At 39.6% G+C, this 72,089-nt stretch overlaps 1 long non-coding RNA gene and 1 other non-coding gene across 2 annotated transcripts; one reads left to right on the forward strand and one right to left on the reverse strand.

Moving 5' to 3' along the window:
• Positions 1 to 17,710: 17,710 nt before the first annotated feature.
• Positions 17,711 to 35,536, reverse strand: LOC124993434 (uncharacterized). The gene is made up of 3 exons (XR_007110306.1): positions 35,335 to 35,536; positions 18,468 to 18,741; positions 17,711 to 17,870 (listed from the first exon to the last, which is right to left on the reverse strand). It is a non-coding gene; the product is annotated as an uncharacterized LOC124993434 (long non-coding RNA).
• A 13,773-nt stretch (positions 35,537 to 49,309) lies between these two features.
• On the forward strand, positions 49,310 to 49,416 carry LOC124993867 (U6 spliceosomal RNA). The gene has a single exon (XR_007110381.1). It is a non-coding gene; the product is annotated as a U6 spliceosomal RNA (small nuclear RNA).
• The last annotated feature ends 22,673 nt before the right edge of the window (positions 49,417 to 72,089 follow it).

A 72,089-nucleotide genomic window follows, 5' to 3' on the forward strand; every position in this document is an offset into this window, starting at 1 on the left:
TCGAAAATAATTTAAAGTAACGCGAGCCCACCAAGACTTTACCTCCCTTTCCTTTCAAAACATTATCTGTGACCAGAGACCCTGCATCTTATAGAAGAAAAAGTAGGTCCAAATCTTCAACATGTCGGCTTAGGATCAGACTTCCTTAACAGGACTCCCATAGCACAAGAAATAAAAGCAAGAATCAACAACTGGGATAGATTCAAACTAAAAAGCTTTCTCTCAGCAAAACTATCAGCAATGTGAAGAGAGAGCCTACAGAGTGAGAAAATATCTTTGCCACTCATACATCAGATAGAGCACTAATCTCCAGAATCTATAAAGAACTCAAAGCACTCTACACCAAGAATGCAAATAATCCAATCGACAAATGGGCTAAGGAAATGAACAGACACTTCACAGAAGAAGATATACAAGCAATCAACAGATATATGAAAAAATGTTCAACATCTCTAGTAATAAGAGAAATGCAAATCAAAACTACCCTAAGATTCCATCTCACCCCAATTAGAATGGCGATTATCAAGAACACAAGCAACAATAGGTATTGGCAAGGATGTGGGAAAAAGGTACACTCATACCTTGCTGGTGGGGCTGCAAATTAGTGCAGCCACTCTGGAAAGCAGTGTGGAGATTCCTTAGAAAACTTGGAATGGACCCACCATTTGACCCAGCTATCCCACTCCTTGGCCTATACCCAAAGGACTTAAAATCAGCCATACTACAGAGATACAGCCACATCAATGTTCATAGCTGCTCAGTTCACAATAGCCAGATTGTGGAACCAAACTAGATGCCCTTCAATTGATGAATGGATAAAGAAACTGTGGAATATATATATATATATATATATATATATATATATATATATACATATATATATATATATACACACACACACACAATGGAATACTACTCAGCCATAAAGAATAATAAAATTATGGCATTTGCAGGCAAATGGATGAAATTGGAGAATATCATGCTAAGTGAGATAAGCCAATCTCAAAAAACAAAAGGACGAATGATCTCGCTGATAAGCAGATGATAATACATAATGGGGGGTGGGAGGGGGGCAAGAATGGAGAAAGAAGGGACTGTATAGAGGGGAAAAGAGGGGTGGGAGGGGTGGGGGTGGAAGGAAAAAAATTAATAGAATGAATCAAAACTATTACCCTAGGTAAACATATGATTACACAAAGGGTATGCCTCTACTTCATGTACAGAGAAACAAGATGTATCCCATTTGTTTACAATAAAAATAAATTTAAAAAAAACATTATCCATGATAGGAATCATGAATAAAAGAACCCATATACTTTTTCTCAGTCAAGATATTGCCTCCATATGGGTGGAGGAGGTCACAAGTCACCTAAATACTTTCTAACACAGGCACTGTTAGTGCTGATTCATTTCTAAAAAAAAAAATTTATATATATATATATATGTATATATATATATATATATATACACACACACACACACACATATACATTACACATATATACTCCACCAATCTAAAAGTCACCTCATCTTAAAAAGCAACCAGTCCTGGGAGTCTGGAAGAGGAACAGAAGTGAGGAGAGGATGCCATAGAAAATGACAAAGGACAGAGAAGCACTGGAGGAAGAGGGCCAGCGTTTTCCTTTCTCTACTAGAGAGGACCCCGAGGGACCTGCCTCGGTAGGTATGCTTCCTATAAAATTCCCCTGCAATTTTTTAAGACTCCAAAAAACACATTCCTAAACTTCAGCCCCATCCAAATTCCAAGTTCTTCATTCAACAGGCTTCGCCTGACAGTGAGGGTGAGAACATTCTCTGTCCCCGCGTGTGGCTGATGCCTCCCGCGTTCCATAAGGTGTTATGACCCCTCCCTCTGCTGCAGCTCTCGGGTGCTGCCCCGTCAGGCTCCAGGGCGTTGTTACTTTCCACTTTACCCCTCCTGCAGCCACTATAAATTCTAGACCAGGACTTTTAATATGTTCAGCTATTAAGATACATTAGCTAGAAACTCAAGCTACATTTAATAGAAACCCAGACCCCTCTGACACTCCCTAGAGCTCTCTTTTCCCTTCCATTTCCTCTCAGTTGTTTTGAAGGTAGAAAGAGAAGCTTTCATTCTTTTGTATAACTGAGAAATAAGAAAATAGCCTATGAATATATGGGAAGTTGCACACACGATTATCTCCTTTTTTTATTTCAGACATCTGCAGCTCTCTGTTTGAGGCCCCTCTGGCTGCTGCATTTGGCCCGGGAGCAGATCAGGACAGCCAGGCCAGAAGAGCTGGAGGGCCAAGGTCTCTCGGAACAACCCTCAACCGCTAACTGACTGGCAGAGGACGTCTTCATTCAGATTGCTAACTAATTCTCAGATTTGGCGCTAGAACAATATACATTTGTTTTCTCGCAGTTCTGGAGGTTGGAAGTCTAAAATCAGGGTAGCGAAATAGTCAGGCGCTGGCGAGGGCCCTCATCCAGGGTGCAAACTGCTGCCTTCTTGCTGTGACCTCATGAGGCAAGAAGAGGGCAAGAGAGCTCTCTGGGGTCCCTATTAGAAAGGCACTAACTGCCCTCATGGCCTACTAACTTCCAAAAAACTCTCAGCTTAGAGGACATCAACATAGTGTCCATAACAAAGGACAAATCTTGCCAGCATCGTTGTCTTGGGTGGTGACGCTCTGAGGCATGCTCTACACAGCAGGAACAAGTACTGGTGGCCCACAATTATCACTTCCTTAAATGACTTCCCTGGTCACATCCCAACTTAGATGACCTGCATTCATCTTCTCTCAGGATCTGAGGCCAGAGGGTACGCTCAGCAATGTTTACTAATAGGGAAAAAAGTTCAAAACAGTTCCAGAAACTGCCGATCCAGGAGCAACTTAGCTCATCTCTTTGTGCTGTAAACTCACACTAGCACAAGGCACCTGAGACCCTCTTTTCTCAGGGATCCAGGAAAGCTTCAGGAGGTAGTAACGTTTCAAGGAGCCCTGGAAGAATGAGGGCAGAAGTGTTTAGAGGAATCAGAGCAGAGGGACCAACAAAAACAAGGCCAAGGAAACAGGAGACCTCAGCAGGAGGGAAGTGATGAAGACAGGCAGGAAAGTGACTCAGAGCCTTGGATCCATGCTCAATCCAAGCGCATCATTTCCCTCCACGGACTCTGAAGAGAAAATAAGTGATCAGGGGAGTGATCCATTACAGACGTTTAGAAACCTAACTGGGTAGAGCACATAGACAGATTTTTAGAAATAATAAGAACTCTTTTCAAATGACTTATATTAATAGTAAAGCTAAATAACAGTTGTGACTTAGTTTAAACCAATTGGAAAAGCTGTGTTTGCATAGATACGTGCAAACTGTGACTACTGATGCTCTTTCATGAGTACAAATAAGATTTGAGGCAAAACGTACGCTCTAGTTTCAGATTTGTGAAATACATTTAGAGGTGAGTAAGGACAAAGTACTGTTCAAAGTCGGTGCTTCCCCAGTATTGCCCGCTGCTGCAGTGAACGGCTCCACCACTCACATGCTGAGGTTCCAAATCAGGGGACCAGAACTCATCCTCAATACCGCCCCCTCTTCAGCTGACCATAAAGCCCGACAATTTTACCTCCTACGTGTCTCCCAGGTTCCTCCACTTTTCTACACTGCTCATCCACGACAGCAGGGTCATCTGCCGTGAGCCGCCCTCCCTTCTGCTCTCTTCCGAAGTTCAAGTCCTCCACTGCTGGAAGTTCTGTGTTACTCCCCGTGGCCCTTAGGATGAGACCCCCTGTGATGTGGCCTCTGTCCTCTTGCTCAGCCACTTCCCTCAAAACTCCCCAGCTCATTCTTGATGCCATAGCCACGAGGTTCAACCTTTAGCTCCCCAGAAGAGACCACAATCCCCAGGCCCTCGGAGACTCTGCCTGTACAGTTCTTCTTGCTAGGATGTTGTCTTTTCCCAGGCCCCTCCCACTTTCCTACCTAACCCCCATTTTTCCTTTAGTACCCCACACAACATTAGTTTCTCAGGGAGCCTTGCCTGGTCCCCAGCTCAGGTCAGCTCCCTCTAAAACTTTCCTAGCCCTTCTGCAGTTTTTCTTCATGACCCGTGTGCTCATTTGATGACCTGCCTCTCTCTCTCTCTCCAGAACACAGGCTCTCTGAAGATGGCACAGAACAGGGGCCTAAGAAACACGGGTTTGAAAAAATCATGTTAATGACAAGTTCACTAGCCATAGGTATCCATTCACCACTCTGTAAGCATTAGCTGGTTATTCCCATATGCAGCTAAGAAAACTAAGACTGAGAGATGTGGAAGCAACTTGTTTTGTCAGGAATCATGGACCTAGAATTTTTTTTTGAGTTTTTATTTGTTATTTTTAGTTATATATGACAGTAGAATGCATTTTGACATATCATATATACATGGAGTATAACCTCCCATTCTTGTGGTTGTACATGATGTGGAGTTACACTGGTTGTGTATTCATATATGAACATAGGAGAGTGATGTCCAATCCATTCTACTGTCTTTCCCATTCCCATCCCTTCAACCTTCCCCCCACTCCTGACTGTCCAATCTGGTGAACCTACACACACACACACACACACACACACACACACACACACACACATTTATTATGTGTCAGCATCCACATATCAGAGAGAACATTTAGCCTTTGGTTTTTTGGTATTGGCTTATTTCACCTAACATGATAGTCTACAGTTCCATCCATTTACCAGCAAATGCCGTAATTTTGTTCTTCCTTATGGCTGAGTAATATTCAATTGTGTATATATACCACATTTTCTTCATCTATTCATCTGTTGAGGGCATCTAGGTTGTTTCCATAGCTTGGCTATTGTGATTTGAGCTGCTATAAACATTAATTTGGCCACATCACTATAATATGCTGATTTTGAGTTATTTAGGTATAAACTGAGGAGTGGGATAAAGAGGTCAAATAGAAGACTCCATTCCAAGTTTTCTAAGGAATCTCTAATACTGCTTTCCATAATGGTTGCACCAATCTGTAGTCCCACCAACACTGGTACCTTTTTCCCCACATCCTCACCAATATTTATTGTTACTTGTATACTTGAAAATTGCCAACTTGACTAGAGTGGGATGAAATCTCAGTGTAGTTTTAATTTGCATTTCTCTAATTGCTAGACATGTTGAACATTTTTTCATGTATTTGTTGACCAATCATATTTCTTCTTCTGCGAAGTATTTGCTCAATATCTTTGCCCATTTATTGATTGGGTTATTTGTGGGCTTTTGGTGTTAAATTTTTTTGAGTTCTTTATATATCCTGGAGATTAATGCTCTATCTGAGGAATAGATGGCAAAGATTTTCTCCCATTACGTAGGCTCTCTCTTCATGTTCTTGATTGTTCCTTTTGCTGTGTAGCAGTTTTTTAGTTTGATACCATCCCATTTATTGGTTCTTGATTTTACTTCTTGATCTTTAGGAGTCTGGTTGAAGAATTCAGCTCCTAAGCGAACATGATGGAGATTCAGACCTACTTTTTCTTCTAGCAGGCACAGGGTCTCTGGTCTAATGCCTAGGTCCTTGATCCATTTTGAGTTTTGTGCAGGGTGAGAGATAGGGGTCTAATTTTATTTTGCTACATATGGCTTTCCAGTTTCCCTAGCACCATTTGTTGAAGAGGCTATCTTTCCTCCAATGTATGTTTACAGCACCTTTGTCTAGTATTTGATAACTGTATTTTTTTAACTGTATTTTTTATGGACCTAGAATTTACAACTCAGATTGAACGGGTCAATACTCCTGACCACCAGTACTTGGTAGAATAATAGGTAACATTTGTAGAGTTGTGTTAGTGTCAAGAGGTAAGGGATTCTTTTTATATATCCCAAATTTTTGTTTTATATCATTGTCATGATACCTCTTAAATAAAAATAGTCATCCAAATGTCGGACATGTTTTTCTAAGCTTTTCTCTTTTTTCTTTCTTACATATATTTTTCTTTTTGCCTGTACAGATTTATGGGACACAGCATGATATTTTAATACTCGTGTAAATTACAGATTAACCAGATCAGGGTAATTGGCATTCCAATTTCTTTGTGTTGGGAACCTTCAAAATCTTTTCTGCTAGCTATTTTGAAATATGCAATTACTTAAAACATAGATGTCTTATTGAACTAGAGAACATCAAGTTACAACTTCCATTAGAAGTCACCTCTGTTCCTGCCGACCATCCTTCTCCATCCCCTATCCTTCTCAGCCTCTAGTAACCACTAGTCTCCCTCCTCTTCTCTGAGATTGACTTTTCTAAACTTTGCCTTTCCCAGATTATAATTTATTTGACCTCTTAGCACCAACTCGGTTACTTGTCTTCCCTTCGTATCATATTACGTCCTTCCAGGTATTATTCTTTTCTATTCTTTGCCTATGTTGTCCCCTAATTTTTGCAAAGATTTAATGAAGTGGGAAAATATACCCACTAGGGCCTATTAATTCTGTCCAAAATATATAAATATATCTTCCTGTGTGGGTGGAGTTTGGAGAGTGTTTTGGAATAGGGTAGGAAGAAACAATAAGATGAGGCTGAGTCACACATAGTCATACAAAAAGTAGCTACAGTTTGGAAATGGAACCAGAGAATGACTCCCAGTGAAAAGAAGAAACATGTTACAGAATGTGTACCATGGTATGAGATTGAGTAACATGAGAAGGGGAAGCACAATCTCTAGTTTAAAAAATAAATTTCATTGTTTCAGAAAATTTACCAAAAAGAGAATTCTATGCAATGGATAAATTTAGATGATAACAGAACCACTGTATATTCTAAATATTCTGCTTTTTTCTTGAGAGAATTGGAATTATTTGCAATATATATATATATATATATATATATATATATATATATACACTTTTCTTTGTTTGAAACCAAAAAAAAAAAAAAAAAAAAAAAAACGGTTTGACAGAAGACACCAAGGGTGAGGTCCTAGTAAATCTAAAAAATTAGGTCAACTTGATTAATGACGAGACTAAAGAATATTAGATGAAAATATCGACAATTCTTGCATAATCTACTATTGATTGTGTGCAGCAAGCTGAAGTGTGAGCCAGGGCATTGTCTTCACTTGGTCTTGTGCCTTTATCCCAGAGTAATCTATGTATGCCCTACAGAGCCAGCTCCCCAGAAGAGACAACTCCGGGCACCCTGACCTCAACCTCCAAGTGCCCTGACCTTTCCTACTCATTCCTGCCTAATGCCTGGCTCTCAGTCTCCACTTAGAGGAGGCTTTCCACTCTTTCTCCTGGTGCCTGAGCGTGCATTACCTTGGAAGGCATAATGCTTTGTTTTCCTCCACTTTTGCCTTTTCCAAGGGCAGCCTTGCTCATTCTCTGGCTCTCTCCATTTATGGTTGACCCTGCCCATCCAAACCTCCCTTGGCTGCTCTACTCCCAGGATGGGAAGCTCCCTGCATGAGCATCCATGTGATGGAGCTTGAAGGAACTCAGTGGCTTCCCAACTGCACCCACCCCCCAGTACACTGAAAGCATCTCTGAAAATACAAATGTTGTCAAAAAGCAGTGCAGCCGATCCTCATTACTCACAGATTTGCCTACTCACTCAAATTTGTAGCTCCAAAATCAATACCCTTGATGCTTTCGTGGTCATTCACAGATATGCACAACACAGCAAAAAAAGTGACCTGAGAGACACATTCCCAGCTGAGATCAGGGAAGGCAACGCTCTGCCTTCTTGTATCAGTTCTCATAATGCAAAACAACTGTCCTGTAGGGAGCATTTTACTGCCATGTTTTCAGCATTTTTATGGTTTTGATTGATGTCTTTACTGTTAAAAGGGTCTAAGCAGAAGTGTGGTCTAGTATATACATATTAGATAAGCTTCGCGAGGCATGAGCTACAGTGCTGTTGGTTATGAGTTTAATACTAATGATCCGACAATATATTAAGGTGTATTTACATAGAAACAAATAAAATAAGGTCATATATTGTTCAGTTGCTAAAAATATTGTGACCAGAGGCTGACATGATCCTGAACTTGTATTTTCCTCGGAGTAGTAGTTCAGTATTTGCTGATTCAGTTTTTGCAACAACTTTGTAGACTTTAACTACTATGAATAATGAGAATCGACTATGACTTCATCAGACTAGGGTTCTGGGGGAATAGAACAGACCGTGATGTGGAAAGGCAAAGGTCTTTTGCATGGACTCCACATGAGGACCTTACTGTGAAGAAGTTCTGTGCCAGGCACGAGTAGAGCCCTCAACCAGAGCTGGAGGAGTCCTAGAGAAGCTTCTATTCTTCTCAATCTTCTTGAGCCAGACCCTATTCCTAGAGTAATAGTTCCACTAAATAGTCTGGCAACAATATCACATAAACTGTCTATGGAAAAAGAGGCATTATATCAAAATCTTAGTCTTAATGTTTGACATTCTAGCTTTGCACTTACCAATACAGTAGCCACCAGCCAAATATGGCCATGAGCACTTAAAGATTTAGCCCAAACTGAGATGTGCTGCAAATGTAGTGTATGCACCAGATTTCACACACAGTACAATAGCAGCAGTTTAAAATTCCTTGTAAATAATTTCATTTTGATTGCATATTGAAATATTGCTTACATAATGGGTTAAATGAAATGTGTTATAAAACTAATTTCACCTGTTTAATTTTTAACTTTTTTAAATGTTCCTATTAGAAAAATTTAAATGGCACAGATGGTCTTCATTAAGTTTTTATAAGATATTGCTGTTCTATAACAAATATTTGATTTGTAAGAACTTAACAGTGAAAATAGAACTTGTACTACCATGTAACAGCAAACACTTACAACCTACTTAGACTGAGTCAGGTATGGGTTCAAGTACTTTACATATACTGACTTGACTCATCCTCACAATCCTGCAAGGTAAGTGCAATTGTATCCTCCCACTTTGTAGATAAGAAAATTGAGGCAAAGAAGGGTTAAGTGATTTATCCAAGGATCCAAGATCACACCAGATTAGAACCAGATTTGACCCAGGTAAACTAGATCATACTCCTAATCATTACACATACACACACACACACACACACACACACACACACACACATCTATTTAATGCAAACACTGAACCCTTGAAATAAAAATTTACTTATTGATAGAAAGAACACTTGGCTTTATGCCTTCAGTTGCATTATCAAAGATAGAAACATACATATCTATAACAGATAATCACTAGCTTCCAAAAGTAGTTCTTCTGTTTGTATTAGTGCATTATATAGTTATACATGGTAGTACACTTACAGAGTATAATTTGCTCCATTTCAGTCCCCATTACTTCCTCTTTCCCTCCCTTCCTCTGTTCACCTTCCACTAGCTACTAGTCTTACTTCTATTTATGGTTTTTTTAATGCTTTATAAGTATACATAAAGGTGGAACTCATTGCAGTATACTCATGTGTGCAAAACACATACAAAAATACCAAAAAAACATATGTACAAAACATACACAGAAATGTAACAAAACTGCAAAACTTGAGTCATGTTGAATTTGAGGTTATTGTTTGAGGGTCTAGAATAAGATTAAACAATAGGAAGAAGGATTTAGAAGAGAACTCAAAAATAATAAAAGAAAATACTAAAAATGCTTAAAATTAAAGAGGGGCATTTTGGGCTGATTTTTAAACTAAAAAAAAAAGAAAAAGAAACTTTTTAAATAAGAAGAGGTCATGTAGAGTCAAATCTCACATCTTCAGATGAACTAAGCATTTCTACATAAAAGAAATATGTAGAAATTCCTGGTCAGCAGGGATAGGAACCTTGTAGAAGAGGCAGAAAGTTGTTAGATGAATGGATTGGGGATCTGTAAAGCAAAATGCCCAAGACACCTGTATAAAACTGCTTATTTGTTCGAAAAATCATCTGAAAATTCTCCAGGTTAAGACTGTGGACTTCATTCCTGCATTGATTATGCCTGCCTAGTAAAATTCAGGAGTGAAAGGGTCTTGTCTTCCTCTTGTTTTGCTTCTGTTTTTGAAATGAGTTCCTGCTGTGTTGCCTGGGGTGAATCAAGTCATTGTCTGGGAGTCAGAACACCTGCATTGAAGTTATTCTTTGTCACTTATTATCCTGGGGATCCTGGCACATGGCAGAACCTCCTGGGGTCTTATTTCCAAAGTGGAAGATGGAACAGGAGTACAGGTTTGCTTGGAGATTAAAATCCTAGCAACAGGGCTGAATTTCCTGATCTTCAACTTTTAGTTTAAGACCTTGGCCACATTATCTCTCCAAACAGACCTGTGAAACAAAGGATGAGATCATCTTTGCAAAGGGTTTAGCAGACTGCCTGGCATGTGGTGTAGACCCAAAAAATGATTTTGAAAAACTTAAGTGATAACTCAGCCTTCTTGCAGCCCACCCTGAGATATAAGCAGCCACGGCTGCCTTTCCAGTCCATGTCTCTTTTTCTGGCCCATGTCTGTTTCTTATTAAAATGCTGCAACTTGGTGGTAAAGGAAGAAATTATTCAGTAATTTTGAGCATCAAACAACAAACCAACTGATACCAATGCTCCAGCAATAATTGTAAATATTAAAGATTGCCTTCATCTTTTCAGATGGAAGAAATGAGGACACACTTATTCAAGGTCACATATGTCCAGGAATCATCCAAGAGAAACCAGAAAGAGTCTCCTCTCCAAGCCCTCTGGCTCTACTCGTTAATAACTTGTGAAAGTTATTAACATGCTTATTATTTCTCTCTCATTTTGGTTTTCTCCACTGATGGCTATAAACATAACCCCCTGCTCAAAGCTCAAGGCCGAATGCTGGACAAGACTCATGTTCTCACTGCCAGAAGCCTATGATTTAAACACATCTCTAAAAATTAGAGCCTTGTTCATAAGCTTTGGACTATTGGTACAAAATGTAATATAAAAATTAAACATTTTATAACACTACAGTTAAATAATAAAGGCAGCCCTTGAAACCCAACTAGGCGTTTGCATAACTGCATTATTAGCATTTACATGGAACTTAATGAAAGCTAAGGGAGAAATCTCGCTTATTTTCTGTTAACTCCAGATTAGAACATGATTCTCATTTGCCCTTACAAATAAAGGTAACTTTTTAAAAAATCAGACAGTATAGTTGAGGTCCTTTACAGTTCATGGTTATAACGAGAAAGCATTAAAAATTTTAATAAGAAGGAAAAAATGTCTAATGAAAAATTACAGCTATTCCAAAAGAATTGCCCTAAATATTTGAGTTTATTATGCCTCTGCATTTGCTTACTGGTATTTGACAGAGTTGCTTCTTCACTACATGTATCATTTCTTTTAAACATAAATTTCTTCAGTGTTGTTTTTTTTCCCAAATCTCTTTATGTATACTCAGTAGAAAGAACCAGCTAATAATCTGACAATTCCATACTGATCAATTAATCAATGGGTTGGTCCTAGGGCAAATCTAGCATGTACCCAATATGCACATGCTCTACTGATTGAAATTAAATTTATTCTGTATGAGAAAGTAATTGAGGACACACATCTTGGTTCCAGGGCCCTCCAATGCAGCTCCTGAGATATAACTCAGGTGCAGTTAGTTTATTTGGGAAATGACACCAGGAAGTGCCAGCAGGGCAGTGGGGACAAGTGAACAGGGAAGAGAGAGAAGCCAAAAGGGGTACTTTAGGCAAGTGGTCTTCAAACCCAGAGGGGAACTAAGAGAACGGTATGAATGGAACTTCCAGGCTTGTGTCCTACACAGCCATCTCCACTCTCCTGCTCCTATCCAACTATCAACAGCTTCCCGGGGGTTCCAGACTCGAGTGAGGATACAGGTCCTGCCAATCCTGATTAGACTCTACAAGTTCTATCATAACCCAGCCCTGGGCTCCAGTCACCATCAGAGGAGAGCCCACACTCTGTTGGTCTCTGAAGCCATGCTACTCACCACCCCCAGACCTTGGTTATTAATCTCATTTCAAATCTTGCTTTTTAATCATATGGATAATTTTCATAATCTGGTCTTCAAAGCTTTTTTGCTCATCTACTTCCTAACATAATTTCAAAAGACTTGGTATCCCCTAACACATTTTCGGGTTGACATCTAAAGGTTTAATTGGTTCCTAAAAGTGAATGATAAATACTGAAAGTCTAGAACAAAACTGATACTCCACTCTTTTAAACATTTCCGGTGCAATTCCATACTCACCATGGTCCATTTAAAAATGCTTATGTGATGTACATCTTGTTTTTAATGCTCCTTGAAGTCTCTTTTCAGTTTCATTTCCCCCATACAATTTTATCCTTATGTAATAATTATATTTGAATTTTATTTGAAAAGTTCATCATAGTCGACTACAAAAGAGGATATCAATTTCATTAATTTCCTATGTCCATTTAGGTTCAAAAGGTTTTTTAAAGTTTTCCGCTGACAGTTGTCATTAAACTTCTCATTTTAGTACATAATCAATCAAAACACTACAAATATGTTAAAATGTTAATAAATATAAAAAGCAAATTTTAATTGAAATTCATTTCATAAAATGGACAGAACTAGTTTGCTTTTCCTAATTATCTCATCTCTCCATGAATGAACATTAATTATTGCTAGAATGAGTCAGAGGTCAGCATTTATGTTGTTCCCTACTTTAATAACTAGTATTTAAAAACAAAGACTCGTTCAAAAACGTTTTGGAGTTGTGGGCTGGGGATATAGCTCAACTGGTAGAGTGCTTGCCGCGCAAGGCCTGGGTTCAATCCCCAGCACCAAAAAAAAAAAAAAAAAATTTGGAGTAGTCAGAAATGGAATAGATTTTGCTCTAGTAATGCCCTTCAATTCTTCAAAGTTTTTCAGAATTACATCTTAAACATCCATTGTGGTCTATCAGCAAAGCTCATTTTGAATAATCCTGAGTAGGCCTTTAAGCTTTGTTTAGAAGAAAGAATTAGAAATTATTTGATTCAACTATTACACTGAAACATCACACTATACACCAAAAAAAAGTTACAGTTACATGGTTCAATTAAAAACAAAAATTTTAAGAATATATATATTTTAAAGTCATCCGAGTTGCAAAAGAATGGGCTCCCCAGTTACCAGATCAATCTGCCTTCTCAGTATTAGCATTCAGCAGGGTCCATTTGTTCAACAGGAGTTTTTCCACCATAGCAAGATGAGGCACAAATAATGGAGAAGGAGAACAAAGTCAAGTTTTTACAAAATTAAAAGGAAAAACTGTAAATTGCAAGGGTATTTGTAAATGGATCCATTTGAGAAAAGAAGAGATGGGGTGTTACTTGCTTTCATGTAAACTTTCCAGGAATTGGTTTAAATTCATGTGAATCTAAACAAAATTGAAATATATATTCAATATGCCCATATTTTACCTGCAGTGTGTGCATGCAAACAGAATAATCTGAAAAACAGCTTGCTGCTATCTCATTATAGCAATACGTGTGTAGTTTCAGGTAGTCTTCATCAGTTAGTTCCTAAACTAATGGTTTCTCTACTGAATTTAGAGTGATTCCATCTACAGTAGGGCAAGCTGACATGCTAAATTGGTCTCAGAGTTGAAACACCAAAGATTTACCCAAGAATTCAAAGAAGCCAGGAATCAAATTTCTTGTATCTTTCCTAAACAATCATAATAATAATGATGAGGGTGAGTCTCTGGCATCATTTTAGCCCACATACCAACAATCAAGCGGTTGACATAAGCAGGAATTCTTCTGAAAATGCCTATGATACAGAACATAATATCCTTCTCAAACCTAGAACCTGTGTACATGTTACCTCATATGGCAAAGAGAATCTAGTTAGAAATCTTGAGATGAGATTTTCCAGAATTATCTGAGTGAGTTCACAGTCATTGCAAGGGTCCTTATAACTGAAAAGAGGAGACAGGAAGTTTGGAGTTAAGTAGGAAATGTGGTAAAGGAAGCAGAGACTGGAGTGACCCGGAGCCATGAGCGGAGAAAGCATCCAGCCTTCTGAAGCTGGAAAGGGTAATGCCACAATTTCTCCCCTAGGATCCCCAGAAGAAGTACACCATCATTTTAGCCCAGCAAAGCCCATTTCAGACTTCTGACCTCCAGAACAATACAATAATAAATTTGCTTTGTCTTTAACATGAAGTGTGTGGTATTTGTTACAGCAGCAATAAGACACTAATACAGTGTCCCAATGAAAGAACAAGGATCTTTACAATTAATCATGTAGATGTAGCCTATAATCATCATACATTAAAAGTGTAAAGAGTTTTCAAAAAATCCCCATTTTAATTACTATTACTTATGACTTTTGATTATCCTAGGTGAATACGACATATACAAAAATGAACGTACCACCAGGATAGGCCAGGCCCAGAGGAAACTGAAGGTGAAGGAATGGCAGAAATCAAGAGTTACTGAAAATCATGAACAGCTGGAAAGGGTGAGAAATGTTTCAACTATGCTTCCCTTTCCTATTCAAGTAGTTTTGTTTGCCCAGAAATCTGTGACTACAGAAGAACTCTAAATATGTCTTTAGTGGGCAAATACTTGTTTTTTTTCCTAAATTCATGATGTAGAGAGCAGGATTAAGGGCCAGAGACCACTGGGGGTAGAAAAGTATTAGTTCTGAAAAAAATGGATACAATCCAAATGTCATGGGCAAGCTTGAATTCTGGTGAGCCTAATGATTTTTGAAAAATATCTGTTAGAACTGCTCTCCACGCCAGACTCTGGGGCAAAACCACAAGTAGGAATTGATCTGTTGTATTTTATAAAATCCAAATGCTGTTTTTATGGTTGAAATTCTTTTTTTTTTTTTTAACAGAATCTGAAATAGGATGCAAGAGAAGATTAGACAGTACATTTTAACCTTCTCAAGCACAGGTCATGACCTATCCCTCTTTCCCTCCTGAAGGGGTCAAGCAGTGCCAGCTCCCCACCCCCCAGGTAGCTGTGCCTCCCAGTGAGAGGCTATTTATACACTGTCCATTCCTAGGCCGTGTTTGAAAATGTTCAGGAGTGGCCGAAGCTTTAGAACTAAGCATGAACTCATTTGGTTTCACTGAACTGAGAAAGACTAAGTGGGAAAAAGCAAAGAATGCCCAAATGCTTGTCGCTTCGTTAATGTTTTCTGGAAAGTCTTAAGCATCTAAGAATATTCTGTTTCCCTCTCTGCTTCTCCCCAGAATAACACAGGCATGGCGCTCTGCTCAGGCAAGAAATCCATTGTCCTCCAAAGTGACCTCAAAGTTCCGTGACTCTATAAGCCCCAGAATTTCTCTGTTCTGAATTTACATGAACTTGAGATATTTGTCCCTAAGATCTAGGTTTTCATTGAAGAGTTTTTGATAGGAGCCAATGAGAAGGCCAAGCCAGTGACCGTGGAAAAGCTTGTGATTTGACTTTGGAGGTAAAGGAATTTCCATGCATGTAAACCTCTACCAAACCTAGAGAAGTACCTAAGAAGAGCATGTGTGTTGACTGACAGCAGATAGACTGGAAAAGTGTTGTCTTGGGTGAAGCTGGGCCCTGAATACTGGACCTGTGGCCTCCCTATGGCAGTTCTTGACGGAAGCTAACATCTATGAAGCCCTCATGGTGATGTTTATGGTGCAGGGGTTGGTGAGTGATCATTACCATACCTCTCCCTTACCAGGTTTTCTAACTAATAAGTTGGGAAATAAGACAAAAAGAAACACACAAGTGGGGAAACAAACTCTCATCTTTATGACCAAAAGAGGTGTTATGGTTTGGATGTGAGGTGCCCCACAAGAGCTCACATGTGAGACAGTGCCAGAAGGTTCCGAGGAGAAATGATTGGGTTGTGAGGATCTTAACCCAGTAAGTGAATTAATCACCAGAGAGGGATTAACTGAGTGGAAACTGAAGTGACAGGGTGTGGCTGGAGGAGGTGGGTATCGGGGGCATGGCTTTGTATCTGGCCAGTGGAGACTTGAGAAGAACTAACTCCTGCCCACAGCCACATGAATGAGCTCAGAAGCTGAACTTCTCCCAGCTTCTCTGCTTCCTGATCATCATGTGAGCTGTTTCCCTCTGCCACACTCTTCTGCCATGATGTTCTGCCTCACCTCCAGCCCAGAGGAATGGACCCAGCCTTCTATGGAATAAGACCTCTAAAACCATGAGCCCTCCAATAAACTTTTCTCCTCTACAGTTCTTCTGGTCGGGTCCTTCAGTCATAACAGAGAAAAAGCTGACTAAAACATAGGCCAGGCTGGAGAATACATGTACATCTGAGGGCAAAGGGCATCCTAAAACTGAACATGAGGATTAGCCAGACCCACCCTGCAACATAGTTATCCTTGCTAAATAACAAAACAAAACAAAACAAAACAAAAAATAATCTAGCAGATGACACCAGCACACATTTATTGTCTCATCATTTATTTATTATCTCACACATTTATTGACTCCTGACCTTTATCAGGAGTCAGGATGCACATAGCTGGGTCCTCTGACTCAGGACTCACAATCAAGGTGTCAGATGGAGCTGTGGTCATCCCAAGGAACACCTGGGAGAAGGCCAGCTTCTGAGCTCGCTCATGTGGCTGCGGGCAGGAGTTAGTTCCTCACAAGCTGGGGGCCGCCATTCCTTGCTGGCCATTGTCTGGGGATATCGGTGGCCACTATGTGGGCTCTCCACTAAACAGTTCATTGCCACTTGCTTCCTGCTCTACCAAAAACTCCAAGAGGAAGGAGGAGGATTGGCCCACAAGGCAGCTTTTCTCAGCCTTTTTTAACCTAAGCTCAGGGGTGAAATCCCCTCATTTTTGCTATATTCTGTTTGTTAGAATGGAGTTACCTGCCCGGCCCACACTCAGGAGGAGGAGACTACACAAGGGCCTCACACCACAGGTATCCACCATGACAGACAGACAGGCAGTGCCGATGGAGGGCCACCCTGCCTCCTGCCAGCAGAAAAATGTCCTCTTTCCTGTAAGAAGCTTGCCCCCAGGAGAAACAGTAGAGGCAGGCTACAGTAGGTATGCTCCTTCACATCCCTGATTGGATAAATAAATCCTGAATGAGTAGGGAATACTGAGCCTTAGGCTCATAAAGGAGGCAAAGAAAGTGAGGAAGAGATCCTCCCAAACTGGAAGAAACATCAGGAGTAAGGAATGAGCTCTCCCTAACATACCCGGCTTCTACTCTGATGTCTACTCTGCACAGAAAGAAACTGAAGCTTAGAGAGACTGAGCAACCCAAGGTCACACAGATACAATGTGATGGAACCAGACCTATAAATACCCAATTCCTGGAAAAGTGCCATATTCTGTATTATAATTATACTTTCCCATATTCAGAATCCACTTGGAAGCAACTATGTGATGAAGACGTTTGCACTTGCCAATGAAAATACCTCATTTCAGGAATGATGCTCCATTCTCCCTTCTGTGTCCTTAAATGTCTCCTAAATCTGAAGTTTTATGACAGTGATGAAATGATGACTCTGCCAGAAAAAAATAAAATAAAATACACACCTGACTTAGAAGCCAGCAGTCACTGGAGCCAACTGCCAGCCGCCTGCGGAAGCTGCAGACGCCTCAGAGCTGCGTACCTGACAGGCTCCCCAGAGACATGCCAACACCTCATAGCCCACACAGAGCTGGTGACATCCAAAGGAGGTTTGTCCAGGGTGAGACACGTCACTCCTAAAACCTCACAGGAAGGAAAAGCATTGTGTGAACTCGAGACAAGATACTTGCCTTCATCTGCGACTTGCTCTCTCCTTCCATTCTTGGAGACAGGCTGAATCAAAGAAGGTGCCACTCAGCTGCCCACTCCCTGTGAATAGGGTCTATAATGGCTCCTTCTAGTCCCACGTGCTGTGCAGAAATATAATGCCTGGGGCCTTCATATCTTCAATATTTCACATCTCTTTTTTAAAGGAAACGAAAAAAATTATTTCAACCAAAGTGTACTCATATAGGTATATTCTCACCTTTAGTGTAATTTGCTCAGTGGCTTTGGGGTGCCTGTTGTGTGCCAGGCTCTATAATATGTGCCGAGTTCAGAGATGAATAAAACAGAGGCCTTGTGAACCAGGAATGCAGGCTTTAGCGGGGGAGACAAACTGAATTCCAGGGACAGTGCTGTCATAAAGTGGTGCCTGGGTCATGTGACATCTCCAAGGAGGAGCTGCACACGTGGAGGGGTTCATGAAGACTGTGGGTCATGAACACACCTGACCATCCCCCTCTCTAAGATTCCGTTTACTGAGCTCTTCGCACAGAACAAATGAAGGCTGTAGGTCTGAGGCATAAGGTGTGGAAAGGGGCTCGATAGGGGCCCACTGGTCAGCTTAAAGGTGCATGTGTGAAAAATACTTCCCAGGGAGACTGATATAATGAGTCCCCATCATACAGGGAATGTACACCCAAATGCTCTGAGATTCTCCACCCCTTAGAGGAAAAGATTCAACCAGAGTAAGAAAAACCTAGATTTTTGCTGAGTCTCTGACCTAACCATTATTACCTTCTTTTGAAAATCCCACAGAAACTTGTCTCCAGATCAAATTGTGCTTGTTGGTAAAGCCCAGGTCCTACTGGAATAAGGGCTGTGCAGTATTAAAGCTTAACTGGGCGTCAGTTTGTCCTCCGCCATTGCACCTCCTAATGTAAACAGTACAGTGAGCAGCGATGGCGTTCATCCAATTGTGTAGTCTTCTGTTGGTCTGAGTGTAGCAGAACTCCTCTTGGAGAACATTCCTTCTCAGCTAAGCACCCACAGCAGTCTCCAGATGAAAATCCTACCAAGCACATGAGACATATAAGTACTTTCCCAGGGCAATCTCTTAGGTCCCAGGGTAAGGAAGACCAGTGATGCCTCCCTGGGCTTCTCTGTAGCTGGACTTGAAGGCTCGCATCCTCTGTCCGCACTTTACTTCTTGTCCTCCTGTGCCCCATTGGTCAGTAGTGTTTTGAATCAAATTCCCTACCCATTCCCCCTTTCCCACTTTACTCACACAGGAGATTTTTCTCAGTCACCTTTGATAACCTGCTTGCTGCTCTTCGGGAGCCTTTGCTTATTGCCACCCCGAAATTTCTCCCCCACAGTCCCCTGGCAATGGTAGTCTCTTGCTCATTTATTTTCTCCTCCACACTAGTTTCACCTCCATCCACAGCAACTTCCACCCGCACGTCTGTCCTATCATTTCCTGGTTCATCTGGGGATGGGGGGAAGCCCCTCTGTGGTGGCTTTTTGAGGATATTAACAGTAGATTCTGTCACAACCTTCCTAATACTGAAATACTCTAGAAATGGAGGTTTCCAAATTCAAGATCCCTCACATCCACATGAAGCATTCAAAATAAAATTGAGGCACTCCCAACTTGGCTTCACAGGCCTGTCGGATCATCTTTGGAACCGAAAATAGGCTGTAGCCTGCTGAAGAAGAGACCTGAGTTTGTAAAACAGCTGCTGGAGTTCACAGAGGACGGCCCACAAGCGCGTGTGGAGACACATCGCACATATTTATAGATACATATTTAAACTATGACAACACGAGTACACCACTGAAATGTTCTCATCTTCATGTTTTTACATCAGTTATCTGCCACAACACGTCCACTTTTGGCCGTAATCAGAAGTTTGGCACGACGGCTAGTTTATTTTCTACATATTTATAATTTGCACTCATATTGACAGTGGTGAAAATGGATTCTTAGACTACTTTGCCCTGAACTTCTGGTCATAAAAAATGATAATTATATTGCTACTTGAATTGAAGGGGCATTGAGGAATTTCAATAATCCTGATTAAAACCATGTAAGGATTTATGAGTCAGAGGGGATGATTGTCCTTCTTCACCCCTGGGGCACATCTGCCAAGACCCCCAGTGGGCACCTGAAATCACAGGCAGTACCCAACCCTAGAGAAACTAGGTTGTTTAATATGTATACCTATGATAAATTTTAACTTATAATTTAGGCACAGTAAGAGATTAACAGCATTAACCTACCATAGATTTTAGAACCATAGGGTATGATTTTTTAATTTCCTTATTGTCAAGGACTTTCATCTTTTCACTTAAAGGAAGAACTTTATAGCTTCTCATTAGCATATATGAAATGCCAGCATCATTACCTTGTGTTTTGAAACCCTTATTAAGTAAAATAAGGGTTATTTGAACATAAGCGCTGAGATGCCACATCAACTTAATAACAAACAGCTATGAAGTAACAATTGGGAGGGTAATGTATACATTGTGGATATGCTGGACATATGGATGGTTCACGTGCCTTTGTAGGGACAGAGCAGGACAGCATGCGATTTCATCATGCTGCTCACAACACTACATAATTTGAATTTGCTAATTTCTGGAATTTTCAAAGTGATATTTTCAGACTGAAGTTGACAGTAGCTAAAACCACAGAAAGCAAGACTATGGAGAAGGAGAAATTACTATAGTATCTACCTAAATATTTCATTAAAATGTGATCTTATCACTGTCCAGACAACACTTCTCATCCTTTTATTTTGGAGGGTTTTTTGGTTGTCATTTTTTGTTGTTGTTGTTGTTTTGGTACCAGGGATCGAACCCAGAGGTGCTTAACCACATTCCCATCCCTTTTCATTTTATGTTTCTTTTTGTTTTGTTTTGTTTTGTTTTTGTGGTGCTGGGGATTGAACCCAGGGCCTTGTGCTTGTTATTTTATGTTTTGAGACAGCATCTCACTAAGTTGCTTAGGACCTCATTAAGTGGCTGAGGCTGGCTTTGAACTTGAGATCCTCCTGCTTTCGCTTCTGGAGCCTCTGGGATTACAGGCATTTACAAGCACCCAGTGCTTCACATCTTAAGAATGGTCAGTTCCATCTGTTCTACAGGTGACTATGTACATGCTCAGGATTGAGTGAAGGCATCAGAAGTGTGGTGCCTGCTTGTGTAACATGAATATATCGCTGTGTAACAAATCACCCTGAAACTCGGCTGCCCAAACAACAATCGGTAAATAACCCGTGGTTCTGCAGGCCAGCAACTTAGACCAGGATAGCTGAATGGTTCTACCCTTGACTGGCCTCCCCAAGTACCTGAGGCCAGCTATGGGCTGCTCCAATGACCCTGCTTCTAGAAGTTGGCCAGCCATCAGCAGAGGCACCTCAGCTCTGCTCCATGTGGTCTGTCATTCTCCAGCAGGCTGGTCTAGACACAGCTTCCTCACCATGACAAGATTCCAAGAGAAAATAGAAGGGCATAAGGTCTTTAGAAACTCTGCGACCCTTCTATTGTGACAAAAGAGCTACTACAAACTTTGCACCTTAACACAACACTCATTTATTAGCTCTCTGTTCTATAAATCAGAAGTTTATCCCAGATGACTGGGTTCTCTGCAATGGGTATCTCAAGGTTGAAATCAAGGTGTCAGTTCTCATCCAAAGGGTGTACAGGGGAAAAATCTGTTTCCCATCTTATTCTTGATGTTAGCAGAATTCAGTTCCTTGTTTTTATAGGCCTGAAGCTCCCAATTCCTTGATGGCTTTTAACCAGCAGTCACTCTCAGCCATTAGAGGCTACCCACACTCCTTATCACAAAGTCCCCTCTATCACCAAGCCGGCCAGATCATGCCAACTCCTACAGATCTGCAGATGCCTCTGTCTCTGACTTCCAGCCTGAGAGTGCTCTTGAGATTAGGTCCAATCCACCTGAACCACCTCCATAATTAAAAGATGGATTATTAAACTGAAATAAAAGCCACCACCACCCAAGTGGAACCCTCCAAATTCATAGATACTCTTTCATTTACTGCTGTTTCAAGATTCATGGAATTAAAAATCTTTTCTTTCTAAATCTGAATAGTTTCCACCTCTTTTCCATATATCAAATTTGAGGATCTGGTTTAAGGGGAAAAAAAAGACTCCCATAAACTCAGAAGTAAAAAGGGACAAGATAAATCTCAGTTAAGTGACTAGGAAAGGATAAAATGATTTTCTGTCCTCAGTGGATTTGTGTCTACATATTATTAAATTTCTGAAGCTTTGGGGGCAGATACAGATAAAACAAGACTTCGAAAATCTATGATTTTTTTTAAGTGTTGAAATTATGGCCTGCCAAAGGAACTAAACCAACAATTCTCAAAAGAAGAAATGCAAATGGTCGACAAATGAAAAAATGTTCGCCATCTCTAGCAATTGGAGAAATGCAAATTAAAACTATACTGAGATTCCATCTCACTCCAACCAAAATGGCAAATATCAAGAATACAAGAAACAATAAATGCTGGCGAGAATGTGAGGAGAAGGGTACACTCATACATTGTTGGTGGGACTGCAAATTAGGACAACCACTCTGGAAAACAATATGGAGATTTCTCAAAAAACTAGGAATACTAGGAATGGAACCACCTTTGACCCAGTTATCCCACTTCTCAGTATATATCCAAAGGATTTAAATTCATCGTACTACAGTGACAGAGCCACATGTTTATAGCAGCTCAATCACAATAGCTCTGGAGCCAACCTAAGTGCCCTTCAACAAGTGAATGGATAAAGAAATTGTGGTATATATACACAATGGGGTATTACTCAGCCATAAAGAAAAGTGACTTTATGATATTTGCTGGTAAATGGATGGATCTGGAGACTAGAATGAAAAGTGAAATGTCAATCCCCCAATCCAAAGAGTAAATGTTCTCTCTGATATGTAGAAGCTAACCCATAATACAGAGGAAGGGAAGAAGAAACTTCAGAGGATTAGACAAAGGAGAACGGAGAGAAGGGAGGGGAAATTGGAATAGGAAAGACAGTGGAAAAGCATCTGACATAACTTTCCTATGTACATACATGAATACACCACAGTGAATTCCACCATCATGTTCATCCACGAGACTGGGGCCCTGATTAAAATAACGTATATTCCATGCAGGCATAATGTTGTCAAAATGGACTCTACTGTCATGTACAATATAAAAGAACCAATCAATTTTTAAAAGTTTGAAAGTAAAGAAAAAGAAATCATGGTAACTTGTATTTAAATAACTTTTTAGAGCTTAATTAGCTCACAAAATGTTTAAAAAGATGAACCGCTGTGTGATTCATGAACTGCCTTGGAAAAGCACACCAAGCTAGCTTAGAATAGGAGCTTGTGGGAAACATATCTTTCTTTTGAAGATTTGCAACCACCCTTGGGATCCATGCCCTTCCCTACGTTCATCACTTTGTTGCTCTTAATTCTCTGCTAAATGGGCCAAATTTACCAAGTTCTGTATAATTTCACAAGTCAGGTCTGCCAGAACTCACAGAGGTTTCCATTGCTGATGGGGGTGAAGCCAGTAACACACACGGAGAACCCAAGAACTGTATGGACAGCTACCCATGAAATAGTCATTTTCAACAAGAAACACGGTACAGAGCAGGTTGTGGGGAGACACTGGGAAGTGAGGTGCCCAGGGTTTTGTTTGTGGATGACACTATTGAACTCCAGAACTGTGGCTTAGGCTCCTTGTTCAACATTCAGGTCAGTGTTGCCATGGAGAACTCAGAATAGCAATGATTTGCCTGCATATGTGCCCCCCCCCTTTTTTGTCACCTTCCATTTATGTATATGCTATTGAAGTAACACTAGGCATGTTCAACTTTCTTTTTTGAAAAGCTATTAGCTTAGCTGGTGGTCTGTATTATTTCCACATTTAAGCAATAAAGCAGGGTTTCTTTTAAAAAAAAAAAAAAAAAAAAAAAAAACTCTGACTTTCTTTTTTTTCAGTTAAGTTTGTTGCCAGATCTCCCCAAAGACAGCTGAAGTCTATTAAATATGTTGATCACTATTATTTGGAGAAGGTGTTGGCAAGATTTTGAGCAGGGTGTGATGTTGCTGATGTATTTTTCTGACAATGTAAGGATGAGACAAGATAAAGGGGAAGAAAGGCCACTGGATATGGATGAGGGTGTAGGAGGGCTCCTTTCTCTCACTCACCTCAGTGACAAAGTCAAGTGTCTTTAAAGTGTGAACACCAGCAGGGACAGTCATATCTGCCTGGCTCTGACACATGAGTTTGCCTTTCAGAAACCTTTCCTGACATAGGATATAGGCCCATGAAAAGGTTATAAGCCTATGTCCCTTGGTGGTCACTTATGCAAGTCCCTGCCTAGCTTCTTGGATCCCAAAACCATAATGTCTGGGTTCTAGGGAAATGAAGCAAAGATAGTTCTGGTCCCCAGTGTTTTTGCAGTGTAACATTTCTTCCCCCATAATAATAAACGGACACTCACATTTAAATGCATTCACTCCATAAAGTCCCACTGCAGGATCACTCTTGGATACTTGTGGGCAGAAAGATCAGGTTGCTGTCCTCAGAAGCTTATTTCCTTGTAATTTTAATGCATTTTGCTCTTGGTTAGTTTTCCTGATAATTCTAAGACATTTTGAGATCATTAGAGATGTCCTGAAATATACCTATACTAACTGGGTTATAAATCATGATAAAACATAATGTTCTCATTTTCTTTCATGTGTATTTAGAGTGAGATTTAAAAAAACAAAAAACTAAAGTAGGTATTCACAGATACCCTTTCAGGAAATTATTGAGAGCTGCAAGTATATATATTCTATGTATATATTTCTGAAGTCACTTGATGACCTAAAAAGTTTCCTCCCTCTTAATTTGCTGTTGCTAAACAACAACATTTTCCTGTTTGGTGAATGAAAGAACATAGGTCTTTCGCTTTTTTATTTCTCCCACTGAGAAAATGGAATTCTCTATTTGGTCATCACACTAGGATTAGAGATGCCATTTTAAAAACAACTAATTAAAGTGTTTCCTGATACTAGTGTGTTTTTGTTTAATCACATTAGAAGGAACTAAATGTAAAATACTATAGATAAACATAGAATTACTCAGAACCCATGGGGAAAAGTTCTGAGCATCTCTTAACATGGTAGGCAAAAACTGGAAGTTGTCTTCTCCATAGCATTCTTTTTTAAATTTTATCCATTTTTTGGAGAAAACTGAATCTTCACTATTAAAAACAACTCTGTGAGCAAAAATTACTGATCTTGAGTACAGGGCACTGTTTAAGCAGAACTTTCTGTGATGATGAAAATGTTCTATATACTGGTAGTCACAGGGGGTTATCCAAATTTAAATAAACTAAAATTCAGTAAAATTAACAAGTCGGTTTCTCAAGGGATAGAAGCCACGTGTTAAGCCTGCAACAGTGAGAGCAGTAGCCACCATATTGAATAGTACAGTTCTGGGACTATGGAAAGTTTAGGTATGCAGTGAAAACACACACCCAGGGTTTTCCAAACATGGGTAGAAATGGGAAATGTTTCCCAAAAGACCTCTATGCAGCAGGAGAGAAAAGGCCCACTTTGTGTCACCTGGAGCCTTTTTTTCCTCTTGCCTTCAAGTTTCAACCAATAATTAAAATACACTCAGTACTTTTCATCCCAGTACTTTGAGCGAATTCTCAAGTCTCCCCCTGGAGAGTTCCCCTGATCTGTGTTTTACACACCCCGTCTATAGACAGCACACTTTCCAAGTACCCAGTGTATGTTTCCCATGTAAATTAACTTTTCTGGTCCTTTTGATATATTTATCATGGAAATTCCCCCTACAAAGCCTATCTATACCTTAGCAACCACACTTTCCGAGGCAGTTCCATTAAGCAGTTTCCTCTATTTACTTTTGTCTATTTCTACAACCCAGACCATGCCATAAGATTTCTAAACAGGTAAGAAAGATGAAAATAGACAAAGTTCTTTATTATACAGATAAACTTTTGGAATGTCTTTATTTCCATATGAAAGCAGACATAGAGCAAGGATTCAAATGGCCCTTGGTCAAACTCTGAGGGCCAGTCACAAATTTCTGCCAACACTTTAGTCAACTGGGTATCACAGTTCACATATGAATGACAGAAATTATTCATAAATTAATCCTTGCACAAGGCATCGAATCCAGTTTGAAAGAATTTTCACAAGAGTGAAAAGATATCCTTAACCAACCTCAGACTCATGCTACAATGCTTCACAGCTACAATGTTAGTATGAACTTAAAATTCAAGTGAAGAAAAAGCCATCAATAGCAACCTTCCATTTCTACCCGCCTGGTACAAGTTTATCAGGGAGAATTCCTGGAAATGATTTACATTATTTTTCTGGAGTTGACTCCAGTCTGGATAGGTGGGAAAGAGTCTACCACATCAATGTGCCTCAAAGAAATCCTTTCAAGAAGTAAAAAAAAAAAAAAAAAAAAGGAGATAACTTTGTCATCAAAAGAATTTTTAATATAGCATCAACTGTCCACATATTACTGTAACTTAGATGGATCAACTAATTCTAGTTATGTGATTTTTTTTACATTCCTTTTATATAAACTGTAGTCCCTTTGTTTTCCTGAAATAAAGTAAGAATTCATAACCTGAAAAAAAATAAAATAAAATTAGAGAATATTGGTCAAATTGTTGCCCACTTGTCTAGCATTTAAATGAAGTAGGTTCCTGAATCTAAAAGCCCCTTTTCATATTATAATGAAAAAATGAGATAAGACAGTTTTATTAGTAATATTCTTAAAATGAAATTGACTTTGATCTTCTAACAAAGAATGTCAGTTTGTGTTTATATTATCTTTTGACTTGTACTTTCAAACTTGTGCAGCTGCCTATATTCTATGCTGTTCTTAATTTTTAGTGATATTCATCCATTTAGTGCTGAGAAATTTTTTTATATTTTCATAGAAATATATTTTGATTTTTTGATGGAGTTAAAAAAAGAAAAAAGAAAAAAGAAGTAAAACAGTGCACCAAGCCTTTGGCTCTGCCTTGAGGAAGACCTCAGGATTTGATTTCTTCTGATCCTCATGGGTAGATTGACTTACTCATTATTATTATCTACACCTGGACTATCTCCAACTGGAGATTAGACATTGGCAAGTGCAATGAGTGAACTATATTCAGGATTACCTCCTGTGGGAACTAAATATTGATAAATGTATTACTAAATCCACCGCCTTTTTGAGAACTACTTAATGCACTGTTGGATACAGGAGATTGTTTATAAATATGTATGTGCTTGAATTCTAATATAATCACAAGTTGCATTTATTCCCTGAGCTGGCTGACTGGGTTTACATAATGTGCTTTAGCCCCAAGATGCCCAAAGAACATCTGCTCCATCACATGCACACCTGCCAGGCCAGTTCCCAGTCAAGCTCAATGCCAAATGTAAACCCTTATTCCTAAGGCATAACCCAAACCAGGTGGGCCCAATGAAAGGAAATAAGGCAACATGAGATGCCCTCAAGCCAATTATAAGATGAGACCTACCTCCAGTGTCACCCTCAGGAGTCAGTCACTCATTTCAGTCCAAACTAACATTTTAACTCCAAAAAGAAAAAAAAAATGACATAGCATTATGTTTGGAACATATATGGAAAGAAGCAGGATCCACAAAAAAACATGAAGAGGAGAAAAATATCTGAAGAGGTGTTCAAATCTATTACAGAAACAGTCTTCTATCATAGACAGAAAACCAATCCAGATTTGGAGCAGATGTCAGCAAATTACAGCCCATGATCAAACATACCACCTGTTTTTGTAAATAAAGTTTTATTGGAACATTGCCACACCCACACGTGTGTGTGTGTGTGTGTGTGTGTGTGTGTGGTCTATGGTTGTCTTCAAGGTATATATTAAAATAGACCAGCTGTGACAAAAACAGTGTAACCCATAAAACTGAAAATATTCACTGTACAGAAACAGTTTGCTGACCCCAGTTTAGAGTTACAATTTGCCAAAAAATAGTAATTATTCCAGTTGCCTGAAGCACTTCTTTACATCCCTTACAGAGCAGCATTTATATCTCCCTCTGGAAGGCAACTCTCAATCTCTGCTTGGTTTCCGTAAGTTCTGAGAATCATTGTTTCTTTATTAACATTTGATAAACTTATCTTTAGGAACTTGAAAGAAGGTTGGAAACACCTCTGAGTTTAATTTCAAAATACGTGTGAGCCTGACCCTGGGATTCTGCAGGAGCTAGTAGCTAGGATAACAATGCATCTGCTAGAGGCTTTTCAAGGGTTGCCTGTGGCCCAGGACTTTGTAGTACAGGTCATGGGAAGGAACTTGAAAGATCAGGCATAATTACTTTTCCAAATTTTCACCATAAATAATCGTTTTTAGAAGATTCCAGTAATTTACCCGGGGGGGGGGGGGAGTGGGATAATGACGCAGTGGCCCTGCTCTGACCTGTCATGTGCAAGGTCATGCTGCCACCTGCAGCCTTTCAGTGTTCTTACCACACGGGGGGATTTCTAGGACCTCTCCAGACACATGTGCTCTGTGGAAGGAGAAAAGTTTTACTAGCACATCAGTAAGAGAAAGGTTTAGACCAAAATTTTCTCTTGGGTCACAGTCTTCTTTCTTCCCCACACATACTGGCATTTTCAGGTTTACTCCATTTCCTGATCATGTTTTAGGTACTCATAATGATGTTAAATATTAATGTGAATCGAGGTGCTGTACCACAGTGCAGTGGAACTAACAGAAATGCTGTGGCTGAACACCTGCATACACTTACTGAGTGCCACCAGCACGGTCAGGAGCCCTGCAGGGATCAGTGTGACAACAGGGGCAAGACCTGTCCATTTCTTTAAACATCTTGGTAAATTTAGGGATTAGAGAATCTAAAGGGAGTGTTTGATTCAGCAACACAGATGCTAAAATTGGAGTGATTCAGAGCTTAGGACGGTCCTCCACGGGGAGGCAGGCACATTCCTGAAGTGTCATGCTCCAGAGAACAGAAGAATCTAAGGGGGTGCATCAGTGTGTGTCTCTAAAAACCCTAACTCCAAATATAGTTATGTTCTGAGGTTCCGGGGTTAGGATTCAACATACGGACTGGCCCAAGGTGAACAGGACACGGTTCAGCCCATGACAGGAGATAGGAAGTCAGATAAAGCTCCTGCTTCTAATGTTTGTATCTAAACTTAACGGAAGAGAATAAATAATTAGACATAAGGATACCAGGAGAGAAGGGAGGGAGGGAGAAAGGAACAAAGCAAGGAGGGAGGAAAGAGGAGGAAAGGGAGAAGGAGAGGAAAAGAAAGGAAAGAAAAGCTCAAAGATTGAAGTCTAAGTTCACACGAACAAGAGATCTTGTTTAATTAGGAAACTCATTCCACCTTGCCACTAAAGACAGTGAAAGTGAGTGGTCCCAATCATTAGGGACATCCACCTTTTCCTGCAATGCCCGTAACCTATGAATAGCATCTTGAAGCTACAGTGTCACTGTGGCTACTGAGGGTTCTGAAGACACCAAAGAAACAAAAAACACTTTAAAACTATTCGATTCACAGTTTACTCTCTTTTACTGTCCGTATCTGAGTTTTTCTAAAAACATTATGCATTTTTATAAAAAATGGCTATAAAACGTGAAGTTAAAAGGCTTACATCTTATAATCACTTCTGTCTAAAATTGCTCCTGGTGAATGCATATATGAGATGAGGACTTTCAAAAGGCGATCATCAAATAAAATAATGTACATAAAATACCTACCGCCAGAGTGCACACATGGCAGAAATCATAATAAATGGAGCCTGTTGCTCTACATACTAAGAAGACATGATAAATGAGGAGATGGGTACAAAAATCCTTGGCTAGTGTGGGACAGGAGAAACCAAGGAGTGAACTACCACCGGGCTGCGAGGTGCCTGTCTAATTGAGTAGTCAGGACTGGAGGATGACTCAGGTTCTGCTCCTCTACAGACACTGCAGATGAAAGGGTTTGTTAGTGAGCCCTTCTGCTTTCCTCCACAAGGATTATCTTTCTAGTGCTCTGCGGGCAGTTTTTGACCTGATCTACCTACCTATCTTCTTATTTCTTTGATGACTTCAGAAACTTCAGTAGCCATAGTGGCTCTGTACCTTCAAGACACTGTTCATATGATACAGGTATTGCAGGAAAAGACAGATTTCCCTAATGACTGGGACCACTCACTATCACCATCTTCTACTTTAGACTTCTTCCTCTTAGTAGCATAGGTGGAATGAATTTCTTAATTAAACAAGATCTCTAGTTTGTATGAATTTACACTTCATTCCTTTTGTCTTGCAGTCTTGCAGCAGTTGATTGGTTTGGGCTGTACTTTACATGCTGAGTAGTTTATCGCCCTCCACCCCACTGATAATTTTGAATCATAAGACTCAGAGTAAAGGGCGATTCAACTTTAGACACCCCCCTTTGCAAAACAATATCCAAAGAATACCTAAAGCAGCCATTATTGACAAAAATGTATTCTTAATTAATGAAAAAACTCAAAGAATAATTGCTCCTTATAAGTATAATTCCAATTACCGCTGCAAAGGGAAAGCACTGGTGATTTTACTAGATGTAAGTTTTCGCAAGATTAAACTTTCCTTCCCAACATTTTGTGGTGCGATCCTGCCATCTGGTGGTCAGTATGAAGTATTTCACATTTAGATGAAGAAAGGAACTTCTAACTTTTAATGATGTTCCTCCTCTCCTTTCATTTTATTAATCCCCAGGTCTCCGGTAGACACAAAGAATTTGATTTGTACTCATCTTCATTACAGAATCTGCTTGTTAAATCATGGATAAGGTTACTCCAGGAATTCTCTGCTTTCGATCGCGACAATAGGGGATCCTGCCCTGACCCCTTTACAGAGAACTCAGCTCTGGCCTTCCCCAGCTGTGCACTCCCACAGATCAAGGAGTCCTGGGGCCAAGGCCCGTTCCCACCCAGACCCTTTTCTTCTTGCTACCTGCCCTCCATCTCACCTCACCAGTTCCACTTCCCTGCATCTTTATTAATGCATGACTGCTCTCGTTTTGCCTGAGGTTTTAATGACTAATAGCAGGCTACGACTTCTCAGATATCATTTGCATTTGATCAGCTTCCCGACATTACCATGACCCGCGTCTTCTCAGCACTAACAATAATTAAAGGAATTTTAAGATATCAAAAAAGAGGTCCAGGGGTAACTTTCATATGTAGTCTAGCTGTCTACAAAAACACAGGAGCAATTTTCCAAACCTTGGGTCTCTGCTGCCACCTTCAGGAAGCTCGTGGTAACAGCTTGTGATCCTGGGGTTTTTGGTTTCAAGGGTAACGTTCCGGGTTGAGGGTTGAATAGAGCCAGGTAAGACAGAATGGCTGACATCTAGTTAATAGTATTTCACAAAGCCTTGTAACATTTTATTTGCTGCTCAACAATAATTTTAGAAAAATTCTAAAAATAATTTTATAAAAGTAAAAATAACACTACCTATACGGTGTCTATATGCCATGAAACCATATGATGTTTTGTTATTTATAATGTAGCTATGTGGAGATAAGAAATATAGATTCATACAACTGCTACACTGAGAATAGTTGACACCCATGTGTGGCTGGCAGTGTTCTCTGTGTGTTATCATGGTTGACTTTGTCACATTCTTAATCAACTTAATAATTCCATGCTATGGAGACTACTATTAACTCCATCTATTTTACAAAGGAGGAAGAAAGCTTGGACTTGAGCTATCTGGCTTCAGGTTTCAGAGCCAATTTTTCTTGACATTGATAGAATTCTGTCTTTTCAGAAGACAACAAGAAAGCATGATGCTGAAAGCATCGTGGACATAGCATTGTCCCCGTATTGGATCAACAAATGGCACGGTGAATGCAGAGGTCGATAAGACAAGCGAGGACTTTGCTTTCTAAAATATGAGCCAGCAGGGTGGGCTGTTTTACATTGGGCGGCCTGAGAAGAGGTACCCAATCCACAGCAATCTAAAAACAATAAATCTATCCATATGAAGATCTATGGAGAGCGCTGCAGATAGATATGACAAACTGGTGGCAAAACCCTGACAGGGGACACAGCTGGACGTGTCTTAAGAGCTCAAAGAAGGTCCTTTTTCAGGGGAGAAGAAAGGAAGGGAAAGGTGGAGAGGCAGCTCTGAGAGCCACCCAAAGCCACAACATGGAGGGCTTGGTGAGCTAGATGGGGATTGTAAACTAAGTGAGAACAGCCTTTGGGAGACCTTATGATCACTCGGGTTTGGACACAAGATTATTAGGACCCAACAGTGGAAGCAGGATTGCCAGTCGGAAATCACTTGCAATAGAGAATGGAGAGACCAAGATGCCTTTGAGTAGCGGTAACAAGATAGATAAATCTAGAGAATCTGAGGTATGTTGTGACTGTGGAGGGTACAGGTATAGCTGATGTTCTCAATGTGGAAGGGAGAGAGGAAAGTGAATTAAAAGTAATGCCCAGATGGAGGAGGTTTTTACGACCCAGAAGGAGAGAGCATAAGGGTGGACAGGAGCAGATCTAGAGTTGTAAGTGAAACCCAGATTCAGGTGCCTGTTCTGTCTTTCTGAAGGTTTGACTACTCCAGCTGAGCCCTTACATACCCACCTGTAAAAATGCAGGACCAGTCCTAACGGGATCAGCTTCTCTGAGTCTATGTGGAATTTAACTGCAGTTGGCAGAGAATAGCTTTAAAACTTTCCAAGTCCATGTAAGGATAGAAATGCACATTGTAGGTAATTTAAATGATCCTGTGTAGAAAAATAAAAAGAGGGGACATTGCATTCAACCCTCAAAAGGAATATCCAGAAGTGAAGATGAAGTTATCTTCTAAAACTTTAGTACTCCTACCTCATCATTGGTTTGGACTCTTTCTCTTTTGTGTTGCATGTGTGCACACATGTGTGGTAGTAGGTATTAAACCCAGGGGTGCTCTACCACTAAGCTATATCCCAGCCTTTTTTATTTTATTTGGAGACAGGGTCTTGCTAAATTGCCCAGACTGGTCTGTAACTTGAAATTTTCCTGTCTCAGACTCCCAGGTGGCTAGGACTACAGGTGTGTGCCACTGTGCCTGACTTTGAAATGGATTATCATGTTACATAATTCTCAAAACCTTGGAGTCAAAATTTCCCTTGATAACAGAATTATCATTCTGCTTGTAGAGTTATATTGTAGATTGGAGTAAGCTTTTTTTTTTTTTTAATTTGAAAATAACCTTATTCCTCAATCCAGTTTTGATCAAGTATTGGGCCACTGGGTTCAATTCTCCTCAAGTTATTCTTAGAAAATTTTGTAAGATTTGAGAATTACTGTAGTGATATCTGGGATTTTTTTAAAAGAAAATTCCATGAAATCAAGAAGACGCTGGATGCAGAGTCCATGAACTGGAAATACAGAAACGGAAAGAAATGTTCCATCTTCTGGGAAAACATGCAGAATTATCAATTATACGGAGCTAACCTACACTTAAAAACCAGCACATCTTTCCACGGTCAGAGAGATGCTGTAAGGGTTGGGAATATTTCTGCCTTGTTCCCTAGAACTTTTATAGAATTTCCATTTTGTAGTTCACTTTCTCCAAAGACTTGGAGGACAGATGAATTACTCATATTCAGTAACCACCGAGACATGTGTTACACTAAATGATCTGTATTTGAGCAAATTGTTCTAGAATCTTGATAGATCTTATTGTACAATACACATTACATACTTTGTGGTCTATATGAAAGATAGTATCAGATTTTGGAGACATGGTGCTTTAGATTCCTGATGTAGGGTTTTCTAGTTTACCAGGGGTGAGATGCATTCAGATCTCCAAGTTTGCTCTACTTCCTAACTTAGCTATTGTTGGGATTCAAGCATCAGCGAAGAGTTTGGACTACAACCTGTTAAGATACCGTGGAATCCTAAATTCCTATGAGTCTATGGTACCATCAAAAACAAAATGATTATTCTTCTCTCAATCATAAAAAATAATGATGAATGTCTTTATAATCTCAATAAAACAATTTATATACTATTTTACATGTATCAGGCACTATTCCACATTCATACTCACTTATTCAATGCTCATAAGAATTTATGAGTTACAAAGTGTATCAAGGACCTAAGCGTTAGACCAGAGACCCTACTCCTAGAAGAAAAAGTAGGCCCAACTCTCCATCATGTCGGCTCAGGAACCGACTTCCTCAATAAGATTCCTAAAGTGCAAGAAGTAAAATCAAGAATCAATAAATTGGATAATATCAAACTAAAAAACTTCTTTACAGTAAAGGAAACAATCAAGAATGTGAAGAGAGAGCCTACAAAATGAGAGAAAACCTTAGCCACTTGCACCTCAGATAGAGCATTAATCTCCAGGATATATAAAGAACTCAAAAAACTTAACACCAAAAACCCAAATAACCTAATCAATAAATGAGCAAAGGAACTGAACAGATACTTCACAGAAGAAATACAATCGGTCAACAAATATATGAAAAAAAATGTTCAACAGCTCTAGCAATTAAAGAAATGCAAATTAAAACTACACTGAGATTTCATCTCACTCCAATCAGAATTGCAATTATCAAGAATCCAAGTAACAGTAAATGTTGGTGAGGATGTGGGAAAAAAGGTTCACTCATACATTGCTGGTGGGACAGCAAATTGATGCAACCACTTTGGAAAGCAGTAGGGAGATTCCTCAGAAAATTTGGAATGGAACCACCATTTGACACAGTTATCCCACTCCTCAGCTTATACCCAAAGGACTTAAAATCATCATACTACAAGGACACAACCACATCAATGTTTATAGCAGCTCAATTCACAATAGCTAAGCTATGGAACCAACCAAGGTGCCCTTCAACAGATGAATGGATAAAGAAAATGTGGTACAGATACACAATGGAATATTACTCAATCTTAAAAAAGAATGAAATTATGGCATTTGCCAGTAAATGAATGGAACTGGAGATTATCATATTAAGTGAAATAAGCCAATCCCAAAAACCCAAAGGCTGAATGTTTTCTCAGATATATGGATGCTGACTTGCAATAGGCAGCGGGAGGGGAGGTGTGCTGGATTGGACAGGACAAATTGGGGGGAGAGGGGATAGAAATAGGAAAGAGAGTAGAATAAATGGGACATAACTTTCCTATGTTCATATTTGAATTCATGACCATTGTACCTCCACAACATGTAAAATGGAAAGTTGTACTCCATGTGTATATATGATATGTCAAAATAGATTCTACTGTCATGTATAACTAAAAAGAACAAATAAATTTGTTTTAAATCACTACATAAAAAGAAGAATTTATGAGTTAACCATTACTCTTTTTATCAAAAATGAATAGAAATATAGATAGATAGATAGATAGATAGATAGATAGATAGATAGATAGATTGATCATTACTCTTATCCCACTTTTTTAGAGGAGGAAACTGAGATGCAGAAAGTTGCAACAACTTCCTTAAGGTCAAAGAATCCAAGGTGCCTGCCTCCAGAGTCCACTTTAAGATAACTTGAAAACACAAACCTGACTTGTAGCATGAAAGACAGACAAAATTCCACACAAAATCTGTAACATCCACATTACCTTCTGAAATGTAAGACTCCAATCAAGAAGTGTGGATGTTCATATTGTCAAGCCCAGGGTAACCTTGAACTTGAGCTTCAGAGTATGATCCTCTCAGAGGGGGTTTTGCTGTTATAACATGTTCTTGGCTCACAGCACAGGAAGATAGCAATTTCAGAAGCAAGATGAGCTTCGCCACTGAAGGCCAAAAACGTGACAGCCAGTTGACTTTAACTGATCAGAGAAATAAGAATGAGGCAGTGTTGAGAGGTGCTTCTATGGCTGTGTGTCATTGGCATTCCCTTTCAAAAATTATCATCATCTCCAAAAAGACAGAAAACCATTCCTTTACATTCCAAAATAGCTACTTGAGAAACACAAATAATCAGTCATGGAGTCAAGTCATTTTATCATTGCTCTTTTTCCTAATCTGATTGAATGGGCATCATTCAAATCTTACAAGTCCTTGAATATTTCTACCTTGAAAGTTGAAAGGACCACTGGACAAGTAAATGTTTCTGAAATACGCAGAGGGTTATGTGGGAATTCTGGCATCCATGTGGGTTAATTAAGGGGGGAAATATCATAGAATGACCTTTGAGGAAAAAAAGAAAAATCTTGCAAGAAATTAGTTTCCCTTAAGATAGTTGTTCATCTTTAGTTCTAAGGTAAAGGTTATCTCCATATGACCATCATGTAGAACATCATGGCTTAACAGTGTGGCTCAATGACGGTGACCATAGGTATTGACTATGCCAAGTCCATAGAAAACAGAGCCTCAGAGAAGTTAATGAAGCTCCCAAGTTCATCCCACCCATTAGTGTCAAAGCCAAGGCTTCACCTGGTTAATTCTGCTTTGCAAAATGTGAAAGAAGGACTTTTTGCAGAAAAAATGTAGCTGGATCTACAACATTATGTTGCTCAATCTTTCAGCCAGATCTTCCCATCTAACATGTTTGGAGACTTCAAAGAGTACTAAGATACTTTAGTTCACTACATGACCAACAAAAATCCTGAAACATCCATTGCCTCTTACATCTAAGAGCTGTTCGCTTCCTGTTCAACCTTTGAATTCTTCTCAAATGATCTTGAAAAGAACCAGCTATCATTTTGGATTTTTCTTGTAAACATCTCTACTGTTCAAAGTGTATTTACTGAGATTAGAATGATTGAAATGAGAAGATGGTACCATGTATCAACTAAAAATTCCTCCATGGATTATTCTGAAAATAGTAAATTTTTTTCCATTTCTTTTTGAATTCATGTGATTAAAACTAGCAGGTGAGCCAGGCATGGTGGTGCATGCCTGTATTCCCAGCGGCTCGGAGGCTGAGGCAGGAGGATTTCAAGTTCAAAGTCAGCCTCAGCAAAAGTGAGGCACTAAGCAACTCAGTGAGGCCCTGTCTCTAAATAAAATACAAAATAGAGCTGGGGATGTGGCTTAGTAGTCGAGTGCCCCTGAGTTCAATCCCCAGTACGAGAGAAAGAAAGAAAGAAAGAAAGAAAGAAAGAAAGAAAGAAAGAAAGAAAGAAAGAAAGAAAGAAAGAAAGAAGCAGGTGGTTAAGTGCAAGAAGAGCTGTTACAAATTAAGATTTAGAAAATTTTTAAAGCCAATTTTTAACATCTATGTTTTGTTCAGACCTACCATGAGCAAGATATTTTTAAGAAAAAGGAAAAAAAACTTTAGTCCATAGGCAGGAAATTGGAAAGTAACAAATAGAACAGAAAGTAAAGGTCCTTCACTGAGTCTAAAAACAATAGGGTCAGTTTCTGGTTTCCGCTCAATTTTTTAAAGTCTCTAAAATTAAATTGTTGCACTTTGGACCTGAAACTGGTTTTTAATCTACCCTTATTCAATTCCTGTAAGCCAGGTAATTTGAACTCCCATCAGAAACTTCATCTCCAGGGTAGCTACTCACAGATCTCCTAGAGATGATCAAATAAGGTGAAAAGAATCACCTTACATAAAACAGCACTATTTCAGAAATACAAAGTTTTGTAAAATTTTTCCTATAACATATCTACTCTATTTGTCTAGACAGAGATTCTGTCCTTTCAAACAAACACCCACACCCACACACACACACACACACACACACACTATCCTGCTGTCTCCTTTTTTTTTTTTTTGGATACTTCTTCTAAAAAGTCAATGGAATTCCAGAGGTTACTAAATATATTCTGATTTTTTTTTTATGAAGTGCAAAAATAAAATAGTGCCCTAGGTTTTTTTTTTTTTTTTTTAAGGTGAAAGTACTTTTCAGAAAGAAGATAGTACGACTCTTGGATATTTTTACTTAGAATTTTCCAAGATCAATCAGCACTTGTTTGGAGTGGAGACCTGTCCACTTTCATTTCTACAAATCCTGTACCGGAAAGTCCTAACTCGGCCCTAGTCCTCTGTGTGACTTCCATTACTGCTGATGCCCGAGGACCAAGGGCCCCTCACAGAGATGTGTGTAAACTCATTAATCAGCGGGGTGAAGGAGAATCTGCCTCTTTAGGCAAGTGTTAATTCCTTAGTGAAGAAAAGAATAGAAATTCATGATCTCCTATGTTGAATCTAAAAAAAAATCTATCTCATGGAAGCAGAAAGTTGAAAACTGGTGGGGAGAGGGAGGAATCAGGAAGAAGATATTAAAGAGCATGCAGTTGCAGTGAGATTGGAGAAATGTGTTTTAGTGATCTTTTAAAAAAAAATTTTTTGTAGTTGTAGATGAACAGAATGCCTTTATTTTATTTGTTTTTATTTATGCAACGCTAAGGATTGAACCCAGTGCCTCACATATGCTAGGCAAGCCTTCTGCCACTGAGCTATAGCCCCAGCCCCTTTAGTAATCTTTTGAAGTGCACAGTGACCACCATTGTAACAGCTTATTGTATATTTCAAAATGACTGAAATAGATTTTTAACATTCTGACCCTACAAAAATTGATAAATTGGTGAGGTGACATGCATGCTAAATGATTAGTCTTTCTACAATGTACATACAGTTCATAACACTAAATTGTACATCACAAATATACACAATTATTATTTGTCGATTAAAGATTTTAAAAGAAGAAGAAATTCAGTCAGTACCAGCAGCCCGTGAGTTCTCAGTAGCAAACAATAAATGCATAGCTGCCTCCTAGAAGCTCTGGTGAACCAATGAAATGGAGAACATTGTTTCTGAACTTGGCTGAACCACCCCTCTTGCCTTGTAAATGTCAGTGTGTGTCTGTCTGAGCATCTGACATTGCTCAGCAGCACATACCAAAGGCCAGGAATTTGGCAGAGCTGGTCTGATTACAATGCCTAAAAATATTCTGTTTTATCAAAGTCTATTCTGATGCCTTTTAGCATGTGGGCAAAATGCTAGACCAGCAGGATCTTTAGGAAGTGGAAATTCTGAGATGCTTTCCAAAGATTCCAAATGACACAAACTCATTGTGCAAGAAGCAACCCTTCATCTTCAGTTCTTGTGGCTAGTCTATTTTTATCTCCAAGGAGTTTTGTTTGGTTCTTTCTTTTTTCAGCTATGTAAGGCAATGCTCTCTCGTGTATAAACAGTTATCAAGTGTAACCTGACTTAATTCAACAAGTCCTTATTGAGAACCTATTATACATAAGGCCCTTTGTTGGGCCCCCTGAAGAACAGAAGGCCAAACAAGTTAAGTGTCCTTTTTCTTAATTTGCTTGCAATGAAAAAGAGTTAAGGCCTTTCCTGAGAATGAAATGCTTTGGGCTAGACAAACCATGACCCAGACTTCAAATAAGGCAAAGCCAAGAGCTGGGGAAGGAGGAACAAGGAAGAAATTAACTTTGCTGGTGAAGATTGGTAACAGTTTCTTAAAAATGTAGGATTTTTAACCCAGGTCTTCAGGAGGAGGTAGGGTAGATCAGGCAGAGATGGGGAAGGGTGGCAAAGACAGAAAGTTCAGGGATTAGAAAAACTAATGTGGGATCTTCAAGGGTTTTCATTATCATGGGCAAGAGGGTCCTCCAAAGTGAGAAGGCTAAGGGCACCAGGTAAAGACACTACAGAGGAGTGGACTCTAAGCAAGAGGAGAATATCGTTTCTTTAAAATTGCCAAAGCCACAGAGTGATTATCAGTGCTGAGCCCAGCATGGGTTAAGCCTAATCTGGTGACATGATAAAGTGCTGCCCTTCTTAACCTACTGTATCCATGCTCATCCAAAATCGAGGCATGCCACCTCATGTGATTCTTTTACAGCAACTCAAGTACTCTTGGTTCTGGATTTTAGCACAGACATCTCCTATTACAGACTTGCAAAGAAGCTTCAACTCATGGCTTCAGCCCTGTTTCCAGCATAGAGTTTTACAAACTGAATTCAAGATGGTAATACCTTGAGTGGGAAGGTATGTGGGAGATCTGCTCAGAGATCACCATCATCTTTACCTATAAAATGAAGCTTAAAGAAGAATCATCCAGCACTTGGGAAGAGGGTGAATTGCCAAGCCATGACACTCTTCCACAGTTATTCGACAGTTACTTACTGCCCACTGTCTACACCATTCATTTTGTACAAAAATGGTGGCTGGGAGATAATAAGACTGAAATAAGTATAAGTGTGATGCCGTTTTTTGTATATGTGAAAAGAGGATTGATCAATCTACACGTGGATTAGATGAGGGGTAAAAAGGAAAAGAAAGAAAATAAAGGGACTATTCTAACACAAAATGTACATTAAACTGAACATTTTAAAAAATCTATATACGTAAGCCCAACTCCCACACATTTCTAAGGTTGAATTGTAGCAACTGAAGTCAAACTTCTGATTATTGGCATGTTTTTCAGGAGTGTTCTTAACTCAGGAGAACACAAGCAAATTCTGGCATTTGATTCATTGCTATTACCTATGGATACACATTGTTAGTCACTGCAAGAGATGAATGACCTAAGTACCATTGCCATTTAACATCACTACCACGGCAAACTGAGCCAACAGCACCACCCAGTGGCTAAATTGCTAAGCATTTAATTTCCAGTCTTCCTCTGCACTTTCCTCTATGAACCAATCATGTGCCCAGTTTTTCCTCCCATCACTCTTAGCCATTTGCTCCCACTTCAGGCAAACTATGAAAATGTGTTCTCCCTACTTCATTCCATGTATTGAAAATCTCCATCCATCTACATTCGTCAATCAAAAATAATTTATTTTATTCTTCAACTCATATTTGAGTCTCATGTTGTTGTTACAAAACATTTTAAATAAGCATCACTTCACTCAACTTTTTGAAGATTCTTCTGAGCTAGATGTCACCTATTCCAGTTTATAGAGAAGAAACATACCTTGTATCTGCTAAGTGGAAAAATAGATGTGGAAACCCAGCCTTCTGACTTCAAAACACGCTCCTTCCAGGGTAAGACAATGTTACAAATGGTCTCTCTAACATAAAAAAGAGATCTTCTACATTCTAACACAAAATTAACGTAATAAGAAACCAAAACTTCCAATAGCAAAGTACTTTGCAACTACTCAGAAATCTCCTTCAGAATCAAGACAACATTCTGATTCAGATAGCTCTTCCTCAAGGAGTATTTAAGAAAAATGCAGTGGATGCTATTTTCCACTGATGTGATTCACTTTGTAACTGTTTTGTTCTATCATTCAATGCAAGCACAGTATTTCAGTTTCCTCATCTTTTTGATAGTGTTTTGGTTAGCTTTTTCACTGCTGTGACTAAAAGGACACAACCAGAACAATTGCAAAGGAGGAAAAGTTTACTTGAGGACTCACAGTTTGAGAGGTCTTAGTCCATAGAAGGCTGGTTCCATTCCTCAGGACTTGAGGTGAAACAGAAAAACATGGTAGAAGAGTGTGGCAGAGGAAGCAGCTCACATGATGAGCACAAAGCAGAGAGAAAGGTCTTCACTTGCCAGATACAAAATATATACCCCATAGACACACCCCTAAAGAACCACTTCCTCCAGCCACACCCTATCAGCCTCCAGTTATCACTCATTTAATCCCATCAGTAATTAATTCACTGATTAGGTTAAGGCTGTAACATTTCTTTTGCAAGCCTTTTTGCATAGTCTCACATGTGAGCTTTTGGGGGACACCTCACATCCAAACCATAACAGATGGGATATCCTAAACTGTGAGTATTGCATTGAGTTTTATTAGACATACTATGACTCTAGCATTAATTTATTCAGCAGATGCTCATTAGATATTTTCAGTACTAAAGATGCTCTGCCTTGCAGGACTAGGGTCATCGAACTACCACAGAACACTCTAAGGCAAGGGGATTTCGATCTTTTTAGAAAATGTCATCTACATTCAATGCAGGTATCATGAGTGATTAAAGAAGTTACAGGGAGAGAATCCAGTTATGCTGAAATCATTAGAACAGTTAATGAAGCTAATTGGCACATTTTAAGAGATTTGTAAGAATATTTCATAATATAGTAGCAAAATAGAAGAAACAAAGTGGAAACATATTTCAGGTCATTTTCTTATAGGATTTTGTCCTAGATTTGCTTATTCCTGTCACTCTATTTCCCTGACTTTTGAACAACATCAATGGTAGCAGCGATCTAGAAACCAGAGCCCTGTCTTAATCCATTTTCCGCAGCTGTATCAATGTATCAGAGACTCTGTGATTTACAAGGGAAAGAAATTTATTTCCTGTGCTTCTGGAGGCTGGGAAGTCCAATGCCAAGGTACCAGCATCTGGAGAGGGCTTTATTAGTGCATCAAAACATGGCAGAAGGCAGAAGGAATCAAGTACCAAGGGCAGGAGCAAAGGAAAGCTGAGGAAGTCAAGCTTCCCTGTTCAGCAACACACTTCTGAAATGACTAACTCATTCCCTTGATAATGACTTTAATTCATCAGGAAGGTAAAGCCCTCTGGACCTGAACACCTCTTAAAGTCCATCTTCCAATATGTCACATTGGCAGTTAAACACGAGTTGTGGAGGGGATGTTCAAACCATCGCAGACCCTGTGGTCAAATGCAGCTGCAAGAGTGAGCCCAGGGGAAGCCAACAGAGGAAATGTGCAGCCCATTCGCAGATCTGTGAGACACAGTAAATCAATACCACCTATAAAAGCAAATTGCAGGGTACTTTGTTATACGGTGATAGATGACTGCTACAAGACAAGGAAAATTTCCTAGGAACTGTAGGAGCAGAAAAGGATCCAGTTGATCAGGCATCTTAAGGCAATAGTAGAGAAGGTGAAGTTGATGAGGAAAAGGGTAAGTTAAGGCCAAAAGGAGATTTCCACAAGGGAGAGTGGCAAGAGAAGCATGTGGGAAAGTCAAAAGATTGGTTCAGAAACTTCCTCTAGGTATAGGAAGGAGAGCGTAAGCAGAGGAAAGGCATATGACTGCATCTTAGGCGAATTCCTCCATTCTCTTATTTTCTCAGGAAACTGAGTCAATTTCTCAATTTCTCATTTGCGTTCAGTTGTTTATACTTAATGTAAAGCTGCTTTGAGATTCATTTAAAATATTTACTCTCAGGACTATAATTCTTCTTATTTTAGGGGATACATGAGTGATTTTTCTTTCAGCAGTGTGGAAGAGTAAGACGTATAAATTAAGATTTTAAGAAGATGGGAGGATAGATACAACTGGAATGTGGTCCTAAGACAAAAGACGAAGAAACCGAAGCATCTGGACTGGCTAGTTACTTGTTCCTGACACTTGAGCAATCTAATATAAATAGAGGTCAAGGACACAGTGAAGAAGAGGTGGGAGCTATGATTAAGAATGAGTTGCAGAGTGTAATCTACTTGGACTGGACGAAGAAAGTCAATCCGTAAGATTTAAAGTTCTAGAAATTAGGAGGAGAATCCAATTAGAGCAAAGGAATAGAAGTGGAAAGAAGCCTGAAAAGTTCAGAAAGGAAGCTGGCAGCCACACTGACTCATTCATCTTGGAGAACCAGAACGGCTGGCAGCCACTGAAGGAAAGGAAATCCGTGTAGCAGTGAGGGGCTCGGGAACTGGCACAAGAGAGAAGTGTGAAGTCGGAGAGAACTGAGTCAGGAGAGGTAATGAAAAGAAGAGAAAAAAAGACTAAGAATAGAAACCCTTAATGGTAAGGCGACCCGAATAAAACCAATGTGCCCTTGTTAATATGTGTGAGTTGCATTGAATTAAATTCTTTGAAACGTTTCCTGTGAAACCTAACCCTCAGGCATGAAAATTACATGTCAGACCTCTCCAGTCCTCCATAGAGCCCCTAAAAATAACTTCCAGGTAGAAGGGAGAGCTGGCTGGTAGGCAGGAGCCGCGTGGCTCAGGCAGCCAGATACGCTCTTCAGATCCAGAAAGTACACAATCCAGCTGCTCAGGCCAAGTGTGAGAAGCACGCTCCCCTGGTGGGTCCAGTGTGCCAAAGTCCGCTGCACTCGTGTTCAGAAGAGAAGTGTGGTAGAGTTAGTTTGCAAAATGACTCTGTCTCAATCAGTGAGCTGGTGCCCTCTGGTGTCCCCCTGAGCTCCAAAGCCTCAGGATCAGGGTCTGCTTCCTGGAAGGGCAAGCTGTGCACTGACGAGGGTCCCTGTGCTCTGACAGGCTCTCCACTGGGGTCAACCCAAGTCTGCTGTTGCTGTCCTGCTTGCAACGTTGTTTCTTCTTCAATAAGAGCTCCACTTGCACTGGACTCCACATCAGGGTGCAGCTGGATCTGCCTGGGGGTCTGTTGGTTCACTCAGGAGGACAGGGACAAGTATCATCACTCCTAGGATAATGTGGGGCAGCCTCTTTTCTGGACCTTTTTCCTTGGAGCATAATCTACCATCAGTATCTATTTGAGCTCACAAAATCCCATCATCTAAGACACGGGCAACTTCTGTCTTGGCTGAGGAGGATCAACAGTGGCAATTATAACCCCCTCCTCTTCCAGGCCAGGAAGGATGATAGAAAAGAGAATCCTTGTACGTGGATGAGTTGCTAGGAAGTTTCCGAAGCTCCAATTAGGCTTTGTACCATATTTCTAGAATCAATTATGAGAAATATCAAGCCCATGGAATTCAGGGCTTTGATCACCTAGATTGAACAATTTTTTAAATAAATGGCAAGAGAATAACTATCCAAGAATTTGTGTTTCATACAATCTCAGCCACTAACGAGCTTTGTCTTGATAATGTGAACGCAGGCAGAGGTTGTATGCAAATGAATTAGCATGTTTGCATTCTGAGAAAACTTTTATTTGCATACACTGTGTATCCATGTACCAATGACAGTAACACTCAAATAAAAATTGATAAGTATAAATTTTTAAAAAGAAAAGAGTTTGAAGCCAAGGCATGAAGAATTCAGCCCAATGTGACCTGAACATTGAGGGAAGTGAAGCAACATCACAATATTCTTGTAGATGTTTCCGGCCTGGGCTCATTAGAAGTAAAACCTGTACTGTTGTATATTCCTTATACTCCCAGATAATTTGATACTCACTCTGATGTAAAGCTGAATATGTCAGCTTGTCCTAGGAAAAGGTGTTGCCTTCAGATTGCTCACAACCTGCCGGAGTTCATGCAGGAAGAGAGGGTGCCACATGATGTCACTCCTGGAGATGCCAACATTACTACATCACGTCCCACAGCCCTTGCCACTAATGGCCTAGTTAGCCACACCCTTGCTGTTCCTGACACACTTCAGTCTTTACACACTCATACCCACACACAAAGAACATACCCATAGATATTTTGGAATTGTCTACAATATTTTCTGCTTGACCTAGGAAAGCTATACAAGCAACTGTCTACCCTGAAAATAATTAAGACTGAGTTTCACCTCATTTATTTATATTCAATGCACCACAAAAAGCAAGTCCTATGTCACCTGTGTCACACTGATACTGTTCAAAGGGTCCTGATTTCCAGAGCCTACCAGAATCAATAGCAAGGCAAAGATTCAGGAGACCTATTTCGCCATCTGTGTAACTACCAAGGTCTGGTTCTCTAATTGCAGCTTGGAAAAACAGGAAGTTCAGAGAAAATTGCCACTTAATGTGACTCTACCAGTCTCAGGTTGGCTCACCTGACTTGGCAATGTCAGAGATTCTGCAAGCCAGGATGCCATGGGTCCTTTCCACCTCTGGGACACCACTGCTCTGGATTAGTAGGAAACCATGTCACTCTATGTGGCATTGGGCAAATCACTTGAACATTCCTAGTGCCAGCTTGCTCATCAGAAAACAAGGATGATCTGGGCAGAGGGGTGGTGATATTTGACAGTCAGGGTGTGAAGAAGGGAGCTGTGCTGACAAAAAGGGCATGAGTGGACAAGTGTGACAAACTGAGACCCAGTTATGTGGATGCAATAGGTTCTCCTGCAATGACCTGCACAGCCGTTAATTCAGAAACCGGCAAGGGGCATTGTGGGGTTAGAAAAGACAAACGCTTACAGAGAGAAAGCTGGGACCAGGTGGGACGTGGTCCTCTGATGGAGGAACAATGACCCAGAGTTAGTACAGCACATTTATTATATAGGTTTTTCATCAAAAGGTTATTTGCAGAAAAGTTTCTGCAAAGCAAGCAGATGAGAAGGTCATGGTCACTTGAGAGACATTGTGGTCATCTTGTTATGCCCAGAATTCTCAATCACCAGCAGCTGGTGACTGAACTCAAGGTCCAGACTGATATAGTTCCGTGCCTTTGCACAGAGCTTTCTCAGGCAGGGTGTCACCATAGCAACTGGGCAATCTTGACCTGCACTTTTGCACAGGAAGTTCCCAGCACGAATGCAGCCACAAGGCAGTCAGACACCATGATCTGGTCACCGCTCTCCACGTTCTCCTAAACCCATGGTCTCAACTGCACCACTCACTCCCTCCCTAAGGTGGGCCATTGTAGCTCACTTGATGCACACTTGAGGCAGTCCCCAGTTAATGCCTGAAACATTCCAATCACATAACGATGGAATGGGAGCAACGGCACGATGGAAATGTGAGGAGCAGGCTGCACCCTACCCTGAGCCACTCCATGATGTCTGGAACAGCAGTTCTCAGGCTGTGCCGACCCTGACTTACTCCATTTTGTGAAGCAGTTGTTCACCATGAGTTACACCATTTGAGTGTAGATGCCAAGGTAGAATGACTCCACAACTTGTTTGTATGGGTGAACAACACCATCTGCCTGGCACAATTATAAGGCACAAACTGATAAATAAATTAACCCTGCTAATAAAAGTGACCACCTGTTAACTCATCAATTTAATCAGAAGCACATGGATGCATGGGTGTATCAAACCCACATGGGAAACTATCAAGCCCATGAGCTCACTGAACACACCAGACCATAAAAAGAGGGGCACCCCACGACTGGACAAGGCATTACACCAACCCTGTCACCTGGTCACTGCTTTTGAGCCTTGCCCAGGAAAATTACAACACTGGTTAACCTCAGATTTTCTCTCCTCTGGCTTCACACAGCATGGTTTTTCCAGTCCATGACCATGCACAGCCCACTCCAAGCAGACACTGAAGCTGACACTCCAAGTGGACACTCTGAAACTGCCTTATCCTGACCTGAAGTAAGTTCTGACATCTCTATGCCCTGACCAAGTTCTTCAGCTGGCACTTAGTCTCACCTGACACCTGCAGTGGTCTTTGCATTCATGCCTGCTCTCCACCTTTGCCCTCAGTTCATCCTCCTGAACCCCTGTGACTGCCTTAACCCTTTCTTGACACTTGTGTTATAAATATCCAAATGTGTGTAAAATGTGGTGTGTGACTTGAATGTTATAGACATTTGTAATTGAGACTAGAATAAAAGAACTTGTGATTGTCCTGCCTATGATGATCAGATGATCCATGAGTTAGTCAGTGGACTACAAACACTGAAAAGTGGTGTATCCTGTGAGTTTGTTATTTAATTAATTCTCACAATGTGGAAAGACAAACAAGTTTAATCTATGTTAATAGCACAGCTCACTCACTTTTGACAGAAGCATGTCCTATAGTATCCCCTGGTGAAACTAAACTCCAGGTGCACACAGCAATAATCCACCTGATACCACACTCTTTACTAGCTTCCTTTTCTTTCCTATCTGACCTATCCCACTCCTTGCTGCTGCTTCCGGAAATCACATTCCAATAAATCACATGCATTCAAATTCATGTCTTAAAGTTTGTTATGGCCTACGACAACCAAGTAGAAATATCCAGAAGGTGGTCTAAGATGCAAGCCTAGGAGTTGTGTCAGAGGGACAGACGAGAGCTGCCAGTTGTTGTGTTTGCTGTGTGGAAAACAGCACTTAGAGTGGATTTAACTTTAAATATAAAAACTTAAAAGTGAAGTCAAAGCTGCTAAGAACGAGAGAAATTAAGCAGGAAATACTTCCACAGAGGATCACCAAGAAGCCAAAAGAAGATGAAAATACACCACTCCTTATAATAAGTAAGAAACATGGGGGACAAGGAGAAAATCTGCCATGAAAACTATTTGTCTCTAAGATGCTTCCTCTTACCAGGAAATACACAAAGAATACAAAAGTCCTATAAAATATAGAGGGAAAATGTCCTTTTGTAACCTACCAATTGAATGTTGCATCCAGCCCTCCGGAGAGAATGGAGAAGGCAGTTGGTTTCCTATCCAGCATTGACTGTTCCTAGAAGTACCTGTTCATCCAGGTAGCTGCCTCCTCTCATATAACTTAAGGGTAAAACTGTCAGGGAAAAAAGGAAGATGAAATCACCATTGCCAAATGGGCCATTCCTGAGTGGATGAGGATCCCGCAACGTCTCATTGCACGTCTTTCCCCAAGTGCTCTGACGAAGCTTGAGGGGGCAGAGACAGCCACATTCACTCTAATTCTGGTCATGAATATTAAGTATTGCTAACTGGCACACAGACAGTCTCCTTGATCCACCTGATATTTGTGGTATCTTATTTACTCTCTGATGTGATTGTGAGCAGGACCTGTGACTTGTTTATAACTAAGAGAATATGACAAAGATAATGGGGTACATATACCTCTATTACATAAGATTACAATTCCCTGCTTGCATGGAAACTGTCTCCCTCACTGCTTTAGGAAAGCAAATGGAAAGTTCCATGTAGCAAGGGTGAGAGGGGCCTCTAACTAACAACCACCAAGAAATTGAGACCCTCACTCTAACATGCCACAGGAACTGAGCTTTACTAACAACCACATGAGTTTAGAAGCAGATCCTTCCCCAAACAAGGTGCAGATGAGACTGCAGCCCTGTTGACATCTTGATTGCAGCCTAGTAAAGGCGAGGGCCAGAAGACCCAGTTAAGTCTACCCAAACTCCTGAATTACCAAAACTGTGAGGCAGTTAAGTGTATGTTTATGAGCCCCTAAGCATGCAGTAATATTGTTACACAGCAATACATAACTAATAAGCTAACTATAATCTTATACAGACTTACTGCTCTCAGGTCTAAGAATTTTGCTCTTTATTTGCAATAATTTTTATCAATAAACCATGTGAATTGGCAATTATTGAATTTTTCACTACCTTTCAAAAACCTGTTATAGTGAATATGAAGGTTACTGAACCGACCAAAATCATATCCACTAACACACAACTCCTTAGATAAGTAGAAGAAGAACAACGACCATTTCTGAGGCAGATCCAGAGAAGCCCTACTGAGCCCTACAGCTGTAGTCAGAATCAACTCCAAACAAAGATAATATCTGGTGTCTTAATCTGCATCTTCCTCACACTTCAGCTTTAGAAAAAATTATAGAAGGCTAAAACTGTAAATAATGTCTAATTAAAGAGCCATGATTTGAAAGAGGCATGAGATTTAAAAAGAATAATATTCTTAAAAAAATTGGTGAGACTATATGTGGAAATATTCAGGAATTCAGCCTGTACATTGACCTATCTGAAAAAGAAGAGTTGTCAAGGAATCAGCAAGAGCAATAACATGCTAATTGGCATAAAATACCTTTAAAATATCATGCTAAGTGAAATAGGCCAAGCCCAAAAAACCAAAGGCCGAATGTTTTCTCTGATAAGTGCATGACATTATATATGGCAATTATCAAGAATGCAAGTAAGTGCTCGCTTCAGCAGCACATATACTAAAATTGGAATGATACAGAGAAGATTAGCATGGCCCCTGCACAAGGATGACATGCAAATTTGTGAAGCGTTCCATATTTTTATAAGTGCATGACAATATGTAATGATGGGGGTGGTGGGGGGAAGAGAAGAATGAAGGAACTTTGGATGGTGTAAAGGAAAAAGGAGTGGGAGGGGGTGGAAATGGAAAAACAGTAGAATGAAACAAACAGTATTACCCTATATATGTATGATTACGTGAATATACATTGTGTACAATAGAAATGAAAAGTTGTAGCCCATTTGTGTACAATGAATCAAAATGTGTCTGTAAAAATAAAAATATTTTAATAAAAAAACTTTAATAATAAAAGAGTTTGTAAAATTTCACTATGAAACATCTTTATTGTAGTCCATTGAACACACATACAAATACACACACACACACACACACACACATATCAATGTATAAAACTGGTCTTTACTACCTACTCCAGTCGGGTACCCTAGCACTGGTGTGCATATGAGTGAAAAATAGTTCAGAAGGATCCAGAGTGACTTCTTTCTTGCATTTTTCCTGACTGACTCCTTGACAGGCATGGGTCTTTGACAGTAGCTCCTAAGACTTCCTCTCATAGTATCCCATCTCACAGCTGGTAGGGACAAATCTCTCCCTCAGTCCCTCCAGCTCTTCTATGTGTCCTCCCCAGTGTCTCTCCTTTTCTTCACTTTAACCATATTCTTCCTCTGGGAATGAGGAATAAGGAAACCAAAGTATAGAAAGTATGGGAAAGAGGAAGAAGGTCTGCTTCATTGTATCCCTGAGAAACTGAGACCTTTCACACTGAAGAACAGCCTCTTTTAGAGGTATTATTTCTCTTCTCGGATAGCATGGGCTTCCTTCCCTTGAGTTTCACTCTTACACATGCACCATGCCGTGAGACCATTGGAGATGGGGCCAAGCAAAGGACCATTCAGTCACACACTCTACCTAACCTACCTCTCAGAGCCTGTCAAAGGATGAGACCCCCTTCTTCCCCACCACAGACACAGAATACTAGAGAAGCAGTGAGGTTTACTGCTGCATAAACATAAAGCAGGCAGCATCCAGGCTCCTTGAGAGTGTCCACTCTGCTTGCACCTACCTTATTTCTAGGATCACACAAAAAGACAGAGTGTCTCTTGCATGGAAATACCACTTCTTCACATTGGAGCCCCATCAGCCCACATCTCCCTTCCCAGCTCAGAGGTACTTTGAACTTGTTCTCTCTCCTTCGCCAATTTTCATACAAGAAACACCTTTCTCCTCATGTTCAGCCTATCACCTACTCTGAGATATGGGGAAGGAGGCAAGATGTTGCTTCTCTACAGTCTCATCTAGTGAGCAACCAGTATAGCGTCTCATGGGTACTAACATAAGTGGAGTGGGTTCCTTCCCCATGAGCTTCTTGACAGATCAAAGGTCCTTGTTCTAAGATCCTGTCATAAGACTTAATTGTGCCTCTAGCCCCTAATGTGACTGAATTTGGACATAGAGTCCTTAAATAAGTAATTAAAGTTAAGTGAGGTCATAAGGTTATGGCCCTAATCCAAGAGTATTATTGTCCTTATAAGATTAGGGAAACAGTAGAAAAAAGGACCCAGGGGAAGGAAGGAGAGGAGGGGAAAGATAGGTACCAGGGAATGAAATTGACCCAATTATGTTATGTTCATGTATGACTGTATCACAGTGAATCCCACTTTTAGGTGTAATTATAATGCACAATTTAAAAAATATATAGAAGCAAGACCAGTAGGGTAGAGGAATGGGATGGGGGAAGGAGGAGAAGAGGGAAAGAGGAATTACTAGGAAATGAAATTAATCAAATTAGATTTTGTGCATGTATGAAGATGTCACAATTAATCTCACTATTATATATAATTATAATACACCAATAAAAACATATAAAGAAGAAGAAGAGAAGCAGCAATGAGCATGCAAAGAGAAAAGGCTATGTATGGACACCCCAAGAAGACACTTACCTTCAAACCAAAGAGAAAGGAAAAAACCAATATGGCTACACCTTAATCTTGGACTTCTAGCTTCCAGAACTGTGAAAAAATAAATATCTGTTGTTTAAGCCACCCAGTAGGCTGGGATTTTGTTATGGCAACCCTAGCAGATTAATACAGGTCCAACTGCATATTACACACTGGTAAGGATCCTGACCGGTTCATTAGCAGATATGAAGTGCCTCCAGATTTCAGTTATCACAGGTCAATCTGGGACTTCCAGTTTCCAAAATGAGACTCAATCTCTGGCCTGCAGCTCTGGTATTGCCTGTGTACTTTTTCTATTGCAAAAGTTTTATGCTGGGCTGTGGGTAAGCTAACTTACAAAGTTTGGAACTTATCCTTCAACTCAGTAACATATAGAACATTCCCTTGTTATCTTCCCAAAATGAAGGTCAAGATTCCCACCAGAACCTAAAAGAAAACAGAATGAAGTCAGATATTTGGCTCTAGCAGCACCTTATAAATATACTATGGCACCCATATTTGGACTTCATTATCTTTTTTATTCCAGATGGAAATTTCTTTGCATATTATTAAAGAGAGTTTGTGGGTTCCCTTGGAGATGATACAAATTAATCACAGATACTTTTTAATCTTCCAAATTTAAATATTTCACATTGGAAGAGATTCTCTTCCTTCCCACTTGGTCATGGCTCAAGCCAGGAACCAGTGAACTTAAAATTTTCTCCACAAAATCTATGAAGGGAAAGATTTCTCATTTTAAGCCCCTGCACATACTAAAATTATCTTGCTTGCTCAAGGTCTAGCTAACCAGTTCCAAGAATAAAAATTTATGGTTTTCTAAAAGTTTTCTATTTAGAATCATCTCAAAACAGCCTTCCATTGTAAGCAATTGTCTCACCCAATGAATTGCTTATAAGGGTCACATCCTCTGCCTTTGAGCTAATGGGCTGCATCATAATTAACTTTGTATTCATCCAAGTCACCCCCTAGTACCCTGGGCACCAAAGAGCACCAATTCTAAGGCAATAGTAAATACTGTTGGAGCATTGAATGTATCTATAAAGAACACCACAAATGTATGATTTTTATTGACCATCCAAGTGATGTTGAACTTGTTCCTTCAAGTTGTATTTTCCAGCTCACGGGTATTCCACAAGGAGGCAGTAGGGAAGGTATCTCCACTCTGGTGCCATCCACAGACCCTCATCCATATCTTCACTCCTCCCCAGTCTACTCTGCTCACATCTGTAAAGAAAAAAAAAAAAAAAAAAAACACTTTAAACACTTTCCTTTAGAATATTCCCTTCTCTCTACATTCTTTGACCGAATAGTGTCCTTACACTCCTATATTCCCTCCTCTCTGGGCTCTTCTTCTTGGGTTTTCCTCATTCAATCAATTCCACCATGTTTCCAGGTGAAAGGAAGAGGAAGGGGGAAAGGGTCAAGTATGTACAAGTCATGAGAACTTTTCAAGCACCAAGACTGAAATCCTCATAGGATATCTCCTTTGTTGCCCTCTTCCATCAAATACCACCTCTTTTCACCAACTGCAGCCATGACTCGAGATGGAAGAATAAGATTAAGAAACAGACAAACACACACATACACCACACACACACACACACACACACACACACACACGCAACTCTCCAGAATTTATACAGTCCTCCATACTAGACACTGAAAAGTGCTTCAGAAACATCATGTTGATTAATCCTCAAAAACAACACTATCATTCCCATTTTATAGATAAGAATTTCAAGACAAACTAACTTGTAAATGGCTGCCAAGGTTTCAATCCCAGTTTGAGATCGATACTGTTGTGTTCATGAACAGGATTGAGGACACCAAGTACTATATTACAATATCGGGACTTACAGTCACTGCAGCTATAACTCAGGGAGAGATGAGTTTATTTGGAAGTATAAAGTCAGATATTGGGCTGGGGAGATAGCTCAGCTGGTAGAGTGCTTGCCTCGCAAGCACAAGGCCCTGAGTTCGATCCCCAGCACTGCAAAAAAATAAATAAATAAAGTCAGATATTCTTTTGTGTATCTAGGACACATATTCTCAACCAGGGGTGATTTTCACTCCCAGAGGACATTTGGCATTTTCGGTTGTCACAGCTAGGGACTTACACTGACATCTAGTGGGGAGAGTCTAGGGGTGCTGTTAATGTCCTACAATGAACAAGATGTTCCTTCAGCAAAGAATTACCCAGCCCAGAAGGTCAACAGTGCCAAGGCCCACACACTGACTCTAGGAGATGGATCTGGTTGGCATATTTCCCACCTCCCTTAACCCTGGGCAATTCTTTGGGGATTTTGATTCTCTGTGTCCATTCTAACCATCTTATTTTATGTTAATCTGTTACTGCAAGCGACACTGAGACCCTTTAGGAAGCTGAGAGAGTATAGTTAAACTGACTTCCAAAAGAATCTCTTGAAGGACAGCAACTTGCTCAAGAAAAAAATTTAAAAATTCCCTGAGGACACTCTTCTGCGGACAGTGACCCAAAAGGCCAGTGTCTGGTCTTTACATACTCATGATCCTCAGGGTTGGTGCTTCCTCAGAATCACCAAGAAAGTGGTTGGGGGTAGAGACAGTGGTTACCCTGGAACATGCCATTGCAGTGAGACATCTTGACAGGGAAAGAAAAGCAGAACAACAAACCTGTAACCTAATGCCAGCCTCAAGTGTTCCTCACAAACCAAAAGTCAAGGGAAGTGCAGGAATTTCCATCACACTCATACAGCATGTTCTCTGGTGTTTGCAGGAACAGAGCGGACAGTGAGGAAGGCATGCATAGTTTCATAGTTCTAAAATCAAAGCCTAATTAGAAGATAGATTCAACAGGTTTCAGCAACGAAACCTATGTCCCAACCATGCCTATACTGAGCAATCCCTAAAAGACAAATAATGATAAGGCAACTATAGTAGAGAACACATTTGTTTCCACCACAGGACCCATACACAAACTTTGACACCATGCTATGGACTGAAGAAAATGTTTTAATTGGCCTTTAAAATATTCTTATAGGAGCAAAATCAATTTGTCTAGAGTGTTGCCTGACTGGTCTCTGGTCTTGGCAGTTCATTACACTATCTTAATGCCATAAGAATTATTAATCATTATGTCAGTTTCTTTAAAAAAGCAGTCCAGATTATATGCAATTCCAAGTAAAGTTTACTTATACCTATGAATGTTCTTAACTGCTTCATGTCAAAGGAAAATATGGAATGAGTTACCATTAGTTCTTCATTTAATATCTTTTTACATTACAGTGCTTGGGAAAATTTTACTCATATACTTTTTTGAGTCTGAGATGTCTTTTTATTCCCTTTCCAGTCTCACAAAATTATTCTTATCGTTCAAGGCCAAACTCAGATACAAATTCCCCCATGAACCAGCCCCTGCTCCCCAACATTCTCAGCCAAATGTGCCTCTTTGCTCCCAACTATTTTACCTCTTCCTTCACTAAGCATTTCTAGTGATGACTTGTCTGTGTCTGTCTTTCCGAATTAAACACTTTCAGTGGGAGAGAGAATATTTTACATATTTTGCATCCCAAGAAACAGACAGGGTGTCTGGAATTAGTAATCATCCAACAATGATTGATGAAATTACATGAAATCATATAGGTGCCATCAGAGAGAAATTGCTTTTCATTTTGTTCTTTTGGTTTGTTTGAAGTGGTCTGCTCATTTCAACAATCCTGAGAACCAAACCTCAAACTGTTAGAACAAGTCATTCTAGTGCCTTGCCTGCTACAGACTTCATTTTGAGCTCCATTAGTTGCTAGGAAATGAGCAAAACATTTTCTGATGTATACTGTCTCAGATGGTGACCACACCAAGTTCCATAGGCCAACTAATGAAAAAATGTGTTTAATATTTGGCCTGACTGTCCATGCTTATAAGCAAACTAGCTAATAATTAATTAAAGTAAGCTCTTGTATAAATACATTGTTTCAAAACTCCTCCACACATTTCCTCATTCAGTAACTCCATCATTTATTACCAGCTGACATTTAAACATTGACTATGTGCTAGACATCTTCAGCAATTAGAAATATAGAACTCAGGTTCAATTCACAATAACCAAGTTCCAAAACCACTCTAAGTATCCATCAACAGTTGAACAGATAAAAAAAAAAAAAAAATGTAGCATACACACACACACACACACACACACACACCACAATGGAGTTTTACCCAGACATAAAGAAGAATTAAATTATGTTGTTTTGCTGGCAAATCAATGGAACTGAAGAACATCATGCTAAGTGAAATAAGCCAGGCCCAGAAAGTCAAGAGTCAAATATTTTCTTTCATATATGGACAGTAGAGAGAAAGAAGGAAAAGGGGGGTGGGTTCATAAAAGGGATCTTCTGAAAATAGAAAGGATACCAATAGAGCAGCGGAAGAGGGTCAAGAGGGAAAGAGAAGGGGAGAGCATGAGGAAGTACTGAGGGATGAAATCCACCAAATTATTCCATGCCTCCGTACAAATATACCACAATGAATTCCATTTGTAATTATAATGTGCAAATTAAAATAACAATAATGATAAAAGGGAGATCAGCAGGGGAAAAGAGGAGAGGAGGAAAGGAAAGGCGTCAGGGAATGGGACTGATAATATTATGGTATGTGCATGTATAAATATGATAATGGATCTCACTATTATGTATACTTTTAATGTCCCAATAAAGATAATAATGAAAAGAAATACAGAACTCAGTAAAGACATGAAGCTGACCTCATATAAAGAAATGCAGGAGCATATTAATGGAAGGTTCTATCTTTTAATATCTAAAAATCCAAAAGATGAAAAAGATTGTTTCAACTGAAAATATTCAAACAGAATATGCCCTGATGGGTGTTGTGGTTTGGATCCAGAATATCTCCAAAGGTTCATGTGTTGAAGGCATGGTCCCCAGTGCAGCAATGCTCAAAGTTGGGGCTTTATGAAAGTGATGGGATCCTGAGGCCTCTGATCTCATCAGTGGATTAATCCATTGACAGCTGAATGGACTACTGGAGACAGTAGAAACTGTAGGAGGTGGGAGCTGATTAAAGGAAGTGGGTCAATGGGGATGTACCACAGAAGAGTATATCTTGTCCACAGCCACTTTTGTTCCTTCTTTCTCTTTCTCTCTTTCTCTCTCTCTCTCTCTCTCTCTGTCTCTGTTTCTGTCTCTCTCTTCTTCCTACTGCCATACCTGAGCAACTTTCCTCCACCACATACTTCCACCATGATATTCTACCCCACCTCAAACCCAAAGCAATGGAACCAACTAACTATAGACCAAAACCTCTGAAACTATACATCAAAATAAGTCCTTCCTCCTCTAGGTAATTTTTCTCAGGCAAATACCTGACTAGCACAATGGACAATGACAATTGTCTTAGGAAACAATGATAATTGTTTTAGGAAAGAGAAGGTGCATCCTAGGAACTTCATATCAAATATACATAAATGTGCACTGAGATGGCGTAAGTTATGCAGACCAATGTCATCAGCCTTGCATGGGGAGTGTGTGAGTCCACTTGTTGTCATTATGACAAAATATCTGAGAAAACAACATAAAAAGGAATGGTTTATTTTTACTCATGGTTTCAGTTCATAGTCAGTTGACTCCATTGATTCTGGGCCTGTGGTGAGACAAAACATCAAGGCAGTGAGGACATTACAGAGCAAAACTGTTCACCCCATGTAGCAGGGAAGCAAAGAGAGAGGGGAAGGGGCCAGGGACAAGATAAAACCCCCAAGGGCACACCCTCAAGAATTCACTCCCTCCCACTAGGTTCACCAATCCTGTAGACTCCACCATCTCCCAATAATCCATTCAGGAAGGAATCCCTCAAGCGATTAGCCCATTGATGAGGTCAGATCTACCATGATTCAATCACTTCTTCACATCCCCACTTCTAAATATTGCCACACTGAGGTTCAAGCCTTCAAGTGAGCACTTCATATTCAAATCATACAGGGAGTCATTGCCAAGATTAATCCAAAGCCAAGGACCATCTCTGAGAAAATCCCAGTCATGATGCTGATCTGCTATCTGCACCATACTCTGGGAGAACCCAGGCCTGTCAATCTGATTATCTGTTTTGATTTTGTTTTCCTTTAACCTGATACCTGGTACCCTGTAGCAGAAAACCTCTTCCCAAGCTGCAATTTGTGGCTGAGAGTCTGCTTGCAAATACCAAGAGTGGAAGAAATCTTCCTGAAACCATGAGTTTACTTTCATAAAGGAAGAAACGAAGTACAGATTTCAGAGTAGATTCCTAAGTGTGCCTAATCATTCATTCTCTCTCTCTTTTTTTTTTTTTTTTTAATTTTATAGTTCTTTATAACTAGATCTGGCTGGAAACTAGAGATCAGGGTTTCAGAGCTGTCTAGTCTTTTCAACTTGTGAAAGTCTTTTCAACTAGTTGTGTGAGCATTAGCCAGTCACTTAACTTTTCAGACCTATTTGTTCATCTTAAAAATGAAAGAGGTTCACAAGGTTATACCAAGATCTACTCCAAATCTACAAGTACATGACTCTTGGTTTTTAAGTTGGGGGTGTCTCAACTTCCTCCTGCAGTACACTATAAGACACCTGGAGAATCTAGCATACCTATTAGACATGGTGCCAATAGAAAGAGATGTTCATACACATAAACATTCAGACTTTCCTTGAAAATTTGTAAATTGAATTAACAAATTAAGTTTTGTTACTTCTTCTAATGATGTCATATGGATATTACTAAAGCCACTAAAAGTAGAAACATTTCATACTTCAATCTACTATTGAAGACATAAAGGTACTATTTCCTCTATTCCTAAATTATATGTAATCCAAAATGATGTGTAGTAATTAAAAGATGAGCATCTTTGTAACATTTATTTGATTTTGATAAGAAAATCTTTTCAATTTATCTTCAGGTTGCATCTAACTTGGCTCCATCTTGCCTTTAGTAAAGAATTTCACAAGGAAAATTTGGCAAAAAAAATAACTTCATAAATGGGAAATAATATATTCCAGAAAGGAAAAGCTCTGCTTCAGTAAACGGAAAATTTTGATCATGATGAAGAAGGATCTTCAGGCAAAATTCATCTCAAATCCCTTCATTTAATTTTTATTTAATATTTTACAAACTTGTAAAGCTGAAAGTAACATTAGCTATGGTCTACAGCAACCTCTTATTTTGGAGGTTAGGAAATTGAGGCCATGGTTTATGGCTTTGGCATTTGGGTGACTAGTATTGCCATTTACCAAAATTGGGATCTGTAGAAGATGACTGAGGATTCAGGGTTGGGAGGGAAGATAATGAGTTGAAATTTGAACTTGAAAATGACATAGCTGCACAGCATTCAGGTAGAGATGTTTAGAAAAGAGATTTATGCACAGGTCTTGTGCTCTTGAATCACCTGTTTGTGTGGGGGTGTTTGTATATATATATTGAAATATATGTGTGAAATTATGAGTTTGTGAATAGCAAACTTCAGCCATCATCATGGATGGGAGATTGATAAAAAGAACTTTAAAGGAGGCAGACAGCAAAATCTGCCAAAGAAAAACTCAGAGAATGAGATTCCATGAAAGTCAAGAAATGATTTTTTTCAAAATATCAAATTCCTCTGAAAAGTTCAACACAAAGGTCAGTAAAGGGTATTTCAGTTTGATCTCAGTGACATAAAATCCACTGTTGACTTTGACGGGAGTCGTTTCAGTGGAGTAACGAGTACAGATTATAAAAGGTTGAAGGGTGAATGGGAGAGAAGAAAATGGAGACTCAGTACACACAATTCCTTCAAGTCGTTGTTGAAGAGAAGAGAACTTGGGCAATGCTGGAGTGGAAGGGAAAGTGGAAAGATTTTAAGATGGGAGAGACTGGTTAAGTGCGATTGGGAAGGATGCAGTGGACAGTAGAGACTGGCAAGATAAGGAAGAAGCAGAAGAGGGAAGACAGAATACGTAATGGAATGATGGCAGAAGAGATTGCTGCAGAGCAATGACAGCTTCCATTTTGTTCTAGTCCTTAGGGACAATGGGCTCCTTGTTTATTCAGGGAATGAAGAGAAAGTAGGAGTGGTGGTATAGTGAAGACAGACAAAATCAGGAAGAATCTTAGACCTCTGGGAGTTTCAGTGGTGACACCTAAAACCCAGTGACAGGGTTAACAGTCTGGATTAAAACTTGGGGCATTAAGGAAACAGGCAGAATCTACTATGCATTCTATAGGTAGCCTGGCCAAAGACAAGACTTACACATTTGTTAACATAAGCATAGGTTGTTCCACAGGGCAGCAGCATATCTGCCTGGTAGTTCAGCTTTACCAGCCCTCCTCACAGGAGACAGGATGAGATACAGTTCCAAGAATTCTTGCCCCACTTGTAGGCTGCTGTGTCTAATCCTATTCTGAGAGAAGTTTGCACAATTGTGGTAAGAGTAGAGGAGAGACTGTGAACTGTAGTTATTTATTCTTGACCCTCCTTCTCTCTCCTCTTCCTCCTCCTCCTCCTCCTTCTCCTCCTCCCCCCACCTCCTTCTTCTTTTCTCTCTCTCTCTCTCTCTCTCTCTCTCTCTCTCTCTCTCTCTCTCTCTCTCTCTCTCCATGTCATTCATTTCCTATAAGCATTAGCGGTGTCCGTTAAAATGTTTTTCATGCAAGTCGTAGAATATCCAAGTGACAAGAAGTTTGTGAAGACCAACGTGGGGTTCTTTAATTTGGCAGATGAACAATGCCATCAGGGACCATGGTGCCCTCCTACTTCAGCTTTGTCACCCTGTGTACCTTCATGTCATGTGACTCCCTCTAAAGTCCAGACATGGCTGTAGCAACAGCAACGACCATCAGTTCCAGAAATAATATCTAGTTAAGAAGGTAAATCTCCTCCTGCATCTCAATTGCTTTTAGCAAGGAAATTTCCAAAAGCTCCTCAGGTGTTGTCTTTCCATGTCCTGTTGGTTAGACTTAGTCACATAACCAGACCTAAATCAATATCTGCAAAAAGGAATGGGTTCACCATTATTGCCTTAGACCAATCATAATCCACTGCCTGGGGTCCATACCTGAGCTCATGGGAAGGTGACAGCAGGACGAAATCAAGCCTCAGGGAAAAGGGAATGGGATGACTCAGGAAAGGCAGACAACTCTCACAGCGGACTCGAGAACACCTTTGGCATGGGAGGGTATCTGGTTATAAAGGAAGGACCCTTATGAGTAGAACATAAAACAGAATCTCAAGTATCTTGATACTTCCCAAGTATCAAGGTCACCAATGTTTGATACCAAAGAGATTTTCAAAAGCCTGGCTAGTGAATTTGCTTCTTTATTCAACAAAGGTAAAATCAGGATTTTGTATCTATGAGACGTTATTAAAGTTCTAAAGAAAATTCCCCAAATCAAAATAACATTTTACTTACAAAAAGACCTGCAGAGTTCCATGAAAATTTTTATTTTAAAAAATGAATGGTTAAGCTTGAAAACATTCTCAACAGTACAAAAGAATTGTTTTAAGTCTTTTTTTCTTATTTTAATTGTCAAAAATTAAATAAATTTGTGGTATACAGGATAGTGTTTTGATATATGTATATAGGGTAGAATGGCAGAATCAAGCTAATAAGCATATATATTCCCTCCCATTATTTATTTATGGTAAAAACACTCAAAATCTATTTTATTGGCAATTTTCAAGTACCATACACAATACATTATTATTAACTACAGTCACCATGTTGTACAATAGATCTCTTGGATTTGTTTCTCCTAACTGAAAACTTTATGTGTTTTAACCTACATCTTTACTACTTCCTAGTAACTACCATCCTGATCTCTGATTCAGAGTTCAACTTTTTTAGATTCCATATATAAAAAATCATGTGGTGTTTTTAATTCTCTCTGGCTTGTTTCACTTAGCATAATGTTCTCCAGGTTCATCCATGTTGTCAAATGCAGAATTTCCTTCATTTTATGGCCAAATTGCATTCCATTGTGTATATATGCCACATTTTCTTTATTCATCATCTGCTGATGGACACTTAGGTTGATTACATATTTGGGTACTAATTTCAAGATTTTTTAATATATACCCAGTAGTGGGATTGTTGGATCATTTAATTATTCTACTTCCATCCTAAATCTCTAAGCTTCAAGTAATTCCCTTAAATGACAAAGTTTCAAGGGCAAAATGAAACTTTCCCCATAATCCTTAGGACAAACAGAAGATGGGAGTACTCGTTGAGAGTACTTTTATCCATTTTAACAAACTTCTCTCCATATTACCCCATCTTTTTGCCTTCAGCTATCCCTCTCTCCTTTTCAATGCATTCTATCATGTCTCTCACTGATTCTTCCCTTCTCCTTATCTCTCTTCTTTCCCCATCACTCACCGCTATGGTTTGGATGTGAGGTGTCCACCCAAAAGCTAACATATGAATACAGGAATGTTCGGAGGTGAAATGATTGGTTTGTGAGAGCTGTACCCTAATCAGTCCATCCTAGTTAAAATGGACTGAGTGGTAACTGTAGGCAGGTGGCGTGTGGCTGGAGGAGGTGGGTCACTGTGGGCATACCCTGGAAGAGTTTGTCTTCCCTACAGCCCCTTCCCCCACCACCACACCCCTGTTTCTTGGCCACTGTGCACTGAGTAGTGCTCCTCCTCCATGTCCTGCCACTACAATGTTCTGCCTCACTCTGGGCCCAGAGAAATGCAGATGGCCCATCATGGACTAAATCTGAAATCATGAGCACAAAATAAACTTATCCTCCTCTAAGTTGTTCTTGTCAGGCATTTTTGTCACAGCAATGAAAACTAACACATTCATCATGTGTCATAATAATTTTGTGCCATTTTCTCTCTTCTCTGAATCCCATTTTCCCATCTGTCTTTTCTTTTCCTTTTTTCTCCTCCCCATCCTCATTTTCACTTAGGTGGTCCTCTATGTCAAACAGTGTAAGTGTCCTTGGATAGGAAAAGTTCCTTACTCCCTAGAAAAAGTTTTCATGTTCATTAACTCAGTTAATGTGTTCAAGACACCCTTACGTACATATCTAAGCCACAGCAAAGATATATGGAGGGCTGAGATCATCTTCTCTCCACCTAGTCTTTCATCATTCAATAATCTAATTATAGCCTCTTTACATATGACTTGTTTCTAAGAAGGAAAACATAGAGACTGTAAGACTTCTTAAGACCTTGACCCAGAAATCATACACCATGATTTCTGCCCATTCTATTGGTCAGTACTAGTCGCAAATCTGGCTCTTATGTAAAGAGCAGAGAAATAGACCCTAACCCTTAATGGGAGGAGTAGGAAAAGGTCATGCTGGATAGGACCAATTGTAGCCATTTTGGGTAATGATCTTCCTCAGGTGATGATGTGATCAATGAAATCTCAAAACTGACATCATTCACATTTCGGAAATAGCAATTTGAAAATCTCCATGTGTTCTAGACAAAAGACCAATAAGTAAAAGAGAGTAGAATATCCAGGTATAAGCACAAACCATAATGAAATTTTAAATATTAAAAAGTTGGAATTTTAAATCAGTGAGTAAAAATGAATATTTTTTCATTGAAATGTTTATTAATATATTTGTAAATTCACATGTAGTTATAAAAAATAATACAGAGGATATACTTTCGCCTGTATAATATCGCAGTCATAATGTTGACATTGATAAGTCACTGATCTTAAACAGACTTCCCCAATTTTAATTGTGTGTATATGTATATGTTGATAGTCGCATACAATGTATCACCTATCTAAGTCTGTGGATACAAATAAGGCCAATATACTGAAGAGCTTTTACCTAAAGGTTCCCTCATATTACTTTTATATAACAACACTCACACCTTACCCTACCTCCTCTTATATCACCCGTCACTGACAATCACCAGTTAACTTAGAATTCTAAAATTTGGTAATTTTTTAAATGCTATGTAAAATGAGCTATACAATGCATAACCCTTTAGAAATGGATTTTTTCCTCTCAGCATACATAGTTCCTTAGAGATTCACCCAAGTTGGGTGCATTAATCTTCCTCTTCTTTTTTTTTTTTTTTTTTTTTTTTTTTGCGGTGCTGGGGATTGAACCCAGGGCCTTGTGTTTGCAAGGCAAGCACTCTACCAACTGAGCTATATCCCCAGCCCCCTTTCTCTTCTTTTGTTGTTGAGTAGTATTATTACTACTTATTTAACCATCCACCTGCTGAAGCATATCTGGACTGACTCTGGTATGGTCAGTTACAAGTGAAATTTCTATAAACATTTTTCAACAGAATTTTTATAAATATATGTTTTTACTTCTCTGCAATAAATGTCCAAAAGTACAATTTCTGGGTTCTGTGATAATTGCAGATTTTGTTTATAGGAAACTACCAAATGTCTTCAGAGTGGCTGTTCCATTTTACATTGTCATATGCTATGTAGGTAGTAGTTGAGATTCTCTGAATCCTTGCCAGTACTTGGTGTTGTCACCATATTTTAGCTATTCCAATAGGTATGTTGTGGTAACTCATTGCAGACACCATTTTCAATGATGTATAGTGATGTTGGAAATATTCTCATGGGCTTGTTTGCCAGCTTTATGTATTCTTCAATGAAATGTTTGTTCATGTCTTTTGTCGTTGTCTAACTGATTTTTTTACTTTTGACAGTTCTTTATAGAGTCCACATAAAAATCTTTGTGTAATATGTGACTTCCAAGTATTTTCTTACAGGCTACAGTTTTGTCTTTTCATACTCTTCAAACAGGTATTTATAAAGCCAAGTTTTTAATATCCCTTGGGGTCTAATTTACCAGTTTTTTCTTTCATGCATCATGTTTTGGTGTCCAGGCTGCAACCTCTTTGAAAGATGTTCTTATCATGCAGGATATCCCAAGGGTTTAAAAGTTGCCTCCCAAGAGCAAGGGCCAATCTTTCTTCAGAAAGAGCAAGGCATGAGAAGCCGGTTGAGTAAACTCTTCACTATATAATTTCATTAGGGCCACCTGAGAAAATTAAGATGGAAAGGCTGCTCAAAGAACATTGCAAACGTTTATCACACCCTTGCCATTGTCTCCTTTGACTTTTTAAAATTGAATTTTACTATTCTTTGCCGAGTGTTCTCAAAGGAGAGTGACTTTATACTTTTTGGTCATTTTCCTTCTTCATTTCAATTATTTTACTTGACACACAGAGAACAAAACTATAGTCAAGCTATGCCTGATACTATATATATATTCATAATATTAGTAAAGTATCTTGTTTGTGTCCAAAATACCTCAGTTTGAGCCTCCATATTTATATCCACTTAGGCCAAAGGAATGGACCAGTATCTTCATGGAATAATCAAGCCTAGGTTCATTCCTCTCCTAGCTGAATATAATAAATTCTGTTCATTCAATGTATACCTATAGTTTAGAAAAGTAGTCTACAAATGCATTGTTTTGCTCTATGCAACCTACATCAAGTTATACCCATTCAATAAAGAAATATGAGTAGTTAAATAAAAACTAAAACTTGTGCATGTCATAAATAGAAATGAATAATCATAAAAAATCTTGGGTGATAATTATAAAATACATGATAGGAACAAGTTTTAATATCCTTGACATATAAAGAATTCATAACAAGAAAGTTGCTGAATTTTTTTAAATTTAAATGCCCATGGGAAAAAATGAAGAGTAATTGCTAATGAATATGGAGTTTCTTTTTAAGTAATAAAAATGGTCTAAAATTGATCCTGATGATAGTTGCACAAGTTTGTGAATATATCAAAAATATTAAATTGTACACTTTGAAGTGTACATTTAATAAAACTGCCATTATTTTAAAGAATACAACCTCTTCATAAATTAACAGTTGACCAATACGTAAATGATATTTTGCAAGTGCTGGTTCAAGTATAGAACAATGGGCCCTTTGATACAAAGCCCTGATAATGTAAATTGATAATTTTCAGGAAGACAATAGGGTAGTATAAATCAAACTTTAAAATTAGGCATGCTCTTTAAAAACAATTTTCCTTCCAGCATTTACCCCATGATAGATTGAAAATATGTACCAATTAGTCACCTCTTCTTATAGTCACAGCATTTGCCACGTAGCTTTAACTATATTTCCATAACTCTTGTCTGAGTCATGTAACTTCTTGGAGCAATGAAATATTAGCAAATGTTACATAAGAAGATGATAGAAAAGGTGCACATTTCTGCTGATATTCTTGCAGTTCTGTTATCACTGTGAGCACACGTCCAGGCTAGCCTGCTGGAGAACAAGAAGCTTGGAGCAAGTCAAATCATGCTATGACCTCAACCAGCAGCCAACTGTGCTCTAGACATGCAAGTAAGCTGTTATGGTTTGGATGTGAGGTGTCCCCCATAGGCTCATGTGTGAGACAATGCAAGAAGGTTCAGAGGAGAAATGATTGGGTTGTGAGAGTCTTAATCTAATCAGTGATTTAATTCCCAAATAGGGATTAATTGAGTGGTAGCTGAAGTGGTAGGGTATGCCTGGAGGAGATGGGAATTGGGGGCATGATTTTCGGGTATATATTTGTATTAGGCACATGGATACAGATATATATTTGATTCTGGTAAGTCTCTGCTTTCTGATCACCATGTGAGCCACTTCCCCTGCCACACTCTTCTGCCATGATGTTCAGCCTCACCTTGAGCCCCAAGGAATGGAGCCCGCTGTCTATGGGTTGAAACCTCTGAATCCATGAGCCCTCAAACTTCTCCTCCTCTACAGTTGTGCTCCTTGGGTCCTTTAGTCACAGCATCGAGAAAGCTAACTATAACATAAACCCAGATGAGAACAGAAGAACCACCTTCCTGAGCTCAGCCTAAATTGCTGGCCTAAAACACACAAGATTTTCTAACACATATACTGCCTCTTACATTTAGCAATTTCAATCCTTCTGTCTAAAATGCCAATCCACAATTGCATACAACAACTCACGTTCATGCCTTACATGATCCAAGGAGCCTTTATAATCTCCTCTAACGTGTGAGGTATTCGCTTATGCTTCTTGTTCACACTTTCCCTACGGTCTTCATGCATGTTGTGTTCTTCTACCTCTGGACAAGAAACTTCATACAACTAGGATTTTGCTTTGTCTCTAGTTCACAGTGCTTGACCCCCTGACTAGATGCTTATTAAATGTCTGTTATATTGAAAACTGAGTGGGTGCTAGATCAGGACCTAGATCAGGAGATCTGAGCTCTGCTTCTGGCTTCATCATTGAGGCAAATCTTGCCTCCTCATCTCAGACCTCTCACTTGTGAAATGGAATAATATCTTATCTGTGGGCCTCAAAGGGGTGTTGGAATAACCACATGATCTATTTTAAGTGTTGAAAAAGTATAAAAAAGTATTATCATTCACATTTTATTCAGAAGCCTGGAAAGCAGGCTGTGCCCCACTCTGTGTTAGTCCATGACATATATAGAATATCAGTTTTCAGGTTGTGTCTAACCTTGAGTTACTCCATGTTATGAAGCAGCAGTTTGTCATGAGTTACTCCCTTTTGAGTACAAGTGCCAAGGTAGAATAACTCTCCACATTTTTTATACAAGTTAACAACAATCATCTATCCAGCACAATCATAACACACAAACTGATAAATAAATTAATTGCATTAATAAAAAAATGACGACCTGTGACCTTACCCAATTAAATGAGAAGCATGTGGATACATAGGCATATCAAATCCATATCAGAGAAACTGGGCCTATGAGCTTATTCATCTCACCATGTGTAACTCCTCACCTAAAGTACATAAAAGGAAAGTCACCTAAGACTCCAAGGACACACACCAACCCATCATTGAACTATCCAGTGAATGGGTCACAAAGTTGACAATCTCCTGACTCTACCCCTGGGCCTCAGTTCTGCCCAATGTCCCTACTTGACATGACCCCTTCGAAGTTGCCTGCCACCAGGACCCAGTAATCTATATAAATCATTGTATAACGTGTGATGTGTGACTTGAGTGTTTTCAATATTAATAATTAGGATTGGAATAAAAGAACCTGTGATTACCCAGCTCATGCCTACCAAGTGACCCATGAGTACCTGTGAATTACAACTGATGAAAGTAACGTAATTTGTGAGTGTACTGTTATTCAACAAATCCTGACACCAGGAAAAGACACAAACATGTCTGGTCTGTGTTGCTGGCATAGCTCGCTCATGACAATAGGACAAATTAGTTAATTTCATTAAAATTTAATCTGCACCTCATTGTGGAATTGTACTTCTCTAGCATTACCCATGTTTCTGTTGACAAATATATTACTGTGCATTAAAAGACTGATAATATTATTAAAATCAATTTTCAAAACTTTTCTATACAGACCATAGTAGTAACAGTCTTTTTTTAAAAAATAAAGTTTTTAAGACTGCAACATGGAGAAAGGGCAAATAAACCTTCTAGCCTCAACTGCTTTGGGTTGATTTTAAAAAGCACTATTTTTTGAAGGTTGCTAAACACTATGTTGTCTCCCACTAACTTTGCTGCAGATGACTCCTCTGATTAAAGTCGCCTCCTGGGTTAAATCTGTTCTCTGGAAAATGTTGCTTTCTGCTATCTTCCCCTGTTCTTTTTCTTAAACTGCTGGTTAGCTTTCTTGAAAGAAAGGGGACCTTCTAATCAGTAAATTATCTTTAGAGTTACAGAACCCAGAACTTTAGTGACCTTCAGATAACCACAGCACATACATCAGAAAAGCAGACCACTGAGGAATTTATGACTAACCCAGCAGGCGCCTACCTGTCCAAAACTGAAAGTATACCTCCCCAAATCCCTGTGTAAGTTCTGTGCCTGCAGTCCCCCAAGGTTGAAAGCCACTATCTTCCAACTTACCAGCTTGTTGCCAGTAAAGATCTTTCCCCAATGTCCTGTCTCTTGAGTCTCTGGGTTCACCAGGGAGGTGGGTGAGACCCAACTCACCTCTTCATGGTTGGAAGGTTTTTCAGTGGTTGACAGAAGCAGCTTGGATAACAAAGAAAAAAAATCAAAATTAAAACACATTGAATATTTGTATGACTTTCTTTCACTTTTTCCATTAAATTTAGGATGGGAAAAAATACAAAATCTGTAAAGGAAAAAAAGTTCTTTTCCAGATGGAATTGGAAAAAACCAATGACCTAAACATTTTTTTTTAATTGTCATAAAAAATTATTGTCAGGGGCTGGGGAGATAGATCAGTTGGTAGAGTGCTTGCCTCCCATGCCCAAGGCCCTGGGTCCAATCCCCAGCACCAAAAAAAAAAAAAAAAAAAAAAAAATTATTGTCATGAGGAGGTAGGGAAGAACTGCACTTAACAGGAAGCATGGATACAGACTTACATGAGCTAAGAAGAGAACAGCTGCTCAGAGAGCCACTGTACACAATCCCGCCATGCAGCCAAGCTTGCTTCTGTTTGCAATGGAAGCTGTTCTGAGCAAAAGCATGGCAGCCACAGAACCAAGGAATAACTCCATAAGAGACAACGGTTCATCCTAACAATTCCTGGAAGCCAGCATCATAAGCTTCATTAGAGAAAGGAACCAACACAAATACAGATGGAGAAGTGGGCAGGCTGGTTCCTGGTAACTTTTTTTAAAAAATAAAATTTTTAAAACTTCAGGTTGAAATGGGAAAATGAACCCTCTCCTGAAAAATGAACTATAACGCTGGCAATGGCTTTTGGTAACTGAATATATTGACCAAAATTTATAAAGGGAAAGAACATTCAATCAAAACAAATGTACTGGAGTAAGTAAAAGACACTTGCAAGTAGCATCTTTAACATCACAGATATAAATATTGTTGCTAGTGTTATATAAAAAGACTCTTCCATACAGCTTTTACTTTTCCAATTGATGAAACATAGGGCGAGTTTGATCTGGAATTGTCCTAGAGGCCTCAGAATTTAAATGTGATCTGCTTAAAGGGAACCATATTGAAAACCAAATGAATTGTCAGTGTTATTTTCTGTAAAGCAATCAAAGATAAAATCGAAAATGGAACATGCTTAAAAATTGAGGAGCACATAGATTCACCAGATGATAGAAAAGACGGGGGGAGAAAAAGAGTAGGCTTCGTTGTCTTTGAAACTGCAGAGAACTAAGTAATGTGGATGAGACCCACAGATAAAATAGCTCAGAATCACTGGAGACCAAGATGGTCACAAGGAATACATGACAGTGGAAAGGATGAAGAAACGGGCAAAACCACAGGGTGTGGATTATGGCTGGTCATTATAACATCAGTGCAATAATGATCACTTTCCAGTGGAAGGAAAAGAAATAATTAGAAAAACAAGAAAACGTGTTGTGTTCTCAGAAATATCTGAGCAAGAAGGAAGACGACTCTGGTTTTCAGGAAAACACATCACTGTGTGAAGTGGAAATGGAAGAAAGGGACAGCTACGTGGGTCAGATGCAGAGCACAGCATCCGCGCGTTCTCCTCTCTGACCCTCACAGCAACCCTGGTGGTAGGTGTTACTGATCCCATTTTACCAAAATGGGTGACAACTCAATAAGTGCATCTCATGTGCCAAGAGCTGCACTAAAGACTAGGCATGGATTATCTCATTTAAGCCTCACAAGTGAGTGCCAGTGTCCTCCCATTTCACAAAGGCAGAAACAGGCACAGATGCTGATGTCACTTGTCGGTGATTATACACACAGTAACTGTGGAATGAGGGTCGGGCACAGTGGTCTGTGTCTGTAATCCCAGCTACACAGGAGGAAGGAAAAGTACCAAGTCAAGACCAGTATGGGCAACTTGGAGAAACTCTGTCTCAAAATCAAAAAACCAAGTGGGGTATCTGGGGATGTAGCTTGGTGATAGAATGTTTGCCAAGTGTGTATGAGGCCCTGGGTTCCACTAGCATCGCAAAAAAAGAGAGAGTGGAACTGTGATTCCAAGAACCCAGGCTCCGACTATTCACTACATTGTATAGAAAGTTTTCAAATGAAAATGTACCATAGAAAGCAAACAGATGAGGAAACTGACACAGGCAATTTTTCTCATCCAGGAAAGCAGCACTAAAGGAAGTCACTAAAGAAGTCTTTTAAGAGTTCTTTTGTTTTTCCCCAGCAAATTAATTAGATGTCCAGCTGATAAACTGTATCATGCCCAATCTCTTCAACTAGCCGGTGTCAAGCTCTCTATGCCTGAGCCCATCCAGGGCAGGAGGCTACCGATGTCAGACACGGTTCATTCCCAGAGGCTCTGATTTGTGCAAATAATCACAAACCCAAATCCTGATAGCATATACTACTTCCTTTCTCTGTTTGGGCATGGGCAGAAATCATTGCGTGCACATTCAAAAAGGAAACAAGCCAATCATTCTTGAGAATTACAGGCAGCATCAGAGATGCCCACTTGATGATTAGTATGAGGTGGAAATATCCGTAGAACTGAGACCAGAGCTCCCACATTAGTCCCACAACCACAAGGAAGTCATCTAGCATTAGGATGTATCCCTCCTTATAGAGGTTACCTAGCAAGGAAGGTAGACACTGAGTGAATATAAGCTTTAATGTCACGCATGAGAAGTTACCAACCATGGGGATTAACATAAATGAGGCCAGGGGCAGGGGCAGGGAAGGCATCCGTGAAGGTTTCCAAGAGGAAAGAACAATTCAGATGAAACCTGAATGAGAGAGCAAGCACAGGTTACCAAAGTGTGTGTGTGTGTGTGTGTGTGTGTGTGTGTGCGCACACGCATGCATGTGTGTAGATAGGTAGGTAGGTAGGTAGAATGGGGCACTGGGGCAGGGAGAATAGAAGAGAATGTCATTAGAAAAAATAAGAGCATGTCAGTAAATGCATAGGGATTCAAGAGCAAGCGAGATTCAAGAAGCCAAAGAAAATTCCTGTGCCTGACCAAGAAGGAACAGTGGGCAAGAGGCAGAGAGAGGCTGGAAAGATAGGCAGCGTCATTCCGATTTCACTCAGCCCTACTTAACAAGTCCACTCTTGAGAGACTGATCGGCTCTTGGTGTTCTGCCAAAATCCAGTTTAGCATGCATCCAGAAGGCCAGGCCAAACAGTGAACTCTACCAAGGCAAGGACGCCACCCCATGTGCTGGCCTCATGCGGAACAGCCCGCCAGTCCTTTAGCCCAGAGATGGTATTATGGCCCAGCCACATGACTACAAAAACATGTTGTGAGTTTCTCTTGTGTTTAATCACATCTTATCAACATATAGACAAAGTAACCCTTTGTACTGATTTGTGAAAGATAACTCAGCGACTCCCATTAGTAGGAACCTAAATACCTGCTTGTTGCTGGGACTTTACACATTGGGCAAATTCACCTCCTTAATCAAAGATGACATTGTAATTGATCAAAATAAGTTTCTTAACTTCCAAAACTCACTCAAGAGGATCCTTGCCAAAATTCAGAGCAGGCCTAGATCACAAACTCTGGGCCTCTGATGTCAACACTTTAAAGTGGTGATTGATAACATGTTTTCACTTAGTGATTCTGACTATGTTTATGTTAAGCCCTCGTAAGAATTCGGACTATCACTTGATGAGATCTGGACCAAAGTCCACTTCTGAAAGAAAAGCTTACGAAAATCTTAAACTCAAGCTTTTTCTTGCTGTCCTGCCAAAACATCTGAACACAAGTCTGAAAAGTAAATCTCCATGTCTAATGATTACGATCTCCATTTTCAAAGACAATTTCAGAAGCAGCTGTGGCCCCATAACATACTTAAAATGTTTCTACATTTACCACGTATGCAGTGGTTAATACTGAAAAAAAAG

This window comes from Sciurus carolinensis, chromosome 9 (assembly GCF_902686445.1).
Source record: "Sciurus carolinensis chromosome 9, mSciCar1.2, whole genome shotgun sequence".
Taxonomy (NCBI): Eukaryota; Metazoa; Chordata; class Mammalia; order Rodentia; family Sciuridae; genus Sciurus; species Sciurus carolinensis.